Raw genomic sequence first — 72089 nt, forward strand, 5'->3', positions numbered from 1 at the left:
GTTAATACAGTGCTCTCCAAAATATTAGAACAATGAGGCCAAGTTATTTCTACTGTAGACTAAAAACATTTGGATTTGTCATTAGAAGATTAAAATGAGAGAAATAGAAACATTTCAGCTTTTATTTCCAGGTATTTATAACTGTATCTGATATACAGTTCAGAAGATAGCAACTTCTACCTGAATCCACACATTCCTCTTGTGAGCAAAACTTAAACTTAAAATTGATTAAAGTGAATAAGAACAAATATTTAGTAGTTTTCTTGTAGCAGCTGCATCAAGCCTGTGCCTCTCTCATGTAACTAAATTCATATTTGAATTGCAAAAAGTGCAACCATGATTCATCTTAAAGTTAATGGATTTAACATTTGTTTTACAAGTTCTCAGTTTTTTTTTTTTTTTTTATAATGTCACAGTCATCTTCTACTATGTGTTGTTAAGGATTAACAAAATTTTGGGATATGCAGCGCGCCTGAATTACAAGCTCCACCCCTTCGCCCTATATATACCTCCAAGTCACAACTCACCTCTGTGACGATCAAACTCACATGACGTCGAGTCATTGCTACAATGAACATTGATCTAGATGCCTCGGATTCCGAGTTGTTCTCAGGCTCCTTGTCTGCGGGCGTCTCTCATCCCATCCCTGGGCCGCTACCCATCATCTCGGTGCCCGATGCCCAGGCCGGTTCAGTGGTTTCCAGCTCCCCGGCCAGGCATGGCCATTCCCACAACCAGCATGATCGCTCCTCAGCCCGGCGGGGCCGCCCAGCATGGGCTTGTTGTTTTGCTGGATACGTCCTTTTCAGCTTCGAACCTCCTGTCTGCCAAATCGGATGTCGTTACCTCTCTCCAGGCCAAGGAGGTCACGGACGGCTTTATGGTCGGTCCCTTTTCTTTGCCCCCTTTTTCTAACTTTCGCGTCAATCCCATCCTCGTTGCTACGCGTAAATATTCAGGGAAGAATCGCCTGATTATAGACCTGTCTGCGCCCCATGAGCTCCTGTGCCTTCCATTAACAGCCTGGTGCCCAGTGATTTTTTTTCTCTATGCTATGCTTGCACCGACGACACAATTTCCCTCATCAAGATCGTCGGCCGTGGCGCCTGGATGGCCAAAGCCGATGTCGTTTCAGCTTTCAAGGTTTTACCCATACACCCTGACTTTTGGCACCTGTTTTGAGTTTGTTGGAGGGGGCGTTTCTACTTCGCCACCCGGCTTGTTTTTGGCTGCAAATGCAGCCCCAACATTTTCGACTGCCTTGCCGAGGCTCTCTCCTGGATTTTACTCAATGAGTGCGGCGTTCCTTATGTAGGGTCACGCTTTCATCTCTCATCTCCTCCATCTCACCAGTTTCCTCACCTTCTCCAGCTCCCGTCTCTCCATCTGTTCATCCACCCCCAAAGTCTATCTGGCAGCTATTAACTTCTTTTATAAACTCCTCTTTGGTTCACCCCATCCTTTTTCTGGTCATCACCAAATCTCACTACTCTTGAAAGGCATTAAGAGAAATGAACCTTCTCTCATACACCAACGTCTACCTCTCACTTCTCACATTCTCGCTTGCTGTCTTTCAACCCTACGGTCCGGACAATATTCCCCTTTAATTTCCGGTACTTTAGAAGCTATGTTTTTATTAGCCTTCTTTGGATTTCTCCGAGGATCAGAATTTACTGCTCCTTTAAACACCTTCCATCCCTCTCTTCACCCCTGCCTGTCCAATGTCACTGTCTTGGATACAAACACCCTTGTTTTTTACATAAAACGAAGCAAAACTAACCAATTTGGCGCTCATACTCCAGTTTACATATTCAGAATTCACTCACCTCTTAGCCCCTACGAACCTCTTCTGCACTACCTCCAACTCCGTCACTCCCAAGGCGCTCGCCCTCTCGATCCTCTGTTTATCAGTGAATCCGTCTCTCCTGCTACCAGACTCATTTAGGATCGGAGCAGCCACTACAGCTTCTCTCCAGGGTTTACCCGACCACACTGTTCAGATCCTCGGCCACTGGTCCTCCCAAATTTATCACAGCTATATCCGCACTCACGCTCAAGACCCGTCCTCTGCACACAAACTTCTAGCTGCTATTTAATCTTTATTTCTGATAAAGAAATAAAGGCTCGAGAACATCTCAAGAAGTACTGAACTGTACCCAAGCATTAACAGTGACCAAATTGAACATAATTTTTTTCAGGAAACCCATGATGAAAATTGTAGACCTCTCTCATCTTTCTATGTAGGATAACTTACTTAGAAATATTGAAATGAGACATTTTACCATTTTATTAAAAATATTTAACAAATTAGAATTTGATAGCAGCAACACACATCAAAAGGCTGTTACCGTATTTTTTTTACACTATAAGGCACGCCTAAAATCCTTTAATGTAATCTCCATTTTAATCCAGTGTGCTTCATGTATGCATTTTAACAGTCAGGTTGTAAGGAGCAGTAAAGCCACACCGCTGAAGTGCAGTGTTCTACAGGAGTTTCAGTGTAGTTCTCCGGCACCGGGGCTGGAGTATCATTAGCATTAGCCGCTAACCTCTATTTCCCCATTTAGAGCTGTGTTATCAGCCTGTAACATGCTCCTAACACCAGCTAGCACTGCTGTAGCAGCATTAGCATTACCCGCTAACTGTGCTAGTTATTTGGCTGTGAAGAGGTTAGTATTATCGGCTAACCCCGGCTAGCACTGGTGGAGCATTGGCATTACCCACTAAAGGTGCTAGCTCTTTCGAGGAGTATTATCGGCCTGGAGCCTGCACATTTACCCTGTTAAAACAAGGTACATCGGAAAAAACGCTAGCTAATAGACTTTCAAGCTGAGTTTCAAGCTGTAATTTTACTTCTTTAAAAAGATAAAAAATTAAGGAAATCCTACCTAGTGGGGCTTTAAAAATCCTACCTAGTGAGGCTTTAAGCACATTTATGGTGTTGCTTACAGAAATAAAATAAATAAAAGAAGGGTCAGTGAACACATTTTGGAATACTGGCTGTAACATATTTCACCCAGGCCGTTTAAATGGTCATCCCCCCATTGTGAGCATGTGTGCAATACCAAACTTTTCCTGAGATTTTCATATTCAGCAAATTAATTTCTAATTCAGAAACTCTTACCAAGCTAAGATGTTTATTATAAATTAAACATTAATCATGCATTCTTTATTCCAGCGCCCCACGTTGGTTTTATCTCTCCTCAAACATACAAGTATTAACTAGTATTTTAATTGACACCTTTTAATATAAATACAATTGCATTTTTTTCAGGTTAATATCCACTATAAAAACTTGCATCTTATAAAAAACAGTGCAATTGATCACAGTTAGACAGAAATTTGTTGTGATTATTCTGATAAAATGTTTTAAATGATTGACACCACTAATTAAAAGTAAGCAGCTACAAGGGGAGACCACGTGACCTCTTGGCGGCGATGCACGCAATTTTTTTAGCTCTGCTCACAAACCCATTATTTTTCATCCACCCTGACAAATTACTGGACTTGCTAATACTTCATACCACATGAAGGCTCAGACAAGAGAAGTTGAGCACTTGCCAATAAAGTAAAAAATGTGAAAATAATGTAAAAATGTAAAAATTAGTGATAGATTGGACTCCATTCAGGCAGCAGCTAGAGAGGACAGGTGAGCGGTTACAGAGCTGAGAAGGCACACTGACAAACTCACCAACAAGATGACGGATCTGGAAGACAAGCCGAAGAAACAACATAAGGCTGGTTGGTCTACAAGATGCAGCAGAAGGCTCAGATCAGTGTTGTATAAAGTACTGAAATCTCATACTCAAGTAAAAGTATAGGTACCCCTCCAAAATATGACTTTGGTAAAAGTCCAAGTCACTGACTCAAATGTTACTTGAGTAAAAGTCTTAAAGTGTCTGAAACGTCTTGTACTTAAGTACGAGAAGTACTGTAAAAATAGATGTATTCAAGTAATGTAATAAAAAGTAGTAAGTAAAAAGTACACAAGGCAAATGCAGTTTGAATGACATTTTTTATATTTTGGTAAACTTTGGTCAAAACACAGTTAAAATGTACAATCAAATGCAGGGAAATATGACAAAAAATAAACATTTTGTAAACCTTCAGTGTTTCTTCAAATAAGGTCAGTGCTATCTACTTAAAATGTACAGACAAATCAAGTGCATTACACTATTAAGACATTTATATTTCTGCTCTGTAAATATGGGGCGGGGTCAGTCAGCGGCGGCTTTGGGCATGCGCAGTTTATTTACAGTGTGTTGGTGGAGCAGGGAGGTTCTGCTCTGAGTGTGAGACTGCACTGAGTGTTGGGGGGGCGGGGCTCACGGCAGCACTCGCTGCAGCGCGGAGGACAGAGACTGAAGAGCGTGTGTTTATCTTATATTTAGTCGCCAAAAGTCTCCAATAACACCACAAAAAGTCGCTAGATTTGTCACTAGTCGCTTTTATTTTTACAAATAAAGTCTGAAAAGTCTGAAAAGATCTGAAAAGTCGCTAAATATAGCGACAAAGTCGCTAAGTTAGCAACACTGGCTGGCTTTGTGCTTAATGGGAGAAGCCAAACAGGTGTATCTTATTAGCGGTGATGAATAAGCCCAGGCATGACCGGACTTCAGTCAGTAGGTGGGGTCAAAACATTGCGTTCTCTCTCTCTCTCTGTAACGAGTAACTAAACGGAACAATGACAATGTATCGGAGTAAAAGTATGCAATTTAATTCAGAAATGTAGTGAAGTAAAAGTAAAAGTTGTCAAAAAAAATTTAACTCCAGGAAAGTACAAAGTATTCCAAAATATACTTAAGTACAGTAGTGAAGTATTTTTACTTCGTTACTATACAACACTGGGTCAGATGCATTGGGCTTTCTTCACGCTAACATCTCCTAGTGGATCCCAGCGTTGAAAGGACAGGACATTGAAATCGACCGCGCAACCTTTTTTTAAGGGTCCTAAGGTGGCAGGATAGAGTGGCCTCAGAGTGGCTCCAGTAAAGCATCCAGTAAAGCATTTCCCTGATTATAGTCCAGCAACATGTGCGAAAAGAAAGAGCTTCAGTCCGGTCATGAATATAATGGTCACAATGGGTCTACAGCCTTTTCTCCTCTTCCCCGCAACGATCAAGCTACAGCACAGTGGGAAAGTTATGATGTTTGACAGTCCTCAAAAAGCGGAGGACTTTGTTCAATCACTGTCCTTCAGCGAGGAACCGGGTGCGACGGAACTGTGAGCAGCAGCTTATGCCAGTGTGGGAGATATGGATAAAAGTTAAGTAACTACTAACTTGTACTACGTTTGCAAACGCGAGCTATAAAGGCATAGTTGTTTCATTTGAATGCATATTGTTTAAAATGGAAGCAAGACCAGTTACTGATATTGACATTTCTTTTTAACGGGTTGTGTGGGTTGATCTCGACTATTATGGGTTGCGGCGGACATGCCATGGGTCCACAGTTGTTTTTGTTTTTTACAGACCTATAGAATTCATGTCTGTGTGGTCTGTGTTTTTGTTGTATATAGTTTCTTTACTATTTACTACTTTACTACTTCACATTGTATCATTATGTATTATCACTGTAATTTTTCCATTTTCTGTTTCATTTGGAGAAACTGTTTCTGCCACATTATTTTGTGTGTTTATTATGCATTCTTTTCATATTGACATAGATTCCATATACTGTTACAAATGGCGACATTACCCCTGAAAATGTTAACACTTAATGTTAATGGGCTTAATTCGGCAGTTAAATGAACAAGAGTTTTGGAATATTTACATAGAAAATCTGTCTCGATAGCACTAATACAGGAGACACACCTTGAACTCTGTGACGTCTATCGTTTTCAGAATAAATACTATAATACTGAATTGTGGTTTCTTCATCTGCCCATAATAGAACTAAAGGTGATGCTATATTGATCAGGTGGGGAATGATCAGGAAGGTAGATATCTTTTCATAAAAGCTAGACTTGGCACAATTCGACTAGTCTTAGCCTCGGGATATTGCTCCAGTGATTTGGATAGGGAATTCATAAATTGGCTCTGCAATACCCTACTAGAATTATCAGATCCCCATTTGCTGGTTGTCTTGCTGTCTGATCATTCAGCAGTATTTTACAGTTTTCTTTTTTCTGACATAATCAGGACTCCCAGAGGACGGTTTAACAGCTCGCTCTTGACTAACTCAAATTTTCTTAGCTCACTCAAAGTGGAATTACAGGTTTTTATATTCATTAATACACTGCTCAAAAAAATAAAGGGAACACTCAAATAACCCAATATAACTCCAAGTAAATCAAACTTCTGTGAAATTAAACTGTCCACTTAGAAAGAAACACTGATTGACAATCAATTTCACCTGCTGTTGTGCAAATGGAATAGACAACAGGTGGAAATTATTGGCAATTAGCAAGACACACTCAATAAAGGAGTGGTTCTGCAGGTGGGGACCACAGACCACTTCTCAGAACCTATGCTGTCTGGCTGATGTTTTGGTCAGTTTTGAATGTTGGTGGTAGCATGAGACGGACTCTACAACCCACACAAGTGGCTCAGGTAGTGCAGCTCATCCAGGATGGCACATCAATGCAAGCTGTGGCAAGAAGGTTTGCTGTGTCTGTCAGCGTAGTGTCCAGAGGCTGGAGGCGCTACCAGGAGACAGGCCAGTACACCAGGAGATGTGGAGGAGGCCGTAGGAGGGCAACAACCCAGTGTTGTGAATCTACTTTAATACTAGCAGTTTGAAACAAATAACCATTAGCTTAATTCACGTAGTAAGGCTTTAACTCATTGTTAAAGCATACAAATATATACATTTAAGCTTTGACATATATATTCAAGTTAAGCATTGATCATTTAATCAAGACTTAATAATTTATTCATATGCTGGTACATTAAATATTTCTTAAAACTTGCAAACAGACATCTGATGCCTCTCGTACGAGAAGCTCAAACACACGGCACACAGAGGTCGGAGGGTAAAATTAAATTGATGTACAACACATATGGTAATCTTATTACTATAATCTAATATTTACAGCTTTGGGTAAAATTGCATTATACAGATGATCATGCTTGGGAGACCATGAAATTATGTAATTATGAAGGATACATATATCTAAAAAATGGTAAAATTATAGTGTGTGTAGGGAAACAGACCACTATTATCTAATTAAACGAGGGGACTGGACAGACATTAGTTTGGGGAGAGAGAGAGGAGTTAATAGAATCTAATTACAGGTAACTGGATTAGCAAAATGAGCGCAGCACAGTGTCTATAGGATGACGATATGCATGGATGTAAACATCATTTAGTCATGCCTGACGACGCCCTAGCAACGAGAAGTACGTCAGAATGGGCTATAAGAGATGGACTTCAACACACCTAGTTTGAAGAGCGAGCAGGCAACTTCTAGGTAGACTAGACTGTGCTCTATCACTCTTCCCAGAGCTCTGTACAAAATAAATGTTATTTGTTCAACTCTCATTCTCCGTGCCGTCTCGACTCCTTGAACCAAACAGACACGCAGGACAAAAGGGTTGATTGTCTACATTTTGGTGATCCCGACGTCTTTCATGGTTTCGGACGGCGAGGGCATCATAGCCGACAGATCTGATCACTCATCTGGCGCGCCAATTTTAAAAAGGTAAGCAGATACCTATTAAATTAAAATTCTGCATATTGAAAATTCTAAAAAGGATGAGTGATGGGATCCAGTAGGTTGATGCCTGGGGAATTGGATTATGTAAAGATAATTACGTAATTTTAAGAGAGATTTAATAGATTTAAGGTATAATAGGAAAACAGTGCTATTAAGACCGGGAGGTAGCGTTCCCAATCGGCCCATATTGGGTTCGATTAAGGGCTAGGAGAACGGGTCTCCTTGAGCGTGGTTAACTCCAGTGATGGTATAGTTACTTTGAAAAAGTAATCCGATTACTGATTACTCCTTTTAAAAGTAACTTAGTTACTTTATGGATTACTTGATTTTAAAAGTAACTAAGTTACTTTACAAGTTACTTTATTAGTTACTTTCAGCAGCTGCAGACACCACCTCCTGCCGCCTTAACATAAACATTATAACCAGTTTTGCCAATACTCCCTTTATTGTAAAATGTATATTTAACAGCAACAATTTATCTCTATTAAGTTGAACTATTTCCTAAAAAATATATATATTTTTAATAAAAATAAAAAAATTAACTTAACATATAAAAAAATATATATATATATGGTATTTCTTGATTTTACTAAACATAAATACTTGTTTTTATAAAAAATATATAAAATAAAGAAAGTCTTTCTTGACATATTTAACACTGTAAAACTGAACATTGAACCTGTTGTTCTCTGCAGGGCAGCAAGGAGTGGTTTTATAAAACAGAACCGTGTATATGGTCTAGACCAGGGATCACATATTTGCAGACTGCGGTCCGGGTCCGGACCCAGACGTTGTCCAATACGGACCCATACCGGACCCAACTACTGAGAAAGATTTAATTCTGACAGTGTTCATTTAAAGCACCAGAAATTTGTGGCAGACCGCTGCCCTGGCTAGTGAATTGGGACGCGGCCGCAAAAAAAAACGCCTTTATAAAGAGATACTGGCGAAACCCGAGAACTGGCGAAAAACGAAAACGGGCTGAAACTAAAGACACGCCGAGCGCGAGAGAGAGAGACAGGGGAGAAAGCGAGACGCGTGTGATTGGGGAAGAGCGGAGGGGGAATGGGTAAGGGAGCGGTGTGTGTGTGTGGAGGAGATGAGGAGGAGATGAGGTGGAGAGAGAGAGAGAGAGAGAGAGTAACGCACAGTGACTTAAATAAGTAACTTTAATCTGATTACTGGATTGGAAATAGTAACGCGTTAGATTACTCGTTACTGAACAAAAGGGTCAGATTAGAGTAACGCGTTACTGGATAAGGGCCAGGACAGACAGGGTTGTCCTTGGGTTTGGTCTACCCTAAACCCAGATAGTTCTACAAACTACTGGGAAATTTAAAACTTTTTTATTTTCATTATTATTTTAAGTTTGTAGACTTTAGATAAAGCACTGAATACTCTAGCTTTTCTGCAGGGTGCGGGAAAGAGGGAAAAGAGTATAGGATTAGGGTTAATAACGTGTGATGTAGTATGTGATTTTGACTGTTTCGTTTTCTGTATGCGCATTAAAAAATAAATACATGAAAATAAAAGGCAATTAGATCATTCTAGAAAAAGGACAATTGGAGTATAAAATTAGGAAAAGGAGATCTCCGTGGATTTGATCCACCTTAAAACTTAGAGTGAAAAAATTCGATTAGACATAGTATGTAAAATGTTTTAAGATAGAACAAGTGTTTAAAATTCTAACCAGATTTATTTATTTTTTTTATCTTATTGCACGTTCCTGGACTGATTGGCTGAATTTGGAGAACAACGTGGGCCTGCAGTTCGAAAATCCTCACGTGTGAAAACCTAATGGTGACAACGAAACACGTTTGAGTAGATAAATAGAACCGAAGACCGAAACAGGTGAGTCCAGTCTTGATCAACATGGCATATGTTATAGACCTATGTAAAGAATTGGATAACGTATTTGGACCAGGGCAATGGCAGTGGAAACCACTTTTAGATCAACTGGAAGAGTTAGTTAAGGCTGTGAGGGATTGTGGAGGGGGTCATAAGAAAAAGAAGACCCGCAAGGGAATAAAGATTAGATTAACGTTTGAGTCTTGGATACAGGACAGGAATAACACAGAACAGATTCATTTAGGACAGTTTCTAAACTCCATTATTAATGAAAAAAATATAAGCAGTCAAAAAGGTACAGAAGACAGTGGGGAAGGCGAGTCTTATAAAGAAACCAGGCGCAAAGCGCAAGCTTAGAGAGGCAGAAGCTGAGTTAGCGGAATGGAGGATGCTGAAATTAGTCTTTCGTGGCGCACTGCCAGACATGATTATACAGACAAAAGAGGAAGTCTCCTCTGCCGCAGCCAACTCTTCTGATACTTCAAAGCAGGAAGTCACTCTATATACATTAGAACGGGAACATGCATCATGCTCAACTGCACTCTCACCACCATATGTTTCCACCCCCAACCCAAACAATCCATTCATTACTAAGCAGCAAGACATGACTTCGCCTGTGAGTAACATGATGCCTGTCATTACTATTAACTCCGGTCAGGTCACAATTGAGCAGTCTAACACACACCCGCCCAGCCCATATGCAGAAGCCGCTGAGCAACTCAGACAGATAGCTGTGAACACTGAGCCTTTGTTTCCAGCCAATTCCACATTACCGGATCCTTTTAGTAATCGGATCAGGTATGAGCGTCAGGAACATAGCATACCACCATATGACAAACCCTCTGACATTGACGTTAACTTCAAACCCAGATGGGCTAGGAGCCCTAGCACTGACTCTGCCAGCTCACCAATACATGATAAGACCTCTAGGACTGACTTAGACGTGGATCTGGAACCTAGAAAGACTGTTCCAGTTCCAGTAAGGGTAGGGTGTATATTAGAGCTGAATTACATGGGGATGTATTACAGGACGACTCAGAGGGAGATGATAAGTCCAAGGGTAAGCTAAACGGTAGACCTGACCATAAGCTGACTGACAGACATGACAAGGACAGAGGAAGAGATAACACACACAACCCGACTGACTATTGCACAGACAATAAAAGGGGAAGTTTCCACTGCCAGATTGCCATGGTGAGCAAATCCAAATCGACTACACAGATATGATTGATCGAGTCAGGAAATACAGGTATCTTCTGGTAGTCGTAGATAGGTACTCAGGGTGGGTCGAGGCAATCCCTACCATCAAAGAGGATGCCCGATCAGTGTGCAAGATGTTGATCAACCACTGGATTCCAAAACACGGATTCCCTAGGAGAATATACTCAGATAATGGGTCCCATTTTACCAGCAAAACACTGCAGTGGGTGGAGCAAGGTCAGGTGGAGCGGATGAATCAAAATTTGAAGACCAAATTAGCAAAAATTCAACTGACCACGGGCATAAATTGGCTAGATGCCCTCCCAATTGCCCTGATCAGCATCAGAAGCTCAATTAATAGAAGCACAGACTTTTCCCCGTTTGAGCTGGTCAGAGGCGTAGCATTCCCAGGGCCCCAGGTGGCTCTGAAAACCCCAGATGGACCAATACAAGCTATTTCTAAAAACCGATATGACCAAATGTTTTGCAAACTAAAAGCTGTGTTATTATTTATTTTTTTTATAGATAAATAAATAAATCCCTAGGAAGATTCAAATGCCTGGGTGAATAGATGAGTCTTCAAGTTAATCTTAACATTTTCTAATGTAGGGGACAGTTTTATGAAAGATGGCAGGCTGTTCCAAAGTTTAGGTGCAGAGACTGAGAAAGCCCTATCACCCTTGAACTTCAGCCGGGAGCGCGGAACGGCTAAAAGCAGCTGATTTGAGGACCGCAAAGACCGAGAGGAGGAGTGAAGAGAGAGAAGATCTGATGTATAGCTTGGTGCTGTACCATGTAGGGCCTTATAGACATATAAAAGAACCTTAAACTCAATCCGATATTTCACAGGTAACCAATGCAGAGAGGCCAGTACAGGAGTGATGCTCTCCCTTTTCTTTTTGCCCGTCAGAAGCCTGGCAGCAGCATTTTGGACCAGCTGCAGGCGTGATAGGCTGGACTGACTGAGACCAAGATAGAGAGAGTTGCAATAATCGAGACGAGAGGAAATAAATGCATGGGAGACGGTTTCCATGTCCTCCCAGGACAACATGTGTTTGAGTTTTGCCAGATTTCTAAGATGAAAAAAGCTGCCACGCACAACTGCACTAATTTGCTTCTCCAACGTGAGAGTGGATTCAAGGATGAAACCAAAGTTTTTTTTGCATGTGTATGTACATTTGCACACAAGGGTCCCAGATCAGCTAGTGAAGACAGGGTTTCCAAACATGATAATGTCAGTTTTGATTTAACTTAAGAAAGTTATTTGACATCCAACAGTTTATGTCTCTCAGGCAACTAACAAGGCGATCTAGTGATCCATTTTCCCCAGACGTAATAGGGAGATATAACTGCATGTCATCGGCATAGCAGTGGTAAGGGATATCGTACTTCTGACAGATAGAGCTAAGAGGGAGCATGTATAGTGAAAACAGAATAGGGCCTAAAATGGATCCTTGAGGGACTCCACAGGTAACATTAACAGCAGTGGATGTATACTTTCCCAGTTTAACACAGAATGTTCTATTTTTCAGATATGAAGTAAACCACCTGCAGTTTCCTGGATTCCAACACAGTGCTCTAGACGATCAAGCAAGATTTTGTGATCAACAGTGTCAAAGGCTGCAGTTAAATCTAAAAGAATCAGAACTGTGCAATGTCCAGCGTCTACAGCAAGAAGTACATTATTAAACACCTTAAGGAGGGCAGTTTCAGTGCTGTGATGTGCTCTAAAGCCTGATTGAAATTTGTCCAGAATGTTGTGGGTACATAAGTGGACAATTGAGACAGGACTACTTTCTCCAAAACTTTGAAAAAAATGGCAATTTTGAGATAGGCCTAAAATTATGTAAAACCATTTGGTCAAGATCTGGCTTTTTTAAGAAGGGCTCAACAACTGCGTGCTTAAAACAGTAAGGCACAGTGCCACTAAAGAGGCTGCTCTTTATTATAGATAAAATACTGGGACCAACAGACTGCAGCATATCTCTAAGAAATTTTGTGTGGAGTACATCCAGTCAGCAAGTTGTTGGCTTCATATGCATAATTATGTCAGTTAGGTTGGTCATTGACACCAGTTCAAACTGACTGAAACTAAATGTGTGATTTATCAGTTCATATGAGTCAGTGCTAGAGGACACAATATTTGCTCTTATTGTATCTATCTTGTCTACAAAGAACTTTCCTAAAATCTTCACAACGCTTCATTGTAGCCTCAGGAACAAAACTGGCAACAGGGTATTGTCTTGAACAGGACTTGGGGTCTGTGATAGTTTTTAGTAATTATATCAGCAAAATACTTTGCCCTAGCTGTTTAAACTGAGTTCTGATATTTAACTAGGCTTTCCTTGAGAATCTGATATGATACTTGGAGCCTATCTTTTCTCCACTTCCGTTCAGCCTTCCTACAGTCTTGTGTGAGCGCCCGAGTTTTCCTATTTAGCCAAGGCTGATGTAATGATCTGTACTTTTGAGGTTTTAGAGGAGCGATTGAATCCATTATGTTTTGGCATGTATTATTAAAAAGATTAACTCATCTGTGCTAGTATTTTCATGGGATGTTTTAACAAAGTTAGAGCTAGCTGAAACAGCATGGTAGTTGATTGAAAGCTGACTAGCTGTCTGACTAGAAATGACAAAGGACAAAACAAGTCAAGAGTGTGACCAAGCTTGTGTGTAGAGCTCATAACAGAGTTAGATTAAATGAGTCAATAAGCTGTACAAATTCCTTAACTAAAGGTTGGAAGGACAGCAGACATGAATGTTAAAATCTCCTACAATTAAGAGCTTATCAACACTAGGCAAGTAGTTGTCAAAAAGTCAAAGAAATCATGAAGAAAGTTCTTATTTAACTTGGGGGGCGGTATACAAGAGCACAGAATACAGGGCATGACAAATCCAGCACTCAAAGCTAGAGTACTCCTTCACAGTGAGAGATTGGCCTTTAAAACAGTTCTTAAAAACAGTTGCTAGTCCTCCTCCCCGTCCAGTAATCCTTGGTGAACTTAAAAATTGACAGTCATTAGGGGATAGTTCGACGAGGGGACTTAAGTCACCAGCCGCTAGCCACGTTTCCGTCAGAAAAAGAAAGTCCAGAGCACGAGAAATAAAAAAATTATTCAGCAAGAAGGTCTTGTTCACCAGTGATCTAGCATTGACTAGTGCTTTTTTTAACTGGAGCAAAGTTGGGTAATGACTGAAGTGCATAGCTGGGTGACATAGTGTTTAAGGCTGAATATTCCAGTTTACGGAGATTACTGAAGTTAGGTAGTGCACACAGTCTACCAGAACGACGACGCCGTGACGACCAGATAGACAGAATCCCCTCGCCTTTGGCAATATCTTGATACGCACAGGTTGCGGCGGGAGCCCCAGTGACCATAGCGTGCACATCGGGCTATTCCTAGCGCAAAACAGTGTGCATAAATCCGCGGGGTAAGCCGGCTAGCACAGTTAAAACGCTGCAGATCCGATGCTGAATACTGAATGATTTCACTGTTACTGTGAGAATCAGAGAGAGGGTTGACATAAAGTCCGATAATCCCAAGCAGGAGAACCATCTCATTTGAAAACATTGTGGTCTTCCCGTTTATTTACGCATCCATATTGAAGACACAATAGCCAGAGCCAGATGACCACTAAACCATTTTACAGACAGTGTTTGGGAAAAGTAGATTTGAAACTACCTACCCAACAGCCTGAAACCGTCAGCTTGAGAGGCACTTAGCCCGGTGCACGCACAGTGGAGATCACATACAGTGTAGAGGAGCAGCAGGATTTAAAGTCCAGTGGAGCCAGGTATTATGTAATCCAGATGAGATCGCGTTCAACTGTTTAAGTATGCACTTGATCTGTGTCGTCAGTTCAGTCAAAACATTAAAATGGTTAAAATAGCAGAAAAATAAACAAGCAAACACCGGTAGCAGCAGCTACACGCGCCTGCGTTCACTCAACCGGAACTGGAGACCGGTTTGTTCATCTTACATAGAACTAGACATAAATACTATCTTGATGCAGAAAGGTCTAGTCACTTACTAGCTCTCAGATTGAAGGAATGTGAAACTAAGGCCTATTTCAATGGAGTTCTAAATTCGAACGATTAATTAATCACTGATTCTCCAGGTATTAGTAGGGTTTTCAAGACATGTTATGCTCAGTTGTATAAATCGGAGATAGCCTTTGATGCAGTTTAATTTAAAAAGATTTCTTGATGAATTGCAGCTTCCAGTTATTTCACGATTGGAAAGGGATCTTCTTGATGCTCCCATAGAAATGGATGAATTCACAAAGGTATAAAAGATCTCCAGAAGGGTAAATCACCAGGTTTAGATGGGTTGCCTCCTGAATTATACCTTGGTTTTTGGGATTTGGTAGGAACTCTTATTCTGGACTCCTTTAATGTTGCTATTGAGTCTGGAAGCTTTTACAGAGATCAGAAAACAGCACTAATATCCCTCTTGTTGAAAAAAAGGAAAGGACCCATTACAGTGTTCAAGTTACAGGCCCATATCTCTCATTTGTAGTGATGTTAAATTATTTGCTAAGGTTCTCTCTATTTTCTTTAGATGCGGAGAAAGCTTTTGATAGGCTTGAATGCAGCTATATGTGGGCTGTCCTTGAGCGCTTTGGTTTTGGTGCAGTGTTCATATCAGTGCTCCAAACACTGTATAATTCGCCTATGGCATCTGTATTAACTAATGATATAATATCCCCTGCATTTCAGCTAGAGCGCTGCACCAGACAAGGATGTCCAGTCTCCCCCCATCTATTCTGCCTATCTTTAGAACCTTTAGCACAAGCCATTCAACATTCCTCAATATATCCTATAAATATTCGTGGTCACAGCAACTTTATTTCACTTTATGCCGATGACATTGTTGACATTTAGATCATTTGGACACCTTTATTCAACTTGTAATGAAGATTTTTGATACTTTCAATAGTTTGTCAGGATATAAGATCAATTGGTCTAAATCAGTTTTAATGCCATTAAATAAATTATGCCAAAATGTTTCTATCCCTTTAATAATTCCGGTTAGGGAATCATTTACCTACCTTGGCATTGCTGTCTATCCTGACATCTATAAATCAGCCAGGGAAAATTATGTAGGTATCCTAGGGAAAATTAAACATGATCTGGAAAGGTGGAATGGCAAGTTTCCTTGCAAGGAAAATTGCGACAATTAAGATGAATGTTTTGCCCCGGCTAAACTTCCTGTTCTTTATGCTACCACTCTCACCTCCTATGAAATATTTTGCGGAGATTGACTTCTTGATTGACTTTTTTTTTTTTTACGGAACAATAAACAACCTAGAATCAGGCTAGCAACACTACAGCTCCCCAAATCCTTGGGTGGTTTAGCTGTACCAAATTTTAAACTGTATTTTATGTCCCTTCAGTTAAGAGCATTACGTTCATGGCTTGACCCAGAATCCAAAACCCCATGGAGGGCTATCGAATCTATTCTTGTAAGACCACATCATTTACAAGATTTGCTATTTACAGTTACTGGTTCTAAAAACCCTTATTTGAAATTTGTTCTGGTCCTCATGGGCTCTGCTCCGCTACGCCTTTATGGCATAATTATAAACTTCTAAGAGGTGCACAACCTTTAACTGAACCCTCTTGGTCTTCTAAGGCAGAGGTGGAAAAAGTACAGAAAAAATTGTAACTAAGTAAAATTACCTTTTACTTTGCTAAAATTCTTCTCAAGTAAAAGTAAAAGTAGTAAAAGTACCCATCTAAAAATCTACTCAAGTAAAAGTAAAAAAGTACTCAAGTTAAAATGTAGTTACTTTTAATTATTTGATGTAAAAAAGTACAACAATCATAAAATAAATAGTTTTTAATGAATTATTATTCCACATAATAATTTGGACCTTTGAGGCAGTATTTGCTCAGACCACCCCAAAAAACATTTTCAAGGACAAGTGGCATAGGTTTCTATGATCCATTTTTTTCTTTACTGTTAAAGGGTTATGTTCATATAGGTAACTATAAACTATATTTTTATAGTTTCCCAGTTCATTATAATTTTTTTTTTTTTACTTGCCTGAACGCGAGCCTGAACGCGAGCCTGAACCCGAGCCTGAACCTGAACCTGAACGCGAGCCTGAACGCGAGCCTGAACCCGAGCCTGAACGCGAGCCTGAACCCGAGCCTGGACCCGAGCCTGAACCCGAGCCTGAACGCGAGCCTGAACGCGAGCCTGAACCCGAGCCTGGACCCGAGCCTGAACCCGAGCCTGAACGCGAGCCTGAACCCGAGCCTGGACCCGAGCCTGAACCCGAGCCTGAACGCGAGCCTGAACGCGAGCCTGGACCCGAGCCTGGACCCGAGCCTGAACCCGAGCCTGAACGCGAGCCTGAACGCGAGCCTGAACCCGAGCCTGAACCCGAGCCTGAACCCGAGCCTGACCTGATGCCCGAACTCGGGCCGGCCGATATGTATAGTATACTTATACTATACTTACTACCACATGCTTTCTCAGGTTTGATGTGGAAGTTTTGAAAGCTGACAGCTCTGTCCGGCGGGACAGGCACATTTTTTTTTTTTTTTTTTTTTTACATTGCATGAGGATGTTACTGCCTTGTTATTCCATGCGCGACCATCCATGCACCGGCATATCTACGCAATTGTATTATTATTATTTTTTTTAATTCAGGCAGGTCAGGTCATGATTTTTCCAGCATTTTATTTTTTTAAGTAACAGGAAGTTTTCCAATGTAGTAAAGCAAATTACTTGTGTCAAAATTTACTTGAGTAAAAGTAAAATTACAAAAAAAAAACAACTTTAAATTACAAATTACTCATAAAATCTTCTCAATTACAGTAACGTGAGTAAATGTAATTTGTTACTTTCCACCTCTGTTCTAAGGGTATTAACGTTTGTGGTGACCTTTATGATGATGGAGGTTTTCACTCTTTTCAGTCATTAAAGGTTACATTTAATCTGCCAGCTTCTACCTATTTTGTGTATCTGCAATTAAGATCAGCGCTCAAAGCCTATGGAGTCCCATGGGACTCTCGTATGGCCACTCATCCAATGGTGAAATGGATACAACCTCATTTACCTTCGAGAGGATATAGTGCTAGAATTTATCATATTTTAATAGAAGCCTCTACAAACCCCCTTTCTATTGCTGCATTATGGGACAAGGAACTTGCCACCTTAGGTTATACCCCAGAATGTGACACTATCTGGTCCAGTCTAAGCATAACATCAAAAAATGTAGCAGTTTATTCACTTTAGGCTTATTCATAGAGCCTACATTACTCCTTACAGAAGATTTAAAATGAAAATGCATACTAACAATTACTGTCATATATGTAACACATCTGCCCCTGGTACATTTTTACATGTGTTCTGCAAGTGTCCTATAATTGTAAAATGTTGGAGATATGTGAACACAGTGTTGTCTGATATTCTTGAAATAGAATACAATTGGGATCCATGCCTGTGTCTCCTAAATGATAACTTGGAGTTATCATGAAGATGATACAGTGCAAGCTATTGTTCTCTGAATTTACTGCTGCTAAAAAGAGAATTCTACAAAACTGGATTACACCTGGTCTTCACATGGAATCATTTTGGGTGGTTAATCAACTCAATATATCAAAACTTCACTGTGTTGTAATCCACAAATGCCTTCTTTGAGCTCATTTAAAATGGACTAAGGCAAGAAACAAGTGAAGAGAGCTCATCCAGCTTGTTGTCAGAGCGCAGTTTAAAGGCCTGCGTCTCTGATGGAAGAGGTAGCATTAGGTCTAGAGGTGTTTTTGGGGCTGATAGGCAATTTCAACTGCATTGAGGGTGGGGCTGGATGCTACAGTAAGGCTTTCAGGCAAACTTAAAGGTGCATTATGTAAGACCTGAGAGCAAGCGTGTGAAATGGGTACAGCAGTCCAATTTCAAAACACCACAGAGAGTAGTCTGCTCCGCCCAAACCTCCCCAGCCACGAAGGTTACTGGGGTTGCTAAATTCAGCAGGCTGAATCTACACAACCTACACAAAGTTAGAAAGTTAGAACTTAGATTACGAGCGAGAGGAGAAATACAGCACTCACGCTCGGCGGTTGCCCTCCCCCACTCGGCGAGTGAACCCCCACCACTCGGCGAGTGAACACCCCGCCGCTCAGCGAGTGAACCCCCCACTCGGCGAGTGAACCTCACCCGCTCGGCGAGTGAACCCCCCGCCCGGCGAGTGAACCCCCCGCTCGGCGAGTGAACCCCCGCTTGGCGAGTAAACCCCCACCACTCGGCGAGATAACTCCCTGCTCGGCGAGTGAACCCCCACCGCTCAGCGAGTGAACCCCCCGCCCGGCGAGTGAACCCCCCGCTCGGCGAGTGAACCCCCGCTTGGCGAGTAAACCCCCACCACTCGGCGAGATAACTCCCTGCTCGGCAAGTGAACCCCCACCGCTCAGCGAGTGAACCCCCACCCCTTGGCGAGTGAACCTCCCGTTCGGCGAGGCTATGCCCCGGGCTTGCCGAGTGATCCCCATGTGAGAGACAGCTCGTCCCTAGTAAGCACATGTAGTGGTGGTGATAAAGTATCTGACTGAATTAGCTATAGTCAGTTATCTTACCTGTTCAGGAGAAAAGTAGCAGCTCGGGGTCGGTCTTGTAGTTTATTTGAGCTCTAATTCTCCAACTTTCAAACTCACTGCCGATATTCACTCTTGTTATATTCCTTCTTTGGTCACTGAGCTTTTTTTCAAACATGCTGAGGCTTTTTAAGCTGTGTAGCAGCTGAGGTTTAACTGAACCAGCTCTGCTAGCTTCACTCAACATATTTCCTTAATATCTGATATCTGAATATTATACATCCTGATCATTTTATCATTTACCACTGAAAATTTGTTACATAGTGGTCCTTTAATAATGTGTGTTCATGAAATGCTTCTGTTAGAGTAAATGCACTTTATATATTAAAATCAAACACATTAAGAACACTGAAAGTCTGGCTAAGTGAGAGGGTCTGTAAATCCGTGTTACAGAAGTAGTGCTACAGAACTGCACTATGCACTACTTTTGGTGAATAAAGAAAGAAAAGGTCTGGAAGAGTCAGAGCTGTTGATCAGCTACAGTGCTCAATCAGGACCAGCACTGCTCTCCTCACCTCCCACACCTTTATAGACTGCTACCACCTAAACAAAATAAGCTACCTTTCCACAAAAGGTAACTATAAACTTCATATTCAATATATCTATTAATAGATTTTTTTACGTCATTCTACATGATGGCTAAAAATGACCACTACATACCAGACATTAAACTGTTCTTTTTTCCCAAAATTAAAATAGTTACAAACCTGCTGGCTGTTTCCATGGGTCCTTGGCAAATAGACTATGATGCAACTTCTTTTTTTGAATTGGATTCATAGTAAAAGTCCCAAATTAGTTGATATGTCAAACAGGGGGAAATAAAGAAGAACAGATTTAGAGTGATTTCAATAAAGATTTTCAAAACAAATTGACGGATGGATATTAGCACCACATGATGTTTTGACACATTAAGTTGTAAATGTACAATAACTAAGGTTTTGTGGAAGGTTAAAGTGAATACATATATAGGAGAGGCAGTACATATACAACAGTGAACAGTAGATTGTGAAAACTTCAATGATTGTTGCTGATGTCACAAACAATTGTTGTAGGATCTTTCTTTACACAATGTTTTTTGTCTTCAGCTGCTGTTGTCCTTGATCTACCTGTTTTCCATATATTACTTAGTACACCAGTGACTGCTTTCTATTTCAGGACATTCCAAATAGTTGTAGTGGTTATGGGCAAAATTTGTGCATTGACTATGATTGATTTTCCATCTTCTCTCAGCTTCTCAACTACTTAATATTTACCCATAGACAGTGCTCTGGTTTTAATGTTGGTAACTATAAATGCACAGGCAAAAGCTAAATCTGAAACTAAGTGTAGACATACAGTGTGATTTAATGTTTAAATATTAAATGTAACAGGACACACATGGGCTGTTGATTTCCTGTCTCGAATTCAGCTTTTAATGTCAAACCCTAATGTTTTCAATCTACAGCAGAAATAGATTGGCCTTACAGTTCCAGTACTTGTGGAGGGGAGGGTATACATAAATGAATATGTAGATTGGTATAAAAAGGTTTGAGCACCCCTGATCATTTCCATGGTTTTCCCTTACAATAAACTGATTGTTCAAATCAGCAAAACAAAGATTGTTTAACATCAAGGTTTAAGGTAGGGGTCCAAAAAGCTCAAATTTCAGAGATTTCAGCTGTCAGTTTCCACTGTGAGGAATTGGAAGATCACAGACACAATTCTAGTTAAACACCTACAACATCATCTTGCTGCAGATAATGTCACTGTGCATCATTCAACTATTCAGCACACTTTGCACAAGGAGAAGCTGTACGGAAGAGTAATGCAGAAGAAGCCTTTTCTGAGCCACAAACAGAGTCGCTTGAGGTATGCTAAAGCTAAAACACCTTTGAACAAGCCAGCTTCATTTTGGAATAAGTTGCTGTAGATTGATGAAACTAAAATGAAGTTATTTGGAGGACGGTGTGTATGGAGGAAAAAGAACACAGCATTCCAAGATAAACACTTTACTGCTACCCACGATAATATTTGGTGGTGGTTCATCATGCTGTGGGGCTGTGTGATCAGTGCAGGTACTGGGAATCATATTAAAGGGTCACATTCCAGTCAGTATCAACAGATTCTTGAGAACAATATTTGCAAGGGCTGGATACTTCAACAAGACAACAATCCTAAACACTGCTCAAAATCTAAAACATTCATGCAGAGGAACAAGTACAATGTTCTGGAATGATCATCTCAGTTTCCAGACCTGAATATTATTAAACATCTGTAATGTGATTTAAAGCAGACTGTCCATGATCAGAAACCTTTAAACCTGACTGAACTGGAGATGTTTAGTAAAGGAGAATGGTTCAAAATACCTTCAATCAAAAGCCAGACTCTCATTGGAAGCTATAGGAAGTATTTAGAGGCTGTTATTTCTGCAATAGGAGGATCTAATAAATATTGATGTAATTTTCCTTTTGGGGTGCACTCTTATGCACCTGCCTAATTTTGTTTACAGAATTATTGCACACGTATTGTAAATCCTATAAACTTCATTTCACTTCTCAAATATCACTGTGTTCTTGTTCTATATGAAATTTAACTGAAATTGCTGATCCAAACAACTAATGTTTTATAAAGGAAACTCGTACAATTAATCAGGGTAGAGCAAGCATTTCCACACATATATCACAATTTAATGATATACTCTTTTTCAAAATAGTTGTTTAAATGTAGATAAAACCTCAACTGATCATTTGTTTGATGTGATGTAATATCACCACTGGTACAAAAAGTTCATATTCATGAAATAGCTCCTCTCTCTGCATCCTGACAGTGATTAGGGTTGTCAGTTTACACTGTTTCTTCTTTGTTATTATTATTATTTGATTTTTTTTTTCAGAAACACAGCTGTGAATTCCAAAGAAAACAGGCAAAACTAGAGCTGAAGAGATGAAAAATCAAACTAAGCCTTTGATGCAGCCCTACACCAACTGTGAGGAACACCTGACTCCTGCACCACTCTCTATAGCCATACTGGGAGAGCTGGTCTTCATCTCCTCCAAAACAGATTTCTCCATCAACAAAAACCCACCCAAGAACGGCTACAAGTACATCAGATACCCAGATTCATTCTGCACCTGTCTCATGCAGGTGTGTAATTCTGGCTGGGGGGCTTTTAATGAAGCCCACAAGAACATGGATCAGATTCGGCTCCACACCATGACGGTCCCGAACTACATGAAGAGCGCTGTGAAGATTCTGTTCCAGGGAAATGATGAAGTTGTTCAAGCTCATCTTCCTGACCAGCTGGAGAACATTCGTGTCATTGCAGATGACTGTCTTGATCTGGCCGCATCAACAGAGAAGCGTTTCACTGATGTCATCAATATTATCCAGGAGCTGCTGGAAGCCTGTGTAAATGCTGAGCACTTTTATGGAGAAGAGCTGAAAAGGGTCGAGAGAAAAACACAAACAAATCAGACTGCAAATGTGAAACAGAAGAAAAGTGCTTCAGAAAGGGCATCAGAGAACGCCCGGTTCCGCATAGAGCAGAGCCAAGCTCAACTGAAGGAAACCAGGGGATCCTATGAGAAGAGTGTGGAGAACATGGAGAAGAACAAAAAAGAACTGACTGAAATCCTGATCAGCATGAGAAACTGTGAAGTCAAGGAGATAGACTTCAACACCACCATAAAGATGCTGGTAAAAGGGATGGATGCGATGGGGAGGGTGAAGGAGCAGTGGGAGAAGATGGTGAAGACGTTTCTTTCAGATGATGTCTAACATTTTGAAAACGTGTCTGACCATAACTTTAGAGGATTTCGTTTCCACATCTGAGAAGACTCAATCTCTCTCCTACGACTCAAAACTCTTCTCCAAAGATCTGCTCTACAATCAAGCCTCACAGGCCACGAACATCGCCAGCCTCGTCCACATGATCTCAGCAACCTACACTGACGTCTCTGGGAAGTATCTGATGGATCGGGTCAGCTCACTGGGAAAACTTATCATGGATAAGGAAAAGCCAGAGTTTGAACAGGAACGTCGTCAGCTTCAGGACTCCTGTGATGAAGCTCAGAAAGGCATTTTGCGTCTCGTTCTTAGAAATAAGGGTGAGTTTTGAAATGAAGACCAACGTAAGACTGGAGAAGATTGATGAAGAGCTGCTGGCTATTCTTCCTGAAGCTGAGCCAAATTATGTTTCAAGCAGATTTAGATAGTGGATTCACAGAGGAAGAAGATGAAGAATATTGCTGAGTTTATTTTGAAAAAGCATCTCCATTTAATTCCAAAATAAATTGATACTGATGATAATGGCTTGTTTGTTTGACATTAATTTTGCTTAAAGAATAATTATTTTTTTGCTGTACTACCTTGGTTTTTCGAATAAGTTTTTCTTTTTTATTATAATAAATTTTTTGTGAAATTTGCAATTTTTAGCTACGTACAGTGGTACAAAAAAGTTTGGGCACTTTGATGTTCCTTTATTAATCATTGGTTGTTCGGATTAGTAATTTCAGTTAAATGTATCATATAGCAGATGAAAACAGTAGTATTTGAGAAGTGTAATGAAGTTAAGAGACCAATATTCGCAGGGGCTGGATACTTGAACAAGACAATGACCCTAAAACTGCAGAGGAACAAGTACAACATTCTAAAATAGCCGTCTCAGCCCACAGACCTTTTTGAAAATTTGTGAAAATCTGTGGTGTGATTTAAACCAAGCCGTTTATGCTCGGAAATCATCAAACCTGCCTAAACTGGAGATGTTTTGTAAAGAAGAATGGTCCAAAATTCCTTCAACCGGAAGCCAGAACCTTATTGGAAGCTATAGGAAGAGTTTAGAGGCTGTTATTTCTGATCTAATAAATATTGATGTATTTTTCCTGTTGGGGTGCTTAAATTTATGCACCTGCCTAATTTTGTTTATAGAATTATTGCACACTTTCTGTAAATCCTATAAACTTCATTTTACTTCCCAAATGTGTTCATCTGCTATATGATATATTTAACTGAAATTGCTGATCTGAACGACCAATGATTTATAAAGGAATATCATGAAAATGATCAGGGGTGCCCAAACTTTTTCATACCACTGTAACTGCATTGCATTGTTATTGGAATCATTACAACCCTACAGGGAAGTATTATAGAAAGGGATTTAAAAAATAATACTTTTAAATAATTCTTAACTTATTTTTCTTTAGCACAAACTGAATGGGAAATATTTTCATTTATATGTGTGCTGCTCTGCCAGGAACTGATGTGCCCAATGCAATGCTTAAAATGTTTGACTACAAATGACCTTCAGAAAGATTTAGAGTGATTGTGCACTCTTCTGCTCCTGATGACGTTGTGGAAGAGTCATCAAAATAGAATCTAACCTGCACCCTTACCAGAAAATATTTTACTTGCTTAGCTATTCAAAGTTTGGACTGAACAAATCATTGCATGCTGCTGTCAACATATTCATTCAGCACATTCATTCTGTAAAATACACTTGGTTTAGATTTTACTGATAGGCAGTTGAAAATATGTCACTGGAAAATTTACAACACATATCAGCAGCATACCTGTCAAGTTTTGGGCTTAAAAATAAGGTAAATCTTCGGCCGCCCGCTTCGAGCCATCCCACTACAGTATCCCTTACATTTTAATACAGGTTTACACGAAATCTTAAATAGCCACCTGTGAACCACTTGACAATGAAATGTTGTGGACATTCCTACATATGTAATTCTTATAATGCAGCCTAAATTAAAACACTTTTCTAGATATTTACATGAAGTCTCTCATTTGTTTTGGTAGGAATGCCCTCTCTTTTATGTTTTTTTATTCAATAGATTTAAAATTGAACAAAGGGTGCAAAAATTCTGCAAAATGACTATATCAGTATCATGAGCTTTTACAAAAAGGACATGGGCCAGATATATTCTATAAGTAAATCTTAGTCCTAAGGGGCCTACACAATTACTAATCTTTCATTAATACTTCTTTCTTTTCTATCAGTCCACTCCTGATCAGTTCAGTTAATTTCAGCCCTCTCCACATTTTCTCTCTCTCCAGCTCAACCATCTCTTCTACCCCTTATCAATAATAAATGACAGCATAATACTTAAGATTTGAACAAATTCTAACAAACTCTAAAACTAGCCCTGAACAATTCGAATAAATTAATTTTGCAACATACACAACGCTTATGTAAAAATTAACTAGCGTTTCTTTTGCAACACTTTTTCTCTTTATACTTTTCACTAAACATTGTCACACTATTGAATAAGTTGCTGTATAGTTGCTCAAAGCATACAATTACAGTAAAACAAATTGAGAAAAAAACATTTGGATTTGCTTGGAATCCCTCTATTTACTCAGGACATGAGGTCTTATTGTGATCTTACTGTGAACTACAAATGAACAGAAGTCAGGTTAGATCAGTGTTTCTCAAACCTGTCACTGCGAATTCCCACTGTTATGGATATTCTAGAGCTTTCTCTGTTTAAAGGCACTTTAATAAAGTAAGTGGTGGTATGATGTGTTTAATACACTGCTGAATCATGATTGATTTATGTTCCATGGCGGACTAAGAGATTTTAACAGGTAAATTCAATAAAGGAATGTTTATTAGCTGATCAGTTGGATCCGGTGGAAAACAATTTTGGGGCAGAGATCAGGGTTTAAAAAACTGCTTTAATCTACCAACATAAAGTATTGTACTAAATTCTGGCTATCCACTACATCCAGCTTCTAGATAACTAGTTAGCTAAATAAATTTAGCTCATTATAGCTTACAGTAGTGTTGTATTCTTTTCTTGATGCTGACTTCTGTCTTCTCAACCAGACATTTAGATTTCTCTAAATGGGTCAGTGAAGCAGTAAAGAGAACATTAGATATTCTCGATGTCTGCTGTTCAACACCGTACCAGTTCTTGTAGATGTAGATTGCAGAAGAAAGGAGTCTAAGAGACCGTCAGTGCAGGAAGATGTTACAGCTTTATTTAGACTGTTGGTCAAAACATGGCCCAGCCTTACGGCTGTCCAGCTTAGCCCTCAGCCACACTTCTCTCTCAGCTAGCCTCTAATACCCATCTCATCTGATACTCCAACCACAAAGTAAATGGTCTTAGGTAGGGGGGAGGGGCAGGATGTATGACTCAGCATCAAAGCAGATGTCTTCCCCTGTTAAGGGATTTGATCTTTGACCCATGATCCTAACAATAGGTTATCTTATTATCTTAGCTCCAGAGCAGAACTGACACAGGAAATGCTTACACTGGTAAACTGACAATAATTTGAAAATCCTAAATTAATAAATTGAAAATCCTAAATTAATAAACACAGTTTGAATGAAATATGAAATAGTTATTGGCTGATCGGGTACATCAGGGCATGTTGAACATTATATACATAGATTTTTCTCAAACCTTGACTACATATCTAGCTAATTCTAAGCTAACTGAGTCACAAGCTGTATTTTATTAAGCACACTGTGGGTTTGATTTGTGTGTTTTGATTCAGAGACGAGTCTTTTTAACCAGCTATCAGAAACAGTCTCATCACAGTTTACATGGTTAGCTCAGATACCTTTCTTTTAGAAAAATCGCTGTATATCCAGATCTGTTTTAACATCAGTGCTGCAGTCCGCTGCCTAAAACTCACAGCGAGGGCATAGGTGAAAAAAGTATTGAAAAATTGTAATTAAGTAAAAGTACCTTTACTTTGCTAAAATTCTACTCAAGTAAAAGTAAAAAAATACTCAATTTAAAATGTACTTTGAGTAAAAATGACATAGTTACTTTTAATTATTTGATGTTAAAAAGTACAAATCATAAATGTAATCGTTTTAAAAGAACTGTTGTTCCACATAATAATTTGGACCTTTCAGGCAGTATTTGTTCAGACCTCCCCATAAATCATTTTCAAGTGGCATAAGTTTCTATAATCCATTTTTTTCTTTACTGTTAAAAAGTTATGGTCATATATGTGACTATAAACCATATTTTTTTATAGTTTTGCAGTTCATTATTATTTTTTAAAATGTGCTTCAGCGTGCCACTTCCTGTAAGCTATGTGCAGGAAGTGGCACGCTGAAGCACATTTTGTCGGCATGTAAGGTGAGTCTATCCCAGGGGCGCTACACATGGAGGCATAATCAGGTACTTAGATCTCTTGCAGGTGCACTTGATAAGAAACGGTTAGAAGTTAATAACATGCCCGTGGTAGGTTGCAGTAGGGTAATCACGTTTGTGCGTGAGGGGCAGCATAGTGGAGAAACAGCACAGTGCTTGAAAACTGCTGGTAAGTGGGCCAATGCACGAGATTGGAAGTTATTAGTGGATGTAGGTAGTAAACTGCAGATCCCAGAGTGCATTCTGGTTACAACCTTGAGGCCGGATGTAGTGTTGTACTCTGAAAGTAAGCGGATAGTGTATTTTATAGAGCTGACTGTTCCGTTTGAAGACGAGGTAGATGGAGCTTATGAAAGGAAAAGGCTGAAGTATACAGACTTGGTGGCTGAGGTAAGAGAGCGAGGGTGGCAAGCGTATATTAGACCGGTAGAGGTAGGTACTAGAGGCTTTGTTGCGAAGTCTGCCACAAGACTGCTGTCTGAATTCGGAATTAGAGGTCGTGTGCTAAGGACTGTAGTGAAGGAGTTGTCAGATGTAGCTGAAAGATCTAGTCAGTGGTTGTGGTTCAGAAGGGCTGAGGCTGTGTGGGGAAGGGAGTGAGTTTGTGCTTCTACAGCAAGCTTGGAGGGGGGTGGGTCTGGGACGCCAGACTTAACTGTTGAGCCTTCTGGAGGTGTCGTGGGCCTAATTCAGCGAAACACTGACGAAGGAAGGTGCCTGCCTGATGACCCCTGAGAAGAGCTTGCACTGAAGTTTGTGTTAGAGTTTGGATGAAGGGGATTGGTGTGGTCCTGCTCTTGTAATAATTTGTCTCATGAGTTTTTGTAGACGTCTGAGTACTTGGCAGTTGAGGCACGGACCATGAACATAGTTCGCTATGCTTCTGGATTCTTGTCGAGCCAGTATCAGATGGTAGTGGTTGCTGTGTTCTGCTCACGCAACTTATAATGTGATTTATTGTGTGTGATTGTGCTTAGGTAAGTGTGTTGTTGCCATAGTTAAAGGAAGTGAGCTTAGATTAAGGAGGGATTCTGTTTGTTCATAGGTTATTTTTTGGTAGGTCTGTTACTTGGCAGTTGAGGCAATGGACCATGAACATAGTGTTAGGCTGTGCTTCTGGATTCTTGTCGAGCCAGTATCAGATTGTGGTGGTTTTGCTATTGTTGTTAGTTGAGTGAGTAGTAGATCCTGGCTGAGCCCTATGCACAACCCCAGCTGTTAGGTGCAGGATTTGTCAATTTCCTGTATTATATTACTTTAACTTGCCATTGCTATGCTTCAACTGCTATTTACATGTTTTTTTTTATATTCATGCAGATTGTTTAATTTTTCTAATAAAAACGTAATGAATTATCTTTAAAAACATGAAATCAAACCAAAAAGAATGTTGGTCGGTGCATGCGCAGTGCTGCAAAAAAGCACATATCGATGGGTAACAAAACTCGATAGAACACCGGTTCCCTCCAAGCCGCACGCACTGACCTGTGATTCACACCACGTCTCTCCCGCTAACCGTATTAAATACTGCTGGGAAAAGTTTAGCTGCGCTGCCATGGAGAACAAAACTCAGCGCAAACTACGTGTGATAAAATCAGCGGAACATAAACACAGTGAACATTATGAGGCATTTCTCTCACCACCAAGACTTTCAGAAAGGTAAACTCAGTTTGTGGACGCAGGTTAAGCAAGTAACATCGGCACCATGACTGCTGAAGAGATTTCCCCTTCACAAGGCGGTCAGTTTTTTTTATTTTTTTTATTTAATATAATTCGGGAAATTTACTGTAAAATACTAATACGGGAGGACTGTGGGAGACTTGACAGGTATGCATATCAGTAGATCAAGTATTTCTACACATATATTACAATTTAATGTTTTCAAAAATAGTTTAAATGTAGATGGCCCTCAACTGATCATTTGTATAATGGGATGTAAACTGGTACAAAAAAGCTAATATTCAATGAATAGCTCTGCATCCTGCCTCTGCATCCTTTGAAGGAGAGTTAGTTTTGTCAGTTGACTGATTAAATTGTACTGATGTAGTCTGTTTACACTGTTTCTTTTTTATTGTTTTATTTATTCATTTATTTTACCAGAAACACAGCTACGGATTCCAAAGAAAACATGCAAAACTCAAATACAGCTGAAGAGATGAAAAATCAAACTAAGCCTTTGATGCAGCCCTACAGCAACTGTGAGGAACACCTGACTTCTGCACCACTCTCTATAGCCATACTGGGAGAACTGGTCTTCATCTCCTCAGAAACAGATTTCTCCATCAACAAAAACCCACCCAAGGACGGCTACAAGTACATCAGATACCCAGATTCATTCCGCGCCTGTCTCATGCAAGTGTGTAACTCTGGCTGGGGGGCTTTTAATGACGCCCACAAGAACATGGATCAGATTCGTCTCCACACCATGAATGTCCCGAACTACATGAAGACTGCTGTAAAGATTCTGTTCCAGGGAAATGATGAAGTTGCTCAAGCTCATCTTCCTTATCAGCTGGAGAACATTCGTGTCATTGCAGATGACTGTCTTGATCTGGCTGCATCAACAGAGAAGCGTTTCACTGATGTCATCAATATTATCCAGGAGCTGCTGGAAACATGTGTAAATGCTGAGCACTTTTATGGAGAAGAGTTAGACATGGTAAAAAACAAACTGGAGGAAAACAAAATCAGAAAACAATCATCAGAAGAAGCTGTTCTAGAAACACGCAGTGATACACAAGGTTACATCACATCTGCAGACGAAGTGGATAAAATAAACATCTACAGCAAATCTGCAGAAATCTTGGCTTGTGCTGAGATGTTTCAGCGGTTTGTGCATGACTCCACCATTGACTGGAGAAGTCTGTATGATCAGAAGAAGAAAAGATCCAATACAGATTTCGTGAAGAGGCAGTTCATAAGAATAAACAGCAGTTTAGAAGAAATCCCACAATGTAAACCAAAGACGCGTGCCCAAGAAATATGTGAAGCGGCCATTGGCATCGGTGATGAACTGGCAAAATATGCACCAGAGGGGAAATGTGAAGAAAGATGTCTCAAAAGCTCCAATGATGTTTAAAGAGGAGAGTAAATCTGAGAAGAAAAGTGCTTCAGAAAGGGCATCAGAGAACGCCAGGTTCCGCATAGAACAGAGCCGAGCTCAGTTGAAGGAAACCAGAGGATTCTACGAGAGGAGTGTGGAGAACATGGAGAAGAACCAAAAAGAACTGACTGAACTCCTGATCAGCATGAGAAACTGTGGAGTCAAGGAGATAGACTTCAACACCATCATGCAGATGCTGGTAAAAGGGATGGATGCGATGGGGAGGGTGAAGGAGCAGTGGGAAAAGATGGTGCAGTTATTTTCCATGGTGTCCAACATCGTGAAAACCAGTCTGACCAGAACTCTCAAAAATTTTGTTTCCACATCTGAGAACACTCAATCTCTCTACTACTCAAAGCTCTTCTCAAAAGATCTGCAACAGGCCACGAACATCGCCAGCCTCGGTCACATGATCTCAGCAACCTACACTGACGTCTCTGGGAAGTATCTGATGGATCGGGTCAGCTCACTGGGAAAACTTATGACCATGGATAAAGAAAAGCCAGAGTTTAAACAGGAACGTCTGCAGCTACAGAACTCCTGTGATGAAGCTCAGAAAGCCATTTTGCGTCTCGTCCTGAAAAATAAGAATGACTTTGAAAGAAAGACCAACGTAAGACTGGAGAAGATCGATAAAGAGTATTCAAGCAGCTGTTGAGAGTGGATTCAAAGAGGAAGAAGAAGATGATTATGTCTGAGGTGTATTTAGAAAAGGCATCCTGATTTAACTTTTAAAATTACACGGATACTGATGATGATGGCTTTTTGCTTTGGCATTTCACACATTAATTTTGCTTAAATACATAACTTTCTTTGCTAATCTCCACTATCTTGGTTTATCGTATAAATGTTTTTCGTTATAATCCATTCTTTTTCAAATTTACAATAGTTAACTACGTATATCAGGTATTGGAAATATTCAGAACTGAAAGTTGCCAAGAAAAATAATAAATTCATAAATATAATTAATCTGTATACATAAACAGTTAATGGTCCTGTTATATTTACAAATGCAGATTTGACTGTCAATTCCTCTGTTTGCTTTTTAATCATGATAAATAAACGGCTGTGCATGTTTAAAGAATATGTCTCCTCATTCCAGGTGTAGCCTGAACTGAGTGTAAGAATGGAGTTTTGTGTTTTCACTACCAGAACAGACACACATTACACTTTCACTTTCATCTTTAATGATTTATTTATTTCACTTCAAAGTACTTCAGTCACAGATACGTATATCTCACAGTGCTGTTTGAACACTGGCCAACTGGTGTACATATGATGTTGGTGGCCATTGATTAAAATCTCATTTAACAGGTAACAGTGTATCCCAGGTTAGGCAAGCTACATTTATTTATATGGCACATTTCCACAGACAAGTGCAATTAAACATACTTTACATAAATAAAACATATATTTCCTTCCCAAAAATACAGGGAAACACCTGCCTGTGAGAGGAATCGGCTAGAGAAGGTAGGGCATACTGCTTCAAAATCAATGACTGTGAACTTCCATCTCTTGTCTCAATATACACTTCCTGACCAAAAAAAATTGCCACCAAAAAAAGGTCACACTCACTAATATTTGGTTGGATCACCTTTACCTTTGATTGCGGCACACGTTCACATTGTTTTGATAAGCTTCTGCAATGTTACAAGATTTATTTAAATCCAGTGTTGCATTAATTTTACCAATGTATTGATGATGGTAGAGTCTGACCCCTGCACAAAGTCTTCTCCAGCACATCCCAAAGATTCTTAATGGGATTAAGGTCTGGACTGTGGTGAACAATCCATGTGTGAAAATGATGATCTCATGCTCCCTGAACCACTCTTTCACAATTCCTTTAGTTGCTGAGGCTTTCACACTACATGACTGATTGGCGACTCACCTCACAGCTCTCCAAAAACGTTTCATCATGAGAACACAACTATGCAGGCAAGGTTTTTTTTGCTTTTATAGTAAAATGCATTATTCTACTGTCTAAAATAATAATAAAAAAAAAACACACAGAACGAGTAGTTCATTTAGTGTTTTAACTTTTAGCTCCATTCACCCTCATTTTTAAAGGACTCACTTACGGGCTCCCTCTAGAGTCATTTACTGATATAACAGGGGGACAGAAAGTTGTCAGACTCTCCATAAACAGCTCTGATGTGTTTTAGATCGATGGTTCTCCCTTTCTGTGATCCCATTGGCTGTATGTATGTATGTATGTATGTATGGCCTGACTCAGTCCACGACTGAGTCAGATATTAAACATGTTGAATATTTACCAGGCGTCGGTATCGAATTGGCGAGCGTTTTTTAAAATTACATTACATTTGGCAGACGCTTTTGTCCAAAATGATAATGATGTACATAGAGTAAAAGAAATTAAAGGTAAAAAGGGAAATAATGGGATAGAGGAGGAAAGGAGGGGAAGAAGGAAATGAGGTTAGAAGTAGTTAGAGTGTCTTTCAGTAGATTACACTATGTGACTGTGAGGGCTGTGATCCCCGATTTCCCTCCGAGCAGAGTTTTTGTCGGCGATCCACAAAAAAACTGTCAGCCACTGAAAAACTGGGCTAAAATCGTGTAGTGTGAACCTGTTTAATTTTTTTTACAGCAATGGCAACTAACTATGCGTGTATTGACCAATATTTAAAATCCAGTTTAGATGCTGTTTTAGTTATAACACGCTTTCTAGTTATACACCAGTGGCGTGCAGTTAATATAGTGGGTACCCCTTCTGCAACTAGCACCCCCTGCTGACCTGCACATGTATGAATATTACAATAACTACATATTCTCTGGCTTGGCTTAGTTATAAGAACTTACTGCACATTACCAGCCCACAAATCCAGCTACAAACGACAATTGTATACTGTTGTAGAAATGAAAATGAAAGGTGGGCTACCCCCACCTCTCGTCCGGGGTACAACTCCCCTGCGTGTTCGTTTGATAGAGAGAGTCAGACAGGTGGAGTGAAGTTGAAAGCAAACCAAGTATTTATTACAAAGCACTGAATATTCAGGAGAACCCACACATGAAAGACCGTCTAACAGCCGTCCCAGCATAAGTTCTGACCCCCCTCTGATCTGACTCCTTGTTTATACCCAAAATGACGTAAAGCCTGTTGATGAGGCGTTGCTAAAATCATCTCATGTTAGTATGCGTAATTTCACGTGTTGGCACTCAAGTTTCCCAGGTTTGATCAGACCACTAGTGTTTGGCCTTGACTGTATCTAGCCGGACAGTGTGGCATTGTTTTAATAATTACACAGTGTCGTCCTCCCTATGTGCGCGTGTCCTCATCCCGCTTTTGGAGATGAAAATAACGCACACACAGAGTGAAAGGCTGCACTGTTCGTTCCTAAGTTTCTTTTGTATCAATTCAGTTCGTACAGAGTGCACTTAGCTGATGATTGATTGTTAGTCAGAAACATGTTATATGTTACTGTGTTAGCAGCGAGTGGTTAGTCCGCCATATAATAGATCCTATGTGTTAGTATACACCTTATGTATCATGTGGGTTAATTTGTCATAATAAGGGTGGTGTTAGTCACATGCTTGATCAAACAGTATTTTACTATATATGTGAAGAATATATTGTGATTATTGGTTAATCTTTTATATAAATGCATGTAAAATACACTGTGAGTAATAAAGATGATCAAATATAATGTGAGTATTGTTTATGCCCATAAAATACAAAGTTTCACACAATGATTATGTCATTATCGATACTAAGATAAGTAATCATAACTGAAAGATATTTGTCAATAAACCCAGCGTATAATAAACAGTTACTCTTCAATTCCCGCTTTTGACGTATCAACCAGATACGTCAACACATCGTAATTCCTCCAAATATGTATTTACATATGTTCAACACTTGATAGACATGTGAGTGAACATTTTACTAATGGTGGGAGCGAAAACCTGTTCCGGCAGCCTTCCAACCAATTTATGACAGGAAAAATTCTCCCACAGCCCCTCTGCCTCCAGGCGGCCAATAAGACGAACCCTATCAAAGGAGGAAGTGACATCATTGCCTTAAAGTCATCCCCAAGACTGGTTGGTTTACAGCATTTCCTCCTGCTCTTCCTCACACTCCAGTATAGGTAACCTATAAATCGGTTTATCGTCTTTATTATCATTATACCCATTAGAGTAATGGTTAATAAGACTATGTGTGTTCTTTAATGAGATGTGTTTAAGAGTCTCTGTATGTAGTGTACTTTGACGCAATCGAAACGTTGCTGAATGAGTCACTCCCTCACTTCCGCTCCTCAGTCACAGCCAGGCTGTGTGCTGCTGCTGCTGCGCTCTGAGAAACTCTTTTCTCTGCTGTGGCCAGGCCAGGCCCGTGCTGCGGGGGCTCTGCTGCCCCTCCTTCCTGCTGCTCTGTGAGCGATCTCTGTTGCTGCACAGCTGTAGAACCCTCGCCTATCAGTTGATCTGCGTACTTTGTTCTCTCAGTCGCCTGGAAAGGCTCAATCCAGCCATGCTCGTTCCCCTTTCGTGCGCAATTGCGGAGGAACCCTCGCTCTGTGTCTGGACTGGTCCACCTTTGCACCACGTTCTCCTTCTCCCCCCTGTGTAAACAGATCTGAAACGAGACTTTTGTATTCGTTATAATCATGTTTAAGGTTCTCTATTCATTTTGGAAGTCTTTTAAGGGGTCCTCCGTGTCTCCTTCCTGCAAGTTAAAATACATGGTTAAAATACATTTATCACACTTAACTTAAGCTCTAATTTCCCCTTGGAAGTTAATCATTTCATATTTAAATTTTGTCTGTGCACAGATTTCAGCCCAATTTTTGTTTTCTTACCTTCTTCAGTTGTCCTGATTTTCAGTTATACTCAATCATGAGTTTTACTGTCAAATGTGCGTTCAATCCCTAACATTTAGTCATTTCTTTAAATCCCTAACTTTTAGGAATTTTCAATTTTAAATTGCAACATTTAATTATCATCACCATTAATTACTTGCTTTTACCTTCCTTTTGTTCACATCCCTTTCCCTTTTAGTGTAACTGCTTCCCTGTCGCTCTAACTAATCTCTTATATCCAAATTAGATCTTACAAACACTTCCAATTTGCACGACCAAGTTTACCACCAGACACACACTATGTCTCATGCATGCACACATACAAACTCAAGCACGTCCACTCTCACAAACACTAACCAAGCTAAAGATCACACACCTCAACTCTGCAGCATCATTGTACAGACCATATTTTACTGCTTCACAGCACAAAACTGCTGCTTTAAACGCACCTGCTGTTAAACCTCCCACTGAATGCTTCCTGCATATCTTCTTATATTGTATTGATAATACTATATAGATAATAAATAAATAAGGAACATATTTCATTTATTACCATCATTATTACCTTTTTTCCCCACTTAATTTAGCTTAAATTATTTGTTTTGATGCCACTGCTCTGGAATAGACCCAAAAGAGTGCATGTCAATGAATAATCATTCAGGCATCTGTATCTCACAGATGTACCACAAGGATAAATTTTGATCCAGTTTTATTCAATATATATACATAAATTATATTGCTGGCTCTGCTTCTCAGATTGTAAACTTTACCATTATGCAAACTTTACCATTATGCAGATGAAACAATTTTATATTGCTTAGCTGATTTTGTTCATGCTACAGCCAGAAAATTATGCATTTGTTTTATAGGTGGCATTGTATAAGCATGAAAACTAAATTTATGCTGTTTTCCAGATCTCTTTCTAGTCTAATTTAATACCGTAAAGCAAAACAGAGAGCTGCATTTTTAAATACACTTTATTTCCCCTTATTTAAAATGAGAAAGACCCAATTCACTACAGCTTGTATTACATCCAATACTGAGTTTCATTTTCAAATAAATAAGGTCTTTTCTCATTGGTTTCTGAAATCAACTATCCCTCTGACGAGGATCAAAATGTCAGCATAGCCTGAGATACATGAGAACATAGAGAAATTAGATATTACATCTGTCTTATATAAGTCTCATTCAGCTAGGACTGAACTGAGATCAGTCTGAATAAGAAACGAATAGTAAGATAACTAACTAAATCACCTGATAGAAAAAAGCTGTGTTTGGAATGGCTCGCTCATTAATTCATTCACTATTCACTATGTAGCATTTTCTATTTATTGAACTGATTATTTAAAAATCAAATAATAAACCATGTTTATTTGTCCTGCCCTGAGGACATCTGACACAACAGTACTGCACGGCATAGTATATTTTGAGATGTCAAGCGTACATCTTCTTTGCAATATTATTATAACATAATAGTGAACTATATGGGGAAAAAATGTACTGCTGAGATTCGACAAAGCATTGCAAAAATGGCCAATCCAAATTGCTTGGTATTTCTGCAATAGGAGACGATTCCGACACAGCCACACACCTTCATTATTTTCATTATGAGATTTGCTTATAGAATATAGAGTTAGACATATGTCCCTGTTAGGTTAGGGCCCCCAAGATATAGTCCAATACCCAAAATTAAGCTAATTATTTTCCTCAATTCTGACTCCCCCTTTTCTTTTTTTATTTTTTATTTGTTTTGCTAACCAACCCCATAATCCCTTTATTAAGTTCTCTAAATTCTCTAATTATCTATCCAGTCAAACACCTCTCTGACATTATTCAACAACTTAATTATTCATATTAACACTTCCCCAACCTCGCTTACATTAAAGTACACTGTACTCATGATTGGGTATTCACATTGTCACATTTTCATTTTAGAACTGTCTTATAACGTATGCATATATTATATTATCTTATATTATATTTCTATGTCACATCAGTCACTTTCTTCTCGATGTCATTGCATTTACTCTTTTATTTATTTAATTATTTATGACCATTAGTAATATCTACCGCACTGCTCCGTTTACAGATAGATCCTTACCTTGTATAGTTAGGTTTTTTATATCCTTATATTTTTCTTATATATATATATATATCTACCCATACAAAAGCCTTTTCCCCCTGTTCACCTCTGTCCCTCATTTTCACTGTGTATTACTCTATTTCCCTACTGAACTGATGTTCTATTTTCTATGATATCTCACAAGCGTTAATTCATAAATAAAAACCAACCTCTCAGTCTAAAACCAATAGGCTGGACCAACTCCACCTACTTCATCTTGGACTCCTCCCCTGCAGTGGGACTCATCCATTCCTATTTCGTTGTCACACAAGATTTCGTACACTCAACCAATCACACCGCTCACAGGAGCCCCGCTCACACACAGTTTCACACACACTCCAACACATACGCACACACTTCTGCTTCACGCACTCTGTCTTACACACACTCTCTAATTCGCTGTCATACACTTTCTCACTCACTGCCACACACACATTCTTTCTCTCCGCCACACAAGATACACATTTTCTGTTTCTCTCACAGGAAAACTGGACACGCACACTTTCACACTCACAGGTACACTTTTAATCCCTGTAACAGACACTCGTAGACCCTTTTCTTTTTCTCTCTGTCAGTCGCACATACACAATCACAAAGTCAGACACACTCAGTCCCTGGAATAAGCACACATACACACGCATACCCTCTCACACTTATTGGCCACAGACTCACTTCCCTCAAACTTATAGTTTATACTGCTATGTATACCCCGTTTTATTTGTTTTGTTTTACCCCAGAGAAGACACGAATAAGCAATGCACACAAGCAGTGGGTCGCCGCCCACCCGCGAGATACCGCTCCCGGTCCGCCTTCGATTATACCTAAGGACCCCCGTTCACACTTTTGAGCTACTCATTTATTTTAAACTAACACTCACGCGCTAATGAAGGCTTTCCATATGGTCCCAGTCATGCTTCTTAAAGCCCGCAACTTTCAACATGAAACGCCCAATATATTAACCCGATCTTTTGTCAATTATTTCTATCTGTATTAATACGTAGTAGGTACAGCGTCTACTAATTTTTACCAAATTTCTTGAGCAGGAACAGCATCTGCTTCTTTTTTAACAAAATTATAAAAGACTTTGAGTAGGAACAGCATCTACTCTTTTTAACAAAATTATATAACACTTGAGTAGGAACAGCATCTACTCTTCCGAATTAAAAATAGAGAATTAGGGACAGCGTCTACCCGAGCAGGTACAGCTTCTGCTCTTTTTAACCGAATTAAAATAGAGGTGAGTAGGTACAGCGTCTACTCTGGCTTGTTTACGAGCGGATCAATCTCGAGGTGAGCCTTACACCTGGCCTTTATCCGAACTTCTCGTCAGAAGCCGGGGGGACACGCCAGCTTCCAATCCTTAAAATCAGTAGGTACAGCGTCTACCGTTTAACACCCTGGAATAGGAACAGCTTCTATTCTCATTTAAAACCCTGGAGTAGGCACAACTTCTACTCTCAATTAAATAGCTTGGTATGCTGCCTGCTCCCCTCCGGACAGCAGCCAGGCCTCCGATCCACTCAAATTTGAAATAGCCAATATGCAGAATTTGATTAAACCGGCTCTGCTTACCTGTGTTGTTAAGTTCGGCCGTGAGTGGATCAGTGCCGGATGCTGTCCTCCGTCAGACTGGTTCAGAGGTCGGGGTCACCAAATTGTTGTAGAAAAGAAAATGAAAGGTGGGCTACCCCCACCTCTCGACCGGGGTACAACTCCCCTGCGTGTTCGTTTGATAGAGAGAGTCAGACAGGTGGAGTGAAGTTGAAAGCAAACCAAGTATTTATTACAAAGCACTGAATATTCAGGAGAACCCACACATGAAAGACCGTCTAACAGCCGTCCCAGCATAAGTTCTGACCCCCCTCTGATCTGACTCCATGTTTATACCCAAAATGACGTGAAACCTGCTGATGAGGCGTTGCTAAAATCATCTCATGTTAGTATGCGTAATTTCACGTGTTGGCACTCAAGTTTCCCAGGTTTGATCAGACCACTAGTGTTTGGCCTTGACTGTATCTAGCCGGACAGTGTGGCATTGTTTTAATAATTACACAGTGTCGTCCTCCCTATGTGCGCGTGTCCTCATCCCGCTTTTGGAGATGAAAATAACGCACACACAGAGTGAAAGGCTGCACTGTTCGTTCCTAAGTTTCTTTTGTATCAATTCAGTTCGTACAGAGTGCACTTAGCTGATGATTGATTGTTAGTCAGAAACATGCAGTAAACTAAATGCTTCAGGCATAAGCTGTATGCGTCCCACAATGGGTTCTATATGTTATATGTTACTGTGTTAGCAGCGCGTGGTTAGTCCGCCATATAATAGATCCTATGTGTTAATATACGCCTTATGTATCATGTGGGTTAATTTGTCATAATAAGGGTGGTGTTAGTCACATGCTTGATCAAACAGTATTTTACTATATATGTGAAGAATATATTGTGATTATTGGTTAATCTTTTATATAAATGCATGTAAAATACACTGTGAGTAATAAAGATGATCAAATACAATGTGAGTATTGGTTATGCCCATAAAATACAAAGTTTCACACAATGATTATGTCATTATAGATACTAAGATAAGTAATCATAACTGAAAGATATTTGTCAATAAACCCAGCGTATAATAAACAGTTACTCTTCAATACAAAAGACCACAACAATAAATGCTTAATTGTCCTACAAGTACAGCCGTTCATCATAGATTACTCATTTGTAAGCCTACAGTACACCAGGGCAGCCAAAACATTAAGTACATACAAAAACTCACCAGTCAGGCGGTCAATTTTTGTTAATTAGTTTCACATTAAAGGACAACCTTTAAAAAGGCTTTTTTAATATTATATGACACAATATCTGTGTTATTTGCAGTCGCAATTCCATGATAGTTAACTAAATATTAAACTAATCCAGCATGCGCTCCGTTTTACACCTAACCAATGCGTAGCCCCTTTCAGCAGAGCGCTGAGAAGGGGTTAGACAGCCATGGCCCCGCCCCTGTAGTGAAAATCATTAATCTGATTGGTTAGATTGTCCTATGATTTTGCTAACAGACTCATTACTACACCCTTCAAAAAATCAGGAGAAGGGTCCACGCAGACACAAGGGGGCAGAAGCCATTTTTCAAAAGCTTTGATTGGTTGGAACAGCTGTCAGTTCTATAGCAACTGAACGAAACAGACTAATGCATTTAATTAGTTGCTGTTAAATAAACATTTCTCAAGGAAAGTAAAAGTTAACTCAAATCTGGCTCCTACAATGCGTCTCAGTAGTTCCTGAAACTTAGCAGCAATCACTAGCAGCTACATATAGCTGCAGCAAAGTAAAGCATTTTACATGGTAAAACATTTGAAGAACTTGATGTGATACTATCAGCACACCTGATTCAAATTAACATGAATATTAAACCATGATAGCATGATAAGTAAGTTATGATAGTTGAGAATGCTAACAGAACAGATTAGGGAAATTAAACAGCACTTGCAAGATAATCTGACTGTAGGCTGTTAGCTGTTGCTGAACTGTCAATTTTATTCAGGCACCTACTGAAATCTAAAAGAACCAGGAAGAGCACTGGTTTTGTATTGTGGACAGTTTTCGGGGTCCAGAAATGATAAGTCTGCATATAGACTACCATGGGCCAGGAATCGAGCCTTCAACAACTGTGAACATTATTGGGTTGTGGACCTTTACCTCATAGGTTTCCAATGTATCACTGGGTGTCTAGTCCTGGGACATCTGTCCTGGCATGGATTTTTTTCTTATTTGGTCTCCTCTGAGGTAGTAAAGCCTCCATCTCCTCATCCTACTTCTCCATTTTTTATTTGCCTACTTGATAAAATGCTTCATCCTTAACTGCCTTAAACTCCCTTGTCATTTGTTTTAGAGATCACCAGTACTTTGTAGATACTTTTTACAATTGTGTTGTCTTCTCAAATATTCTCAAGAGTAATTGTTAGCTGTAAGGATCGTCTCATGTCTGAGAAGACCATCTTTGTATCCCCTAGCTTTGGTCTGAACATTGCCTTTTACAAAGTCCTGCTCTTAAATGGCTGACAGTGTGCAAAAAATATATAGTACTGAGGTTTTCAAATGAGCCAAACATCTTTTATAAAGCGTCTTATGACTTATATAAATGACTTATATATATATATTTTAAAGCCCATGGTGCTGTAATGGGCACTCTGATAAAGAAGAGCAATAGTATTATTGCAAAAGGCCTTCCCCCCAATGCTTGCACTATGTCTTTATTACCTCCACAGGATCTGGGTGGCATGAAGTCACCTGTAATGCAAAGCACAGACACAGCACCGCACCAAATGTTCATATCTGTATTTAAGCCATTCACAATTACTACTACATCTGTAACCTCTTGGCTGACCCTAAACAATCTATCTGAATAAGTTAACCTCCTAAAAAAACAAGCAAAAATTTAATATGATGGACAAATTAACACTTGACCTTCACATTCTACAAGTGGTTGGTATATCTGCTTCACTACAGACGACTAACTTTGGCCACTGGCTTAACCTACCTAGTGGGAAGCTAGCAACACACAGAATCATCTTAGGCTTACTTACCTGAACTGTTTCACCTACGTACAAGATAACTAGGGTTAAATGTGGTTTAATATATTTTTTTTCTCCCTGTCGATTAACTTTCCTATCTAAAACACCTGCACTGTGTTTGAAACTGTATATACAAGGGTAAAACATTTCTGTCTTCTATCCAACTCAAAGCCTAAAATAAGCAAATCAGATCCTGGGCAGTAGCTACAGTAATTGTTAAAACAGAAAAGAAAACATTAACTAAACAGCTACTTAGCATTACTTGACGTACTGGTACAGATTCCCCTAATTACATCCACGCCAAAGCAAACACTGGTAATTTACGCTGCTAGTAAATAAACACGAGTGTAATTGACCAAAATAAACGCTTTTTAGGAGAGATATAAGTTATGTGTAAATATTTATAAGACAATACTTGACAAAATCTGTTTTAATGACGTTAATAAACATCACTGTGACAGCGCTAGTCGCAGTTTCACCGCAGCAAAGGACGAGGACGTGAATCACTTATCTAACCAGCCTATACTGATTTCTGCCCTCAATAACCTCCAATAGCCTTTAATAGTCTTCAGTAGCCTTCAACAGTCTAACCTTGCAGCCGTGGTGTGTCCACTAAACTCTGTAGTTATAAACATCCTGAGGTTAGCAGCGCGCTAACTGACCTGTTTATAATGTAATCCCAGCTGTGACTCCGTGACGGCTGCTCTAAACTGCTGCTGTTAGCTGCTTGGGCTGAAAGATGAACTGTAGAGAGCTGTATTATCCGGTTAGTGGGGTTAAAACCTTTTATTTCCTATATAGAATACTGTAAAAAAAAACACTCCAGACTGGCTCAGCTGAGCCCTGTAGCCCGCGGCTGGGCTGTAGCTCTGTAACTGGTGTAAAGACAACGAGGCTTGTGCTGCTGCTGCAGCAGCTCCGACTAGTGGTTGGATGAGGAACTGCAGCTTCCTGTGAGCGAGCAGTTTCACCTATTTCACCAGTTTCATCCACACACAGCTCTGATAAACTGCTTAACCCTAAACTCCTGAAGCGAACGATATTTTGAGGCCCGCAAATTAAAATGTAATTTTATTGTTAGTGCGGCGTGCCCGCAAGAAAGACGCTCCCTCTCCACCAGCACAGCGCATCCTATTTATTTAAATAGAGAGAGCGCCCGCATGAGCGCAGACCCGCCCTCCGGAAGGTTCAGTTGTGTGTGAGAGAGGCACATATGAGCCCAGGCCCCCAGCTTTTCCCTTCCAAAACGTGCCACCGGAAGTTTGCTGCTGAGGGATGAGAGGACCATTTGAGCAAAGCTATCCGTTCACTTCCATACATTTCGCGGTCTTTGAACCAATAATAAATGTCTTTCTACTATTACGACTCCGGAAGAAATGTTTTCAGTTGCACGATTTAATGTTTTAACATATTTAGCAAAACAAAGATACATATATGAAGAGGTTATAATGAAACAGTCTTCTAGTAGAGTCTTTGGCGTAGGCCCCGTCATCAGCACAGGACTTGATACATTTGGGCTCTGCAGATCCTGTCGTACATTGGAGACAGGGGCGGAGCCAACCCCAAAAGAAAAAGAATTAATATATATATATATATATATATACCCACCGGTAGATCTTTACTTTATCCTACATCCTGTAATAAAAGAAACGTTTGATTAATAATCAGCGTAATAATAAACGATACCGTACTTTTAAATGATAGCTCTTTGGCACCTGTGACTGTGGACAGTGAAGCATTTCCTTTTATACCTTGGATATCCCCATGCATGAGTGAGTTTATTAGCATTTAACTTGTGGATTGTGTTAAGTGAGCACATGCTTGATGTATCTAAATGTGGGTGACCTGTGCAGTAACAAGCAGAGTTAACGTGGGTGTAGTGTCCAGTGATGCGCTTGCATTGCGGCAACTTTCCATGCTGTTAGTATGGGCCGATGCCCTTCACTCATACATACGCTTGCTACGAGCCTGAGCGGGGTGCGCCCCCGAAGCGTACGGGCACGAGCCCTTCACTCGTACACACGCTTGCTGCGAGCCAAAGCGGGGTGCGCCCCCGAAGCGTACGGGTGGCGAGCCCTTCACTCATACATACGCTTGCTACGAGCCCAACGGGGTGCACCCCCGAAGCGTTCGGGCGGCGAGCCCTTCACTCAGTCATTTATTCATTAGATCATTACATATTCATTCAGTTATCTATTCATCCGAGCATGCGCGGGGAATGCCCCCAAACATACAGGCCATGTGCCTACATTCAAACATTCATTTCTTTCATTCGTTCATTAATTCTGCATTCATCCGATCAATACATAACATTTTGCAGACGCTTTTGTCTAAAGCGACTTAAATAGTAAAGTTCAGAAATAATAGAAGGTAGAAAAACTTAATACAGGGCCTAAATGAGATCAAAGGGAAATTGTGTGACAGAGGAGTGAAGAAGGGGAAGAAGGAAGAGACATTAGTAACAAGCAGAGTTAACGTGGGTGTAGTGTCCAGTGATGCGCTTGCATTGCGCCAACTTTCCATGCTAATAGTTAGCTAATAATTAGCAAGAAGAAAATGAGGTTAGGCGAGGGGTGCGCCCCCAAGCATACGGGCCGCGGGCCCTACATTCATACACGTGGGCGTCGAGCCCAATCAAAGCATGCGTTGCTGTTAGTGAGGGCCATGGCCAAAACATGCATCTAGGTTGGGCATCGAGCCCATCATGCGCGGGGACCGCCCCCAAAGCATGCGTTGCTGTTAGTAACGGGCTGCGCGCCCTGTAAAACGCTTGGGCGTTGCGCCTGATGAGCACGGGGTTCGACCCCTGAAAAAACATGCTGTTAGTAACATGCAATAATCCTCATGTCATGTCGTCTGGGCTGTGAGCCCAAGATAAAGAGGAGATTGTCTCCTGGCATGTGTTGATGTAAATGACCACGGGCCATAATGCCTTAAGCTATAGGTATAGACATGTGATAATCAGCAGTGTTGGGAGAGTATCTCAGATCGTTTTAATAACTGGTTAATACTGTTAGTGACGCATTGAAACAAAAGCAAATGTTGATGTATAATAGATCATTTAAATCGCCGGATTGATGCATAAATTAACATACTCTAAAGTATGTAGTACTTCCACCACCTCCAGTGTTTGCTTAGTAAATAAAACTTACTAAGACAGTGTTGAATGAGCTTGCTGAGCGTTCAGCAGTAGGTCCAGTTCTGGTCTAAATGTGTGACAGGTGTGCTGAATTTACCCGTCTCTCAAGTAGCAAGATGGTGACGTCTGGATTAGAAAACGAACTCGGATAATCTGACTATTACGACGTTCCTTATTAATTGGCATCAATAATTTTTGTAGAGAGAATGTTTGTTACCAATTATGAAATTAATTTATAATTACTGATTCCCAGGTGATTAAATTGAGCAATGACATGATCGGAGTGCAAAAAGAACAACTTAAATGAGGATCGTGATCACAGCTTCGCGGTCACAACGTATTTTATTAATAATTTCAGAGAAAATAAAAAGTAATGAAACGCACGCGATCACCACCGATCATTTCGTACAGAACTGAGAGGCAGATCCAGGGGCGAGGGTTAAAATTAATTGCCAACAGTCTGCAAACTATCGCCCTTGGAAATAAATACCCAAAACCGACAAACAGAGCGGCGCTCGCACCGAGCGCAGCCGAAGAAACGGCGCCGAGGAGAACAATGAGAAATACCGGACCACAACCAAGAAAGCGAGACTAGAAAAGCCACGAACGACACAGCAAACAGAGAAGACACGAAAAGCACCCAAGCGAAATCGCGAGCCCAGAGACCGATAAAGAGATATATAGGTATATTATTTATCCCAAAGGAAATTAAAGCACCCAAGCGAAATCACAAACCCAGAGACAGATAAAGATACAGATATATAGATATTAATTAGCCCCAAGAAAATGTAGACATCCAGCAGCAACAGCACGATTCATAAGAAATAAAGAACAGTAAGAATAAAGAAACACACTATATACGGATTAAAACACAGAAGAATAGAAAAGATATAAGAAGATTAAATAGAACAGAAAAGGTAATAAGAAGATAAGTCGGGAAGCAGTTCAGCAGCAAACAGTGTTAAAACCAGAGTAAGACATACTCCTTTAAACTAAGCTTTAACAAGTTATCCATTTCACAGTTACAATAATTCGTAATAGCAACAGTAGTATCATTATTATTATTATCATTATTTATTTTTTATATAAATAAATATATATTTTAAATAATATTACAGTCGGACAATTTATTTTATATCAGTTCGTATTCTAGTATTTTTTTTTTTAGTACTAGCATTACTAGCATTATTATTAATTATTATTTAATTATTTTTTGTGCTTATTCTATGTACAGCACACGTTGAGCTGCATTGTAATGTATGAAGGTGCCACAAAATAAAGAGTAACATCGGCATTATTATTATCATTATTACTATTATTAGTACTATTATTATGACCATTATCACTATTAGTACTATTATTATTATTACCATTATTATTACCGTAAACTAAGCAGAGCAGTAGATGTTGCCAACTGCCATCAAATAATTTAAGGAGCAAAATGCAAGGAGCAATGACATGGATCGCAAGAGACTGAAAGCACCGAGAAACACAAACATGCATGTGATACAAAATATGTCGAAGAAGCGAATACGTGAAAACCCAATCATGAGTAACTGTATGTGACAGTAAGGGAGGCGAGGTCGGGGAAGAGACGGCGGAAGAATGAAGTAGTGAGTGGTAGAATGTCCGAGAAGTGCGACTGAATCAAAAAGCAGGCAGCAGCAGTATCACGCCCCCGACGGAAGGAGTTAAAAGTCCGGAAAATCAACAGAACAGCGAACAGAAGACAGAAAAAAGAAAAGAGGTAGAAGAGCGGCCAGCCATAAGGTCAAAAGACCGCAAAGAGAACCATCCACGCGCCGGGGGCAAACGGGCTTCGGAAGGAAGGCAAAAGAAGAACCTTACCTTGTAGGATGACAGCACGCAAGCGCGGGGAAAACCATAGCAGCATCAGGAGAAACAAACGGCCTACCAAAAGCCGGGCCAGGCACGGCAGTAGCTAAACAGGAGGAGGAAGAGGCCATGCAGCAGAGGACCCAGGCAGAAACACGCGTGGCAGCGCAGCAGCAGATCCAGCAGAAGCGCCAGGTAGGGCAGTAGCAGCAGCAGCAGATCCGGCAGAAGCACCAAGTAGGGCAGTAGCAGCAGCAGCAGCAGCAGATCCGGCAGAAGCGCCAGGTAGGGCAGTAGCAGCAGCAGCAGCAGCGGATCCGGCAGAAGGGCACCAGCAGCGCAGGAGCAGCAGCAGCAGACCCAGCAGATCCGACAGAAGGGCACCAGCAGCGCAGTAGCAGCAGCAGCAGCAGATCCGATAGAAGCGCACCAGCAGCGCAGTAGCAGCAGCAGATCCGACAGAAGCGCACCAGCAGCGCAGTAGCAGCAGCAGATCCGACAGAAGCGCACCAGCAGCGCAGTAGCAGTAGCAGCAGATCCAGCAGAAGCGCACCAGCAGCGCAGTAGCGGCGAACGATCCAGGAGCGCGCTAGGCAGCACAGCAACAGTAGAAGATCCAGGCAGGAGCGCGCCAGTCAGCACAGCAACAGTCAAAGGTCCAGGGAGAGCGCGCCAGAAGGAGAAAGATACGGGAAGGTCCGCGCCAGTCGCAGCAGCAGCATAGGCCAGGGGAGGCGGAGCGAAGGCAGAGGGGGCGGGTGAACCGGTGCTCCGTTGCAACTTACCACCCTTTCGAACCGTGCCACTCTAGTACAAAAATAAAAAAGTAAAAGCGCTAGAAAAAGCCCCATATTCAAACATGCTTCAGCAGGAATTTCATAAAGCCGAAACAAAATATCGGAGGACAGTTTAGAGTAAGGAGGGGAGACCACAACTTAACAGAAAACCACAAAATAAGAAAACAAACAATGGTCCCGCGCATGGGCACCGGCGTCGAGAAGCACAACTCGACGGGTTGCACAATACGACAGAACACTGCGTTACAGGGAGAGGCAACCCGGAAGCAGATCCACAGCGCTCTTCGACAGCGACCAAACCAGAGTCCGAACTCCACGCCGAGACAGCGACCACCTGAAGGACCGGGACAGCTGGGGCTTATCGCCGACATTGGGCTGGGGCGGCGGCGTGGACAGAGCAGGAGGGGGTAGAGAAGCGGGCCGGCCAGCCAACGGCGCGGCGCGTGGCAAGCAGATTGCGTCTTCCGTGCACCGCCGACCGGACGTGGGGAGCAGCAGCCGTCAGTAGGAGCGGGAGGCGTCCGACGACAAAGCGGCCAGCAGTAGGAGGTCAGCAGCAGGAGGCCAACACAAGACGCCGGTCGGACACACGAGAAGCGAGAACGGGACATAAGTGAGAGAACTGCGGACAACGGCACTAAGAACGACCATCAGCATCTGAAAGGCAGCAAAGGTACTGAATGAGTGATCTTATTTAAAGGCAGAGGGAACAGCTGATTGGATAGGTAATTAGGTGACGTAGCATTGGAGTCTTTAGTAGAACTTTCGCTGCGCTTTCATTTCCAAGCCACTTTCGATTATGACACGGCCCGTGTTCTTTTCTACATAGAACGGATTTTCTGCGATTTGATCCATAAGATTAATAATCTGTTCATAGCTTTAGAAAATAACATTTTTATACAACTATGCTAACGATGACGTAAAAAGACAGCGACCCAAAATACCGCGATATATATAGTATAGGACACAACCCATCAAAGTGACAGGTTGACCTTTTTGACCCCCTCACCCCCCCCCAACACCTGTTCACCCCCCCCATCCAGATAATCAATCAATCAAAATGATTGATGTTAATGTGTAAGAGAATATTTTCCCGCTCTTTTTGAAAATGTATTGCTGATAGTTTCCCATCCTCCCAGCTGCTCAAACCCCCCATATCCAGATAATCAATCAATCAAGAATAATAATTAATAGTGTTTATGTGTAAGAGAATATTTTCCCGCTCTTTTTGAAAATGTATTGCTGATAGTTTCCCATCCTCCCAGCTGTTCAGACCCCCCATATTCAGATAATCAATCAATCAAGAAAAATGATTAATAGTGTTTATGTGTATGAGAATATTTTCCCGCATGAGAATACTTTTACCCACAGCCAAACCTGCTCGGAGGCCCCTCTCTCACACACACACACACACACACACACAGGCACATACACACGCACAGACACACACACACAGTCACGGTCCTGCTCACACACCCGCCAGCCCCCCTTAACCAAACATGCAGTCTCTTGAGTTCACACACACACACACAGTGAGACATGTTCAGACACTAAATTATTTTATTTATCCGAGCAACCAATAAGGAATAATTACGTGTAGATACGTGTACATACGTAATCTAACCACGCCCTTTATTCAATAAAAAGCAGAGAGGCTACGGTACTCTACCAAACATTCAACAGGCGGTGGTGTTTCTAACGTTACACGGGTAAGAGTTTATAAGATATTGTTTAATCCAATTTATATATTTTATAAAACTACATCATTAAATAATCATTGTTTTATTTGATTTATTCCTTAGCAAAAGATCGGAAAACATGGATGCTCTTACGAACGCACCAAGAAAGGAAATCGCAGGGTCTGAAAAGAATCATGTATGGGCGCTATCAGACGGTCGATTCTTTGGATTTCGTTTCCACGACGATATGAAATGCGTCACTCTGTGTATCGGTCCAACAGTAAGATTTGAGGATGCGACCGTTTTGATAAATCTTAATGGAGAGGAATGGCATAGCTTCTCAAGACATTGTTCTCATTTACAGAAATTGTTACTGTAAACCGGATTACCATGAGAAATTTAATTTAACATGGACACCCTATATACAAACCGGAACAATGTTGCGTTCTTTCAATCTATATCCGTATTTAAATGCCAAATCGTACAATGCCAGACTTACAATTGTTCACGAAGTTAGAAGTTTATTAATACAAAACGATTTTTTTGAACAGGAATGTAAAATTGAATTACAAAATGTTGACTTCAACGCAATGCAGACGTACTTTGCAATAATAGACCGTATGTTCATTGAGAGCATCGTTGAAAAACATTAAATCTGATACAGAATTTCTGAGCATCTGAATGCGTAATCATCAGTAAAAACTAAATAGTTTAGAGTGCAGTGTATCTCTGTGTTTGAGTCTGTGTCAGCGGCAAGATTTGTACCACGGCCTGCTGTATTGTGTTTCTGATCTTCCAGGACAGCTGCGTGACCAATTAGTGATTTCTTACTCAAGACTTGCATGCGCTTCTCAATGTATATAAACACAGACTTTTGTTCATATGGCCACAAACATTTTCAGAGCTCAAGAATCTCTTTCGTTGGAAGATAATGGAGTCTGGTAAGTTTCCTTTTGGTCTGGATTGATATATTTATTTTTATTTTTTTATTATTCATACTGATGTTAATATAGTATGGTTATTTAGAATGTTGCTAGAACGTAATTAGAATGTCAATTATAATACAATGTTTTTAAACCAAATTATATTATAGTAATGTATCGTTCTATTCTTTTAAAATAGGTAACATTCAGAAATGTTTTTAATGTGAGTAATTTTTATCATGGTGATTTTTTAGAAATAATGTGATAAGTTATGTTTTATACTATTGGTGTAATACTGAAAATGATGCTTTTAAAAAAAATATTAATTAATTATTTTATTTAATTATTATTATTTATTTTTTTTTTGTAGAGTTATGTATTAATTCAACATTCAACTATCAATGCAACGAAACACCAGGGGTCATTTATATCGAAAAACCTCCAACTCCATACGGTGAGAAAAATATATATTTTTCTAAATATTGTACACACATTCACACACATTTTATTTTCTATATTCTCTGTTCTAAGTATGTAATGATTTAATTATTTTAGAACTGACTGCTGAAACAAGAAGCAGCAGTCCCATTTACATCACTGATACTCCACCCAACAGCTCCACAATTCCAGGTAAGTGAAACATATTTATCATTATTTAAGTAATACAAAATATATATGTTATTATCTATCATTTATTAAACCTGTGTATTTTCTGTTTGTTTGAACAGTGTGTGATTCTCCTGCGTATGGCTATAACGGAAATCCTCAATCTCCATACAGTGAGCAGAAGATTTTTATTTTTTTCTAAATATTGTACACATACACACACACACACTATTCTCCCCTACTCACTCGCAAGCATGATCTGCTCGCACACACACACATACACACACACACCCCTCCCCTACTCACTCGCAAGCATGATCTGCTCACACACACACACACACACCCCTCCCCTACTCACTCGCAAGCATGATCTGCTCGCACACACACACACACACACAGTATATTAATCAATAATATTATTTATTTTTAGATGTAATCCTGAACTCTCCATCCTACTCCCCAACGATCCCTAGTAAGAAACTATTTGTCTCATTATTATATTTTGTATATATTGTGTGTGTATATAATATTGTAAATTATCTTATTCAATGTTTCAATGAATAGATCGTGAATCTGATCAACAATCCCCTGCGAACGGTTATCAGTACAGCCATAATGACACGCTTTCCGGTAAATATGTCTTATAATTAAACTTGCACATACGTGTATGTGAAAACACATTAGTGATGAAACGTAATATATTGTTATCTATGTGTGTTTTAGATTCCGATGTTAACGCCGATGATGATCTGAGGGACGATCTACGCGATCTACGCCACCTTCACAAGTCTGTGTATTTGACGTTCAAGAAACTCATGCGCGTGAAAACACACAGGTCAAGAGTTCAAAGTAAGCGTGTTCATGCATTGTGTAAGAAACGTGTGAGCCTTTATATGAATCAATGTACTACCCTACTCAATAAACACCATGTCTAGGAAAAGGTGTGATAATTGTTTTAATGTTGAAGCCAAGAGGTGTAAAATCAGACAGGAATCTGAATATGTCCCCATCACATCCGATCATTTAACTTACACTCAACTTACAGCATGACCATTTCCATCAGTTAAACCAAAGTTTAGATAGACTACGGAATGAATGTAATCCTTCTGTAATAGACGCTGTTAATCGGCTTCACGAAAGTTTAGCTTTAACGCCCGACCGCAATAATGTTACGGAACAGTCTGTAACAACGCCTCAAAATGTTGCCCATGAGCCGATGGCTGATTTGTTTTACAATCTAAACCAAAGTTTAGATAGACTTCGGAATGAAGCGGATAATGAAAATCAACATTCACACACTTTGTCATCTGGGTCTAATCAAGCTTTCAGTGTAACAGTTCACAATAACGAGAATGTACAGGATCAGATAGGAAATATTCTACAGGATCAGATAGGATATGGTGTAGAAGGTGAAATACCGCAGGATATACATGTAAACAGGATAGACAGATTCAACACCACAGAAATTAGGCGGCCTCTAAACTTTTCCTCATTGGGAAACGTTGAATCTTTCGATGAATTTTACAACTATGTGATGGAAGTTTTTAACCAAACCGTTGAGGTAGCCAATGGTTATATTGGTCCGAAGGATTCAGTATATGTGGAAATTCAAGGAGATTCGCTCAACGTTTCAGCGAGCGTTGAAGTAATCGACGGAGTCATAAACCCTAATGATATTGTAACAATGATTGAACAAAGCATGCAGAGCAAATTTGAAATTCTTTCCGACGAAACTCTACAAATTGTGATTCGAATTGTACACCCGCCGCGCGGAGGCGCGCGCGTTAAGTTCTCACAAATGTTCAATTCAGAAATTTTTCGGAACAAATTGAAACATCTGTTTGATTTTCAAAATAAAGACAACCTCTGTTTCGCCCTATGTGTTTCCAAACTACTGAATCCGGACTTAAACGATTACCAAGTAGAGCACATTGCAAAACGGTTACAAGCCGATGTAGGGATGTCTGAAAATGACGCCGTTAGCTTTGCCGACATTTCATCGTTTGAAAAGATACTCAATTGTAAAATCGTAGTGATGTACAGGGATGCTGTCAAAAAAGGGTACTCGTTTTTCCAAAACAGTACGATACCTCACAAAAAAAACATTGTTCCTGTTCCTGCATGAAAACCATTACTACGGTGTTAAAAACCTTAAGGCTGTGCTGGGTACCAGGTATGTTTGTTCTCACTGCTACGCGGGGTATAACGATGAGAATCATCATAAATGCGAGTACAGATGCAACGTTTGTCAGGATAACGATTGTCCCAAGCTTCCTAAAAATACGGTGCAATGTCAAGACTGTTTGAGGTTATGTAGAACACCGTATTGTTACGAAAAGCACAAGGTCAAAGACGACTGGTAAAATTTTGTGTGAAACTAGATTCTACTGTGCACAGTGTAACACCGTGCAGCATGGTAGAAAAGGGTCCAGCAAACACAGTTGTCGCGCAAACCTATGCCGTCAATGCGGTGCTAAAGTAAACCCTGAATTTGAACACGAATGTTATATAACGCCTCTAGAAAAGGAAAAGAACAACAAAAAGTAAATTTTTTACGATTTTGAAACCAATCAAGAGTCAGGAAATCACATCGCAAATTTTATTTGTTGCAGTACTTTTAAGTTTGGACGGCTGAAGGACCCGATTGTGTTTCAGCTTTTTTTAAACGCTACCATAGAAAGAAATACAAAGGCTACACGTTCTTGGCGCACAACGCTAGAAGTTACAATTCGTACACTTTATTGAATCATTTGGTCCGAGAGGGGATAAACCCCGACATCATAGTGCAGGGTGGTAAAATATTGTGCTTTGAAGATGTCGAGTTCAGACAGAGATTCATAGACAGTCTCTCTTTTCTCCCTATGAAGCTGAGCGCGATTCCCAAGGCTATGGGATTCAAGAATGAAAAAAGGGTTATTTTCCTCATTTCTGGAACACTCTTGAAAACCAGAATTACATCGGCCCATACCCGGCAGCCAAATATTACGGTGTAGACACCATGATGGATAAAGAGAGACAAGAGTTTGAATGGTACAATACTCTGTCAGGCAAGGTGTTTGACCTCAGAAAAGAGTTGGCCGATTATTGCGTGAATGACGTTCACATTCTCAGAAAGGGGTGTTTAGCATTCAGGGAGCAGATAATGAGCGGTACGGGTGTAGATCCTTTCAAATGCATCACCATAGCCAGCGTCTGTTTGAAAATCTTTAGAACACATTTTCTGACGGACAATACCTTGGCTATACCACCGCATGATGATTATATCAGCAGACAGAAGTCGTTCTCAAACTCTGCTATTCAATGGCTTGAGTACCTCTCAGACAGAGGGAAAATTCCGATTCGACACGCTCTCAACGAAGGTGAAGTTCGAATGGGTCAATATTTTTTAGACGGTTATTTTACCGACGGCCACACGCAAAATGCTTTCGAGTTCTTAGGATGCTTTTTTCACGGATTCGATAAATGTTTCTCTGCAAACGCGCGTCACCCTCTAAGTAAAATTGGACAAACCGTCGAAGATGTTAAGCAACACTCTTTGCAAAAAATTAAGAATTTGCACGTTACAACAATCTGGGAACACACGTGGAACGAAATGAAAAGGACAGATCAGGACGTAATATCGTTTCTCAAACGTTTTGACTTTCCGGAGCGTTTGAAACCGAGACAAGCTCTTTTTGGCAGCCGTACAAACGTGTTACATTTACATTACGTAGCTCAACCTGGAGAGAGAATCGATTATTACGATTTTACATCGTTATACCCCTACGTAAACAAGACAAAAAACTACCCCGTAGGTCACCCAACCATCATTTTCCGCGATTTTGAACCGTTGGAAAATTATTTCGGCCTCTTCAGAATAAAATTTTTACCCCCTAGGGGTCTTTGGGCCCCCGTTCTCCCTTATAGGGTGAAAAACAAGCTTTTGTTCCCTCTGTGTAGGGTGTGTGCCGAGTTACAACAGCAGCAATGTTGTAAACATGCTGACGAGGAGAGGGCTCTTACGGGTAGTTGGTGTAGCGTGGAGGTTATGAAGGCTCTCGAAAAAGGCTACAGAGTGTTGAAAGTTTTCGAAATCTGGCACTTTCCTAAACAGACGCATGATTTGTTTGCCGGATACATCAACACGTTTCTCAAGACAAAACAGGAGAGCTCAGGTTACCCGTCTTGGGTAAAGGACGAATCTGATTAAAAAGAATACGTTAAAAGGTACAAGGAAAACGAAGGCATAGAACTCGATCCGTCTCGCATAGAGATTAACCAGGCCAAGAGATCTGTGGCAAAGTTGGCGTTGAATTCTTTGTGGGGTAAGATGTGTCAGAGGTCTGATAGGATTAATACTTGTCTAATCAGCGATCCCAACCAATTTCTAGAGTTCATGTTCTCGGACACGTACGACGTAAGTCACTTTTCTTTTCCGAACCGTCAGTTGGAGCTGGTTCAGTGGCGTTACGCAGACACCAGATTCATCAAACCGAGTAAAGCTAACGTGTTTATCGGAATATTCACTAGCGCTTACGCTAGACTCGAGCTGTACAAGCTGATAGATGGTCTGCAACAAAGATGTCTCTATACGGATACAGACTCTGTCATTTTCAAAAGTAAAGATGGCGATTGGATGCCCCCCCTAGGCGATTACTTAGGCGAGTTAACGAGTGAATTGGATCACGGAGATCATATTGTGGAATTTGTCAGCTCTGGACCAAAGTCCTACGGTTATCGAACTCGTTATGGGAAGACTGTAATGAAGGTAAAGGGTATAACGTTAAACTATACCAACGCCAAAATTGTGAATCTGAGCTCTTTGATAGATCTGGTTGACAAAAGTGTGAAAAACCCCGACTGTACAGACGAAATTATGACGTCCAACAATCAAATCGTCAGAGATAAAAGAGGTTTTCACTTGAAAAACAAATCACAAACTAAACGTTTCCGAGTAGTGTACGATAAACGTGTTCTATTACCGGATAGCGCCACAATTCCTTACGGATATTAAACATTTACTTTGCTAAAAAAATAATGGCCGTACCTAACTCGATGCTAGACTTCAACTTCCTTTTTCTTGCATAGTTTGTGGACCCAGCAATAGCGTAAAATCTTTTTTCATCAAAATGTTACTTGAAAATTGTACGGACTCAATGTCTAAAATTCCGGACCGGATTGTATGGTGTTACACTTGCTGGCAACCCCTCTACGATGAGTTGATGGACAAACTAAACATTTATTTTGTTCAAGGTATACCTGAATCATTGTGCGACGATGAACTTTTCCCTCCGCACAAAACAAACTTGTTGGTGATTGATGATTTGATGGAGTCCGCTAGCAAGAGTGAGGAAGTAGAAAAGGCTTTTACAAAATATACCCACCATAGAAACCTCAGCGTGATCTATTTGGTTCAAAATTTGTTTTTTCAAGGGAGAAGTAGCAGAACTATAAATTTAAATACCAATTATATGGTGCTTTTTAAAAATCCTAGAGATAAGCTACAGATCAACGTGTTGGCGCGTCAGATGTACCCCCGTAACAGCAAGTACTTTTTAGAATGCTTTCAAGATGCTACCTCTAGACCCTATGGGTATTTATTAGTAGACTTGAAAGCTTCAACGCCAGAAGATCTTAGACTCAGATCGGGTTTGTTTTTACAGGAGGTTCCTGCGGTGTACGTACCAAAGAAAAAGGTTTTCACATAATGTCCGATCGGTTAAAGAGAAATTATCAGGTTTTGAAATCGCTACATCAGGCATGACTTTGAGAAAGGAAACTTATACTGCGTCAAGCTCCCACAGACCTCGTACTAGCCATTTGTGAAATAGCATTAAATCTACTGAGAGGACGCATTCCTTTAACGGCTCAACAGTACGCTCGACTGAAAAGACAGAAAAAAGCGATTAAACTTTTTGCAGATAAAAGAAAATCTGTAAAGGTTAAAAGAAATACTATTAATCAATCCGGAGGTTTTCTTCTACCTTTGCTAAGCGTCGCGGTACCCTTCATCAGCAGCTTAATAGCGGCCCGTCAGAAATAGCATGGAAAACGCTGTGAAAATGTACCTGGTACCTCAGCAGCAACTTGATAAGATTAATTCTGTGTCGAGCGGAAAACCTAATGTTAGACAGACGGTGGAAAATGATCTGGATGCTACCATGAGACATATTCTGAATAGGTCTGATTTGATGCCTTACGAAAAGGCCAAACTTTATGCCTCGGTCTTGCAAAGATTCCTAAACATCGTCAAACAAGGAGATGAGGAAACGGCTCAATTAACTCTGTCCCTGCCCGTAGCTCACAGACTAGGTAACTAACTCACTGACTAGGTAACTAACTAACTCACTAGCTCACAGACTAGGTAACTAACTCACTAGCTCACAGACTAGGTAACTAATTAACTCACTAGCTCACAGACTAGGTAACTAACTAACTCACTAGCTCACAGACTAGGTAACTAACTAACTCACTAGCTCACGGACTAGGTAACTAACTAACTAACTCACTAGATCACAGACTAGGCAAGTAACTAACTCACTAGCTCACAGACTAGGTAACTAACTCACTGACTAGGTAACTAACTTTCTAGCTCACGGACTAAGTAACTAACTAACTCACTGACTAGGTAACTAACTAACTCACTAGCTCACAGACTAGGTAAGTAACTAACTCACTAGCTCACAGACTAGGTAACTAACTCACTAGCTCACAGACTAGGTAACTTACTTACTAGCTCACGGACTAGGTAACTAACTCACTAGCTCACAGACTAGGTAAGTAACTAACTCACTAGCTCACAGACTAGGTAACTAACTCACTAGCTCACAGACTAGGTAACTTACTTACTAGCTCACGGACTAGGTAACTAACTCACTAGCTCACAGACTAGGTAAGTAACTAACTCACTAGCTCACAGACTAGGTAACTAACTCACTAGCTCACAGACTAGGTAACTTACTTACTAGCTCACGGACTAGGTAACTAACTCACTAGCTCACAGACTAGGTAAGTAACTAACTCACTAGCTCACAGACTAGGTAACTAACTCACTAGCTCACAGACTAGGTAACTAACTAACTCACTAGCTCACAGACTAGGTAACTAACTAACTCACTAGCTCACGGACTAGGTAACTAACTAACTCACTAGATCACAGACTAGGCAAGTAACTAACTCACTAGCTCACGGACTAGGTAACTAACTCACTGACTAGGTAACTAACTAACTTTCTAGCTCACGGACTAAGTAACTAACTAACTCACTGACTAGGTAACTAACTAACTCACTAGCTCACAGACTAGGTAAGTAACTAACTCACTAGCTCACGGACTAGGTAACTAACTAACTAGCTCACGGACTAGGTAACTAACTCACTAGCTCACAGACTAGGTAAGTAACTAACTCACTAGCTCACAGACTAGGTAACTAACTCACTAGCTCACAGACTAGGTAACTAACTAACTCACTAGCTCACAGACTAGGTAAATAACTAACTCACTAGCTCACTGACTCGGTAACTAACTCACTAGCTCACGGACTAGGTAACTAACTAACTCACTAGCTCACAGACTAGGTAAGTAACTAACTCACTAGCTCACAGACTAGGTAAATAACTAACCCACTAGCTCACAGACTAGGTAAACAACTAACTCACTAGCTCACAGACTAGGTAAGTAACTAACTTACTAGCTCACGGACTAGGTAAGTAACTTACTCACTAGCTCACAGAGTAGTTAAGTAACTAACTCACTAGCTCACAGACTAGGTAAATAACTAACCCACTAGCTCACAGACTAGTCAACCAACTAACTCACTATCTCACGGACTAGGTAAATAACTAACTCACTGACTCGGTAACTAACTAGCTCACAAACTAGGTAACTAACTCATTAGCTCACGGACTAGGTAACTAAGTCACTGACTAGGTTACTAACTAACTTACTAGCTCACGGACTAGGTAACTAACTAACTCACTGACTAGGTAACTAACTAACTCACTAGCTCACAGACTAGGTAACTAACTAACTCACTAGCTCACAGACTAGGTAAGTAACTAACTTACTAGCTCACAGACAAGGTAAGTAACTAACTCACTAGCTCACAGACTAGGTAAATAACTAACCCACTAGCTCACAGACTAGGTAAACAACTAACTCACTAGCTCACAGACTAGGTAAGTAACTAACTTACTAGCTCACGGACTAGGTAAGTAACTTACTCACTAGCTCACAGAGTAGTTAAGTAACTAACTCACTAGCTCACAGACTACATAACTAACTAACTAACTCACTAGCTCACAGACTAGGTAAATAACTAACCCACTAGCTCACAGACTAGTCAACCAACTAACTCACTATCTCACGGACTAGGTAAATAACTAACTCACTGACTCGGTAACTAACTAGCTCACAAACTAGGTAACTAACTTATTAGCTCACGGACTAGGTAACTAACTAACTCACTGACTAGGTAACTAACTAACTCACTAGCTCACAGACTAGGTAAGTAACTAACTCACTAGCTCACAGACTAGGTAACTAACAAACTCACTAGCTCACGGACTAGGTAACTAAGTCACTGACTAGGTTACTAACTAACTTACTAGCTCACGGACTAGGTAACTTAACTATCTCACTGACTAGGTAACTAACTAACTCACTAGCTCACAGACTAGGTAAGTAACTAACTCACTAGCTCACAGACTAGGTAACTAACTCACTAGCACACAGACTAGGTAACTAACTAACTCACTAGCTCACAGACTAGGTAACTAACTCACTAGCACACAGACTAGGTAACTAACTAACTCACTAGCTCACAGACTAGGTAACTAACTAACTCACTGAATTGGTAACTAACTAACTAGCTCACCAACTCACAGACAAGGTAACTAGCTATCTCACAAACTAGGTAACTAGCTAACTCACTAGCTCACAGACGAGGTAACTAACTAACTCACTGGCTCACAGACTAGGTAAGTAACTAACTCACTAACTCACATACTAGGTAACTAACTAACTAGCTCACGGACTAGGTAACTAACTAACTTACTAGCTCACGGACTAGGTAACTAACTCACTGACTAGGTAACTAACTTACTTTCTAGCTCACAGACTAGGTAACTAACTAACTCACAGAGTAGGTAACTAACTAACTCACTAGCTCACAGACTAGGTAAGTAACTAACTCACTAGCTAACTGACTCGGTAACTAACTCACTAGCTCACAGACTAGGTAACTAACTAACTCACTAGCTCACAGACTAGGTAAGTAACTAACTCACTAGCTCACATACAAGGTAAGTAACTAACTTACTAGCTCAAAGACTACGTAAATAACTAACCCACTAGCTCAAAACCTAGGTAACTAACTAATTCACTAGCTCACAGACTAGGTAACTAACTAACTCACTAGCTCACGGACTAGGTAACTAGCTAACTCACTAGCTAACAGACTAGGTAACTAACTAACTCACTAGCTCACGGACTAGGTAACTAGCTAACTCACTAGCTCACAGACTAGGTAACAACTCACTGACTAGGTAAGTAACTAACTCACTAGCTCACAGAATAGGTAAGTAACTATCTCACTAGCTCACAGACTAGGTAACTAACTAACTCACTAGCTCACAGACTAGGTAAGTAACTAACTCACTAGCTCAGAGACTAGGTAACTAACTCACTAGCTCACAGACTATGTAAGTAACTAACTTACTAGCTCACGGACTAGGTAAGTAACTAACTCACTGACTAGGTAACTAACTAACTCACTACCTCACAGACTAGGTAAGTAACTAACTCACTAGCTGACAGACTAGGTAATTTGCTAACTCACTAGCTCACGGACTAGGTAATTTGCTAACTCACTAGCTCACAGACTAGGTAACTAACTAACTCACTAGCTCACGGACTAGGTAATTTGCTAACTCACTAGCTCACGGACTAGGTACCTAACTCACTGACTAGGTAACTAACTCACTCACTAGCTCACAGACTAGGTAAGTAACTAACTCACTAGCTCACAGACTAGGTAACTAACTCACTAGCTCAGAGACTAGGTAACTAACTCACTAGCTCACAGACTTGGTAACTAACCCACTAGCTCAAAACCTAGGTAACTAACTAATTCACTAGCTCACAGACTAGGTAACTAACTAACTCACTAGCTCATGGACTAGGTAATTTGCTAACTCACTAGCTCACGGACTAGGTAATTTGCTAACTCACTAGCTCACAGACTAGGTAACTAACTAACTCACTAGCTCACGGACTAGGTAACTAGCTAACTCACTAGCTCACGGACTAGGTACCTAACTCACTGACTAGGTAACTAACTAACTCACTAGCTCACAGACTAGGTAAGTAACTAACTCACTAGCTCACAGACTAGGTAACTAACTCACTAGCTCAGAGACTAGGTAACTAACTCACTAGCTCACAGACTAGGTAAGTAACTAACTTACTAGCTCACGGACTAGGTAAGTAACTAACTCACTAGCTCACGGACTAGGTAAGTAACTTACTCACTAGCTCACAGACTAGGTAAGTAACTAACTCACTAGCTCACAGACTAGGTAAATAACTAACCCACTAGCTCACAGACTAGGTAACCAACTAACTCACTAGCTCACAGACTAGGTAAGTAACTAACTTACTAGCTCACAGACTAGGTAAGTAACTTACTCACTAGCTCACAGACTAGTTAAGTAACTAACTCAATAGATCACAGACTAGGTAAGTAACTAACTCACTAGCTCACAGACTAGGTAACTTACTTACTAGCTCACGGACTAGGTAACTAACTAACGTATTAGCTCACGGACTAGGTAACTAACTAACTCACTAGCTCACAGACTAGGTAACTAGCTAACTCACTAGCTCACGGACTAGGTAACTAACTCACTGACTAGGTAACTAACTAACTCACTAGCTCACAGACTAGGTAAGTAACTAACTCACTAGCTCACAGACTAGGTAACTAACTCACTAGCTCAGAGACTAGGTAACTAACTCACTAGCTCACAGACTAGGTAAGTAACTAACTTACTAGCTCACGGACTAGGTAAGTAACTAACTCACTAGCTCACGGACTAGGTAAGTAACTTACTCACTAGCTCACAGACTAGGTAAGTAACTAACTCACTAGCTCACAGACTAGGTAAATAACTAACCCACTAGCTCACAGACTAGGTAACCAACTAACTCACTAGCTCACAGACTAGGTAAGTAACTAACTTACTAGCTCACAGACTAGGTAAGTAACTTACTCACTAGCTCACAGACTAGTTAAGTAACTAACTCAATAGATCACAGACTAGGTAAGTGACTAACTCACTAGCTCACAGACTAGGTAACTTACTTACTAGCTCACGGACTAGGTAACTAACTAACGTATTAGCTTACGGACTAGGTAACTAACTCACTGACTAGGTAACTAACTAACTTTCTAGCTCACGGACTAGGTAACTAACTAACTCACAGAGTAGGTAACTAACTAACTCACTAGCTCACAGACTAGGTAAGTAACTAACTCACTAGCTCACAGACTAGGTAACTCACTCAATAGCTCACAGACTAGGTAACTAACTAACTCACTAGCTCATGGACTAGGTAACTGACTAACTCACAAGCTAGTGGACTAGGGAACTAACTCACTGACTAGGTAACTAACTAACTCACGGACTAGGTAACTAACTAACTCACTAGCTCACAGACTAGGTAACTCACTCAATAGCTCACAGACTAGGTAACTAACTAACTCACTAGCTCACAGACTAGGTAAGTAACTAACTCACTAGCTCACAGACTAGGTAACTCACTCAATAGCTCACAGACTAGGTAACTAACTAACTCACTAGCTCATGGACTAGGTAACTGACTAACTCACAAGCTAGTGGACTAGGGAACTAACTCACTGACTAGGTAACTAACTAACTCACTAGCTCACGGACTAGGTAAGTAACTAACTCACTAGCTCACGGACTAGGTAACTAACTAACTTACTAGCTCACAGACTAGTTAACTAACTAACTAACGCACTAGCTCACAGATTAGGTAAATAACTAACTCACTAGCTCATAGACTAGGTAACTAACTAACTCACTGACTCGGTAACTAACTAACTCACTATCTCACATACTAGGTAACTAACTAAGTCACTAGATCATGGACTAGGTAAGTAACTCACTAGCTCACAGACTAGTTAACTAACTGACTAGCTCACGGACTAGGTAACTAAGTAACTCACTAGCTCACGGACTAGGTAACTAACTAACTCACTATCTCACGGACTAGGTAACTAACTAATTAACTAGCTCACAGACTAGGTAAATAACTAACTCACTAGCTCACGGACTAGGCAACTAACTAACTTACTAGCTCACGGACTAGGTAACTAGCTAACTCACTAGCTCACGGACTAGGTAACTAACTCACTGACTAGGTAACTAACTAACTCACTAGCTCACAGACTAGGTAACTAACTCACTAGCTCACAGACTAGGTAACTAATTAACTCACTAGCTCACAGACTAGGTAACTAATTAACTCACTAGCTCACGGACTAGGTAACTAACTAACTCACTAGCTCACGGACTACGTAACTAACTAACTAACTCACTAGATCACAGACTAGGTAAGTAACTAACTCACTAGCTCACAGACTAGGTAACTAACTCACTGAATAGGTAACTAACTAACTTTCTAGCTCACGGACTACGTAACTAACTAACTAACTCACTAGATCACAGACTAGGTAAGTAACTAACTCACTAGCTCACGGACTAGGTAACTAACTCACTGACTAGGTAAGTAACTAACTCACTAGCTCACAGACTAGGTAAGTAACTAACTCACTAGCTCACAGACTAGGTAACTAACTCACTAGCTCACAGACTAGGTAACTTACTTACTAGCTCACGGACTAGGTAACTAACTAACTAGCTCACTGACTAGGTAACTAACTAACTCACTAGCTCATGGACTAGGTAACTAACTCACTGACTAGGTAACTAACTAACTTTCTAGCTCACGGACTAGGTAACTAACTAACTCACAGAGTAGGTAAGTAACTAACTCACTAGCTCACAGACTAGGTAACTATCTAACTCACTAGCTCACAGACAAGGTAAGATACTAACTCACTAGCTCACAGACTAGGTAAATAACTAACCCACTAGCTCACAGACTAGGTAACCAACTAACTTTCTAGCTCACAGACTAGGTAACTAACTAACTCACAGAGTAGGTAAGTAACTAACTCACTAGCTCACAGACTAGGTAAGTAACTAACTTACTAGCTCACGGACTAGGTAAGTAACTTACTCACTAGCTCACAGACTAGTTAAGGAACTAAGTCACTAGCTCACAGACTACGTAACTAATTAACTCACTAGCTCACAGACTAGGTAACTAACTAACTCACTAGCTCACAGACTACATAACTAATTAACTAGCTCACGGACTAGGTAACTAACTAACTCACTAGCTCACAGACTAGGTAAGTAACTAACTCACTAGCTCACAGACAAGGTAAGTAACTAACTCACTAGCTCACAGACTAGGTAAATAACTAACCCACTAGCTCACAGACTAGGTAACCAACTAACTCACAGACAAGTTAAATAACTAACCCACTAGCTCACAGACTAGTCAACCAACTAACTTACTAGCTCACTGACTAGGTAACTAACTAACTCACTGACTAGGTAACTAACTAACTCACTAGCTCACAGACTAGGTAAGTAACTAACTCACTAGCTCACAGACTAGGTAACCAACTAACTCACTAGCTCACAGACTAGGTAACTAACAAACTCACTAGCTCACGGACTAGGTAACTAAGTCACTGACTAGGTTACTAACTAACTTACTAGCTCACGGACTAGGTAACTTAACTAACTCACTGACTAGGTAACTAACAAACTCACTAGCTCACAGACTAGGTAAGTTACTAACTCACTAGCTCACAGACTAGGTAACTAACTCACTAGCACACAGACTAGGTAACTAACTAACTCACTAGCTCACAGACTAGGTAACTAACTCACTAGCTCACAGACTAGGTAACTACTTAACTCACTAGCTCACAGATTAGGTAACTAACTAACTCACTGACTTGGTAACTAACTAACTAACTCACCAACTCACGGACAAGGTAACTAGCTATCTCACAAACTAGGTATCTAGCTAACTCACTAGCTCACAGACTAGGTAACTAACTAACTCACTAGCTCACAGACTATGTAAGTAACTAACTCACTAACTCACATACTAGGTAACTAACTAACTCACTAGCTCACTGACTAGGTAACTAACTAACTCACTAGCTCACCAACAAGGTAACTAACTAACTCACTAGCTAACAGACTAGGTAAGTAACTAACTCACTAGCTCACAGACTAGGTAACTAACTCACCTGCTCACAGACTAGGTAACTAACTAACTCACTAGCTCACAGACTAGGTAAGTAACTAACTCACTAGCTCACAGACTAGGTAACTAACTCACTAGCACACAGACTAGGTAACTAACTAACTCACTAGCTCACAGACTAGGTAACTACTTAACTCACTAGCTCACAGACTAGGTAACTAACTAACTCACTGACTTGGTAACTAACTAACTAACTCACCAACTCACGGACAAGGTAACTAGCTATCTCACAAACTAGGTAACTAGCTAACTCACTAGCTCACAGACTAGGTAACTAACTAACCTACTAGCTCACAGACTATGTAAGTAACTAACTCACTAACTCACATACTAGGTAACTAACTAACTCACTAGCTCACTGACAAGGTAACTAACTAACTCACTAGCTCACAGACTAGGTAAGTAACTAACTCACTAGCTCACAGACTAGGTAACTAACTCACCTGCTCACAGACTAGGTAACTAACTAACTCACTAGCACACAGACTAGGTAACTAACTCACTAGCTCACAGACTAGGTAACTACTTAACTCACTAGCTCACAGACTAGGTAACTAACTAACTCACTGACTTGGTAACTAACTAACTAACTCACCAACTCACGGACAAGGTAACTAGTTATCTCACAAACTAGGTAACTAGCTAACTCACTAGCTCACAGACTAGGTAACTAACTAACTCACTAGCTCATAGACTATGTAAGTTACTAACTCACTAACTCACATACTAGGTAACTAACTAACTCACTAGCTCACTGACTAGGTAACTAACTAACTCACTAGCTCACCGACAAGGTAACTAACTAACTCACTAGCTCACAGACTAGGTAAGTAACTAACTCACTAGCTCACGGACTAGGTAACTAACTAACTCACTAGCTCAAGACTAGGTAACTGACTAACTCACAAGCTCACGGACTAGGGAATTAACTCACTGACTAGGTAACTAACTAACTCACTAGCTCAAGGACTAGGTAACTAACTAACTCACTGACTCAGTAACTAACTAACTCACTAGATCACGGACTAGGTAAGTAACTAACTCACTAGCTCACAGACTAGGTAACTAACTTACTTACTAGCTCACAGACTAGGTAACTAACTAACTCACTAGCCCACGGACTAGGTAACTAACTAACTCACCAACTCACGGACTAGGTAACTAGCTAACTCACAGACTAGGTAACTAGCTAACTCACTAGCTCACAGACTAGGTAACTAACTAACTCACTGACTAGGTAAGTAAATAACTCACTAGCTCACGGACTAGGGAACTATCTACTTTTTTTGTTGTTGTCCAGATCGTTTGACATTGATTTTAATACTCTTAAAATTACAACTTTGAAGGGTTCTAATGTGGAAAGAGTTAATGAATATGGCTTATGGCTAGATGACAAATTTACTTTTAAGCACCATATTAACAAGCGGGTAAGCTAAGGCAAAAACTCGGCTTCCTATATAGAAATAAATCATGCTTCCCAATGCACACAAGAAAAAAGATTGTGGAAACAACGTTTTTAGCTATGCTAGATTATGGTGATGTGATTTATAGACATGCATCAGCAACAACACTCAAACCACTAGATTCTGTTTATCATGTGGCGCTAAGATTCATTACTGGCGGCCCGTATAGTACACATTACTGTTCACTCTATGAAAAAGCTGGATGGTCTTCTCTTGCTGTGTGTTGGGAAAAACATTGGTTTATTTTCGTTTTTAAAAACACTTTCTCACCATATGCCACCGTACATCTCACAAAAACTTATTAAAAATAACACAACCTATCAGACTGGCTCCAGTGATTGGATCACCCTTCAGGTACTGAGAGTTTTAACTGAACTGGGAAAATCTGCTTTTAGCTGCAGTGCACCAGCGAGCTGGAATTCACTACAGGACACTCTAAAGCTCAGCTCGCTGGTGTCACTAAATAATTTGAAACTCCTAGTCTCTAGCCACCTTCAGCCTGTAGCTGTTTTAGCTCATTTTAGTTTTTTTATGATCTTTGGTATGTTTTAAGTTTCTTTATTTTTATTTATTTATTTATTTATTTTTAGTTAACTTTTTAGTTTTTAATGTCTGTTTGTTTTAGCTGTTTTTTCACTTTTCTTTTTAGTTTCTTTCTTTTCTTTTATTATTTTTAGGTATTGCTTATTTATATTTTACACTTTTATGTGTTTTAATTTTTATTTATTCATCTATAGTTGAATTTTTATTAGTTCTATTACCTTTTTTACCTATGATTTTATGATTCCTACTCTTAAATTATTATTTTTACCTTATTTGTTTTATATCTTAATATTTTTAAAGTATCCTTTTTTTTATAATTATTATACCTTAATAAAATGCTGTTTTTTTATTACTTATTTTATTCTATCTACTTTTTTTGTTGTTGTTGTTTCTGTCAGTCCCTTCCCTATGTAATTGCTCGGCTGCATTGTAAATGAGGGCCACCCTTAATGTACTCCGAGTTTAAATAAAGGTTGATTAATTTTTGATTGACTTGCACTTCTGTGACTTTCCAACATCACTACTCTCCTTTTTATATTATGTGTATTTATCTTGTTATATATTTTATTTTTATCAATAGCTCTTTGGTGTAACTGAACAGTGAGATAACAAATTCATTCCACCTCCTGTGATGTAAATGACAATAAAATATCCTTGAATCTTTGAAGTAGAAACTGTTGTTTAAAGGAGATTATGGAGAAATCAGGGAGGAGGGCAAGATTGTGTGCTTTCCTGTCTTTAAGTAATTTCCAGGAAGAGGACAATAAAGTCAGACTGAGACTAACCAGGATTTTTATCATCATAGTATTGTATAGTAACTGTTTACATATGTCAATATGTTTCAAATTTGGAAGCATTTATACAGTGACTCTTGTTATTACTTAGTAATAAATTAACTGAATAATTCATTACAAATAAATTGTCACGCCACAGTGCTCTCCTTCCACACTCTCAAACTCCATTTCCCAAAAACCCACTGGCGATGACGTCCCTGTCAGCCGCTCAACTTCACCCAATCACGTTATGCTCCCCTGATCAGAGTCCCCTGTGTTCTAGGAAGTTCCGTTGAAAGTAATTTAGATCCTGTATATAAGGTTTCTGTTTGCATTAATACTTTGCGAGGTATTGTCGACTTTTGTTGCGTACTGAGCGTTTTTCCCTGCATTATTCTGTCTGCCTTTTTGTTATGACCTATTTTTCTGTATTTTGGTTTTTGCATTTCGTTTTTGCCCTCAGATTTGTTGTATTGATGGACTGTCTTTCTGAACATTGGATCATTACTCCTAAATTGAAGGTCCAGTCTACCACAGTAGAAAGTCCAGAGCCTGAGTCCAGAGCCCAATGGAACTTCCAGTTGGTGCATGCTTCTTTCTTGTAAAAAAGAAAGACGGTGGTCTTCGACCCTGTATTGATTACAGACAACTTAATGCTGTTACCAAAACTTATCCGTATCCTCTCCCATTAGTACCTGTAGCCTTAGTTGCGTGGGGCCTCTGTCTTTACTAAGTTGGATCTCCATAGTGGAAGACTGCCTTTTTTATTTTCATGTTTGTCCACTCAAGCCGTTTATCCCTGGTCCGCTGGACGAAACCTCGCATGAGGGTGCTGCCTCCTCTGCCCGTGCTCATGGACGGTGGACCTGTCTACGCGGTGGAACGCCTGTTGGACTCCAGAAGTAGAAGGGGAGCCCTGAAGTTCCTGGTGGATTGGGAGGGCTACAGACCTGAGGAGAGAAGCTGGGTTCCAGCAGCTGATGTTCTGGACCCCTTATTGGTGGAGGAGTTTCACCGTTCTCATCCGTCCCGTCCAACACCATGTCCTAGGGGTCGCCGTAGGAGGAGGCCTCATGACCCTGGAAGGGGTAGTTGCTATGGGTCTGCTACTACCCGGTCTCTCGGTTCCTGTCGCGGCTCCAGGAGGGGTCGTCACTGGTCCAGGGCTCCTGTCCAGCCTACCCCCGCTTCGGGTCCTTTCATCCGTCGGGGCGGAGAGGGGCGGTTCCTTTGTGTCGTCCTCGTCCTTCGGCTCCCCCGTTCATAGTCACCTGCATTCTAGGAAGTTCCAGTTTAGTGTAATTTACATCCTTTATATAAAGTTTCTGTTTGCGTTTACTCTTTGCGAGGTATTGTCGACTTTTGTTGCGTACTAAGCATTTTTCCCCTGCATTATTCTGTCTGCCTTTTGTTATGACCTATTCTTCTTTATTACAGTTTTTCCTTTCGTCTCTGCCCTTATCAGATTTGTTGTATCGTTGGACTGTCTTTCTGGTTTTGGATCTTGGACTGTTTAACCTACTACGACTCCTGTATTCGGTGAGAGTGTTGTTTATCCTGTTATCTGGCTGTTAATTCCTGTAATCCATCTTGTAAATAAACCTGTCATTACTGCTTACTCGGCAAGCATCACTCCTATCTGTCTGGCATTACATTTGCAAGCGTCTTATTAAATAATGTCAGTTTAGGATTTTTACCAAAAACATTGCACTAGCACATCATTTTTACAGTCTATGCTCCTCACAGTGGAAACTGACAGCTGAAATCTCTGAGAAAGCTTTTTGTATCCTTCCTCCAAACCTTGATGTTAAACAATCTTTGTTTTCAGGTCATTTGAGATTTGGTTTTAGGGCTACCATGTTGCCACTTTTTAGAGAAGATGCAACGAGGAGAAAAACTAATATCTCATAATTTGTGTATGTAGGTCAAGTTTTTTTGTTGTTCTCTCTCATCGTATTAAGGGGTTTTGGTACATCTTCATCTGAGAGGAGCTGACTCCCCCCAATATCTCCTGCTGCCTCCATCAGATTCTCCATCACCGGCTCCAAGACGATAAACCTGCAAGTCTGACATTCAACAACATCGGTGCTCCCAATCAGAATGCTCAGAATGTGAACGGCTTTTCTCACATTGCTCTAAAACTCCCCTACAGCAGCTCTCTGCTCCTTTACCTTCTGGATCTGTTCACGGATCTGCTTATCAAATATCACTGTGTTCATCTGCTATATGAAATATTTAACTGTAATTGCTAATCCGAACAACCAATTATTTATAAAGAAAAATTATGATATATATCATATGATGTTGTGTGCACATTTCTACATGTAATTTCCTGGGGGAAAAAAATGGCACCCATGAATATATGTTTATGCGCATACATTCTGATGACAGAAGGCACTAGGACAGAATAAATTATGTTTAAATCAAGCAAATCCATTGGACAAATGTTTTTTGTCTGTTGTCGTGAGTACATTTTTGCACCCTGCCTTTTAAGTTAATGGTAATTGCTGATGGTCTAGGCCCTGCATGGCATAATTGCTGTATTCACTCAGCACATCACATGCTTTCAGGGAACAATGAACTGATAATGGAATAAAAAAAAACAACTAAGAATCACTTAGTGCAAGACAACCGCCAGAAATACACTCTCAGTTTCAGCTTTCCTCACTTATTGATCTACCATGTGCTTTGGATCAGCTTTACCCCTCAGAGAGCTGAATAAGTGCTCTGTAAACCACCAGTATATTGACTAAATTAGCCATTTGTCTAAAAGGGATTAAGGAGAAATCAATGAGGAGAGGTGGGGGCCATGGTTTCCTCACTTCAAGACATTTACAGTAAAAGTAAAGTAAAGTCTGACTGAAAATTAACAAACTCATTAATTAAGAACAAATAAGTCAGAAATTCAGATGTATAGTGGTTTAAAAAGTTTGGGCAACCCTGATAAATTTCATGATATTCCTTTATAAATCATTGGTTGTTTGCATCAGCAATTTCAGTTAAATATATCATATAGCAGATGAACACAGTGCTATTTTAGAAGTGAAATAAAGTTATAAGATTTACAGAAAGTGTGTGCAACAATTATTTAAACAAAATTAGGCAGATGCATACATTTGGGCAACACAACAGAAAAAATACATCAATATTTAGTAGATCCTCCTCCAGAAATAACAGCCTCTAAACACTTCCTATAGCTTCCAATGAGAGTCTGGCTTCTGGTTGAAGGTATTTTGGTTCATTCTTCTTTACAAAACATCTCCAGTTCAGTCACGTTTGATGGTTTCTGAACATCCTGCTTTAAATCACACCACAGATTTATAATAATATTCAGGTCTGGGGACTGAGATGATCATTCCAGAACATTGTACTTGTTCCTCTGCATGAATGCCTAAGAAACGTAGAACAAGCACAGTGACTGTTTATTTTAAGTGTGTGAGGCATCTGTGTAGTTTGAGTTGCATGCCGTTATGCTAACACTGCATTAGTGACGCCGCTGAGTGGGCCAGGGTCGGTTCAGCTGAATAGCAGCTTGGACCAGGGCAGAACACATGAGGATTTCTTTTCATGTTTTTGTCACCTAATTCAGGGAGTCAATAGGAAAAAAATACAGTGTTTGTTTTTCAAAGATGTTAAAATAATAAATGAAGTTCATTGAAATTATCTAAGACTTTTTAGTAAACTGCTTTTAAATAATTAATGTTTAACTGCTCAACCTGTTGGTCATATGCTACGTGAATGTCAGATTCGCCCCTCTGGAGTACCAAAAAGATCTAACACTACTGGCTTGTCCCATGGTGGGCTCTCCGATGGTCCCAATGGCAACCCAAACCATCCATACGAGCCACCTGCTACATACTCAGGAAAGCATGTGGAATCCTCTCCACGTGCTAAAGGCGTAAG

General features: G+C 40.2%; 1 protein-coding gene and 1 pseudogene across 1 annotated transcript; both read left to right on the forward strand.

Moving 5' to 3' along the window:
• The first annotated feature begins 586 nt into the window (after positions 1 to 586).
• LOC111189741 (uncharacterized) lies at positions 587 to 23503 on the forward strand (annotated as a pseudogene).
• A 5608-nt stretch (positions 23504 to 29111) lies between these two features.
• Positions 29112 to 31167, forward strand: LOC111190731 (uncharacterized). Its single transcript, XM_049473921.1, has 4 exons — positions 29112 to 29145; positions 29409 to 29412; positions 29507 to 30271; positions 30372 to 31167. Exons 1-4 carry the CDS (start codon positions 29112 to 29114, stop codon positions 31165 to 31167), a joined length of 1599 nt encoding a protein of 532 aa, XP_049329878.1.
• Positions 31168 to 72089: the final 40922 nt, after the last annotated feature.

The sequence above is a fragment of the Astyanax mexicanus genome, unplaced genomic scaffold, assembly GCF_023375975.1.
Source record: "Astyanax mexicanus isolate ESR-SI-001 unplaced genomic scaffold, AstMex3_surface scaffold_48, whole genome shotgun sequence".
In the NCBI taxonomy this organism is placed as follows: Eukaryota; Metazoa; Chordata; class Actinopteri; order Characiformes; family Acestrorhamphidae; genus Astyanax; species Astyanax mexicanus.

Bases quoted from the DNA above. Each gene is read 5' to 3' on its own strand.
- LOC111190731 (XM_049473921.1), top strand. From the start codon at position 29,112: ATGACTGCTGAAGAGATTTCCCCTTCACAAGGCG. The intron at 30,272-30,371 runs GTATGATCAGAA...TGTAAACCAAAG, and splicing joins ACCATTGACTGGAGAAGTCT to ACGCGTGCCCAAGAAATATG.